At 43.2% G+C, this 72089-nt stretch overlaps 1 protein-coding gene across 1 annotated transcript; it reads right to left on the bottom strand.

The window, feature by feature from the left end:
* Positions 1–32684: 32684 nt before the first annotated feature.
* Positions 32685–39480, bottom strand: LOC122941726. The gene is made up of 2 exons (XM_044299132.1): positions 38923–39480; positions 32685–35324 (listed from the first exon to the last, which is right to left on the bottom strand). The coding sequence occupies exon 2, from the start codon at positions 34092–34094 to the stop codon at positions 33096–33098; it is 999 nt and encodes a 332-aa protein (XP_044155067.1). The 5' UTR covers positions 34095–35324; positions 38923–39480; the 3' UTR covers positions 32685–33095.
* Positions 39481–72089: the final 32609 nt, after the last annotated feature.

Raw genomic sequence — 72089 nt, 5'->3', positions numbered from 1 at the left:
GACTTGGAATTGCACAGTAGCGTGTGTGTGAAGTTATTGAGAATGATCCTATCTGCACCTTGAATCTAATATACCCTTTTAGGGATAGATTTAAAGTAGGCCCGATACAGCAGAAACCACTAATTTAGAGAATTGCTAAATTGGGAATTGTATTTCAACCCAGAACAAAAACTGTGCTTTGACGGACACTAAATAACTTGACCAGCCACAGCAATAACCACAGATTTAGATGAATATAAATTTGAGGCCTATTATTTAGGCGCTGGGAGACAGGTATACGTTTACACACAGAATTAGACTTGGAATTACACAGTAGCGTGTGTGTGAAGTTATTGAGAATGACCCTATCTGCACCTTGAATCTAATATACCCTTTTAGGGATAGATTTAAAGTAGGCCTGATACAGCAGAAACCACTAATTTAGAGAATTGCTAAATTGGGAATTGTATTTCAACCCAGAACAAAAACTGTGCTTTGATGGACACTAAACAACTTGACCAGCCACAGCAATAACCACAGATTTAGATGAATATAAATTTGAGGCCTATTATTTAGGCGCTGGGTGACAGGTATACGTTTACACACAGAATTAGACTTGGAATTGCACAGTAGCGTGTGTGTGAAGTTATTGAGAATGACCCTATCTGCACCTTGAATCTTATATACCCTTTTAATGAATAGATTTAAAGTAGCCCTGATACAGCAGAAACCACTAATTTAGGAAATTGCTAAGTTGGGAATTGTATTTCAACCCTGAACAAAAATATATCCTTTACCAGACAGCAGACAGTATTACAATTGTTTGGCCACAGCTGAAACACCAGCTTTAGGGTACTGCTATTTTGGCAATTGTATTTCACCCCTCAATAAAATAGCAAGCACAGCCAAGCCCCTGATGTAGGATATAGCCAAAAAATAACCACACTATTGATGGTTAAATGCACTTGGTGACAGCTTGCCCCTGATGTAGGATATAGCCAAAAAATAACCACACTATTGATGGTTAAATGCACTTGGTGTGACAGCTTCACCCTGATGTAGGATATAGCCAAAAAACAACCACACTATTGAGGGTTAAATGCACTTTGTGACAGCTTGCCCCTGATGTAGTATATGGCCAAAAAATAACCACACTATTGATGGTTAAATGTACTTGGTGGCAGCTTGTGCTGGTGCACCAGAAGATACAAAATTACTGCCAATAACTCCAGAAAAAAGTGACTGAAAAACGCTCTGGGCAGCCTAAAAAGAGAGAGCAATTGAATAGCAGCAGTTCAATGATCCACAGCTGTAGATCGATCACTGAATTAAGTCTTTTGGAGGACTTAATCACTGCCTAATCTCACCCTAACAACGCAACTGCAACCTCTCCCTTCACTGATCAGAGCAGAGTGACGTGCGGCGCTACGTGACTCCAGCTTAAATAGAGGCTGGGTCACATGCTGCACTGGCCAATCACAGCCATGCCAATAGTAGGCATGGCTGTGACGGCCTCTTGGGGCAAGTAGTATGACGCTTGTTGATTGACTGCTTTGCAGCCTTTCAAAAAGCGCCAAGAAAGTGACGAACACCGAACCCGAACCCGGACTTTTACGAAAATGTTCGGTTTCGGTACGAACTATACAGTTCGGGTTCGCTCATCCCTAACAATGACCCAAAGCATACTGCAAAAGCAACCAAAGAGTTTTTTAAGGGACAGAAGTGGAATGTTATGCAATGGCCAAGTCAATCACCTAACCCGAATCCGATTGAGCCATGCGTTTCATTTGCTGAAGGGAAAATGCCCCAAGAACAAGCAGGAACTGAAGACAGTTGCAGTAGAGATCTGGCAGAGCATCACCAGGGATGAAACCCAGTGTCTGGTGATGTCTATGCGTTCCAGACTTCAGGCTGTAATTGACTGCAAAGGATTTGCAACCAAGTATTAAAAAGTGAAAGTTTGATTAATGATTATGATTCTGTCCCATTACTTTTGGTCCCTTAACAAGAGGGAGGCACATATGCAAACTGTTGTAATTCCTACACTGTTCACCTGCTTTGAATGTAAATACCCTCAAATTAAAGCTGATAGTCTGAAGTTAAAGCACATCTTGTTCGTTTCATTTCAAATCCATTGTGGTGGTGTATAGAGCCAAAAATGTTTGAATTGTGTTGATGTTCCAATATTTATGGACCTGACTGCATATATATATATATATATATATATATATATACTTATATGTGTGGGATATGAACATGTGGAGTCACTGTGGGTAGAGATACATGGGGCTAAAAACAATAATAAATTACTAATAGGAGTTTACTATAAACCACCTAATATACCAGAGTCCACAGAAAATCTACTACTAAATGAGATAGACAAGGCGGCAAATCATAATGAGGTGGTTATTTTGGGGGACTTCAAATACCCAGATATAGACTGGGAAACTGAAACTTGTATATCTCATAAAGGAAACATGTTCTTGGCAATAATCAAAGACAATTACCTCTCCCAACTGGTTCAGGACCCGACTAGAGGGACGGCCATACTGGACTTAGTATTAACCAATAGACCTGACAGAACAACAGACGTGTAGGTTGGGGGACACCTGGGAAATAGTGACCATGAAGTAATAACCTTCTAATTATCATTCAAAAGAGCGTTTCTACAGGGAGGAACAAAAATAGCAAACTTCATATAGCTAAATTCAGCCAACTAAGAGAGGCCATAGGCCTAACTAAATGGGATAAAGTCCTCACAAATAAAAATACAACCACAAAATGAGAGGTGCATACCGTACATACCGTATGGGAATAAAAGGTTAAGGAACAAGAGGAAACCAATGTGGATAAATAGAATTGTAAAGAAAGCAATAAATGACAAAAATAAAGCATTTAAATCACTAAAACAGGAGGGTAGCACAGAAGCACTGAAAAACTATAAGGAAAAAAATAGAACATGTAAAAAACAAATAAAAGCGGCCAAACTAGAGGCCGAGAGATTAATTGCCAAAGAGAGTAAAACTAACCCTAAAATGTTCTTCAATTATATAAATGTTAAAAAGTATAAATCTGAAGGTGTCGACCCTTTAGAGAGTAGTGAGGGGGGAGTCGCAGAGAGCGACGAGGAGAAAGCAAAGCTGTTAAATATTTTTTTCTCCAATGAATAACACCATATCAGCATGGCTTCGTGAGGGATCGGTCATGTCAAACAAATTTAATCAGTTTCTATGAGGAGGTAAGTTCTAGACTTGACAGCGGCGAATCAATGGATGTCGTGTATCTGGACTTCTCCAAAGCGTTTGACACTGTACCACATAAAAGGTTAGTATATCAAATGAGAATGCTCGGACTGGGAGAAAACGTCTGTAAGTGGGTAAGTAACTGGCTCAATGATAGAAAACAGAGGGTGGTTATTAACGGTACATACTCAGATTGGGTCACTGTCACTAGTGGAGTACCTCAGGGGTCAGTATTGGGCCCTATTCGCTTCAATATATTTATTAATGATCTTGTAGAAGGCTTGCATAGTAAAATATCAATTTTCGCAGATGACACTAAACTGTGTAAAGTAATTAACATTGAAGAGGACAGTATACTACTACAGAGGGATCTGGATAGATTGGAGGCTTGGGCAGATAAGTGGCAGATAAGGTTTAACACTGACAAATGTAGAGTTATGCACACGGGAAGGAATAATGCAAGTCACCCGTGCATACTAAATGGTAAGACACTCGGTAACACTGACATGGAAAAGGATCTGGGAATTTTAATAAACAGCAAACTAAGCTGCAAAAAACAGTGTCAGGCAGCTGCTGCCAAGGCCAATAAGATAATGGGTTGCATCAAAAGGGGCATAGATGCCCGTGATGAGCACATAGTCCTACCACTTTACAAATCATTATTCAGACCACACACGGAGTACTGTGTACAGTTCAAGGCAGACATAGCAGAGCTGGAGAGGGTCCAGAGAAGGGCAACTAAAGTAATAACTGTAATGGGGCAACTACAGTAACCTGAAAGATTATCAAAATTAGGGGTATAGAAAAAAGAAGACTGAGGAGAGATCTAATTACTATGTATAAATATATCAGGGGTCAGTACAGAGATCTATCCCATCATCTGTTTATCCCCAGGACTGTGACTGTGACGAGGGGACATCCTCTGCGTCTAGAGGAAAGAAGGTTTGTACACAAACATAGAAGAGGATTCTTTACGGTAAGAGCAGTGAGACTGTGATGAAACCAACCTCGCCACGGTGTTTTGGAGGGGGCTGGTTGCTAGCCTCTTGCCTCAGGATTATGGCCCATACTAACTTTAAAGAAAACAGGCCGGCCGCACAGCTTAAATCTGTCTTTGGAATTGTGTTTTATGTTATTATGCGTTCGGTTAAATTGTATGTTATGTGAGGGCACCCAGATAGCTAATATTATTGTATTCGTGTATTCTGAGTGCCATTCACCTAATGATATGCACTCAGACTTGAGCTATCTGGGGATATGTTAAATGTCTGTGTTTGCTGGGAGGGTGTGCCATTGTGTGTTTGGGTGGTGATTCCTGTCCTGTTGTCTCCACGTGTGTATTGGTGTTTTCCCTTTGTCCTGAGACATAATTGGATTGCTCCTCGGGTGTCGCCAGGCAGAGAGGAGGAAACCATGATGCATTGTGGGGATGTGTTGTGTCTGTGTATCCTGAATTTCTGCATATCTGTCCTGTGTCGCAGTCTCCATTCTGGTCCCCTAAGGGCGTGGCCACCAGATGGGGACCTGCATAAATACGGGCGGGTAGCCCTCAATAAAGTGTTCCTGTTTTATCCTTCATCATGCTGAGACTGGTGTTTGGATAACTGATCAAACTGGGGATTGCTATACGCTGAAGATTTGCTATACTCCCCTGGCATAACTACTAGCTCTTGTAAGAGCTGTTCCTGCTCTCTGGCTGTAGGAGAGGTTCACCCACTGGAGCCTGGAGCCTTGTAGTAGGTCCAGCGTGGGTGGAGGACGGTGAGGCCCCAACCAAGCTACGGCGGTTCGTGGGGTCTGCAGTGCGTACGGTGCCAAGTGGAGTGCTTGGAGTCCTCGGAAAGCACTAGGAGCATCTATCGACGGAGGTACCCGGTCGGGGTGCTAGGCGTTCCGTTACAGAGACTATGGAGCTCTCTGCCTGAGGAGGTGGTGATGGTGAGTACAATAAAGGAATTCAAGAGGGGCCTGGATGTATTTCTAAAGTGTAATAATATTACAGGATATAGCTACTAGAGAGAGATCGTTGATCCAGGGAGTTATTCTGATTGCCTGATTGGAGTTGGGAAGGAATTTTTTATTCCCCTAAAGTGAGGAAAATTGGCTTCTACCTCACAGTTTTTTTTTGCCTTCCTCTGGATCAACTTGCAGGATGACAGGCCGAACTGGATGGACAAATGTATTTTTTCGACTATGTTACTATGTGTGTGTATGTCCACCAAAAGAAATTTGGAACACAGGTACATCAGGTGTCTGGGAAGGTTTTAGACTGGGTCTCTAGCACGTACAGTTCCTGAGATATTCCGAAAAAATTCAAAAAAGGCACCATCACATGACCTACATTAGCCAATACAAGCCTGCAGGTCTTTCTCTTCATATCCCAACTGCCATACACATGGTCACATGGCCCTTATCAGCCAATGGAAGCTCGCAGGTCCTTAGTCTCCACATACAACCGAGCAATGTTTATTCACTGCTGCAGGTCAGCTTTAAAGGGGCAGGGTGCTGTGCATGACACTGTTAAGGGAGCGGAGTGCTGTGGAGGTCATAGTTAAGTGGGTAGGCTGCTGTGGAGATCAAAGTTAAGGGGATAGTCTGATATGGAGGTCAGTGTTAAGGGGCAGAGTGCTGTGGAGATCACTGTTAAGGGGGCGGGGTGTTGTGGAAATCACTGTTAAGGAGATGGGATACTGTGGAGTTCACTAATAAAGGGGCGTCCTCTGTGGAGGTCACCGTTAAACAGGCGGGCTGCTGTGGAAGTCACTGTTAAGGGGTCGGAATGCTGTGGAGGTCACTGTTAAAGGGGCAGGCACTGTAGAGGTCTCTGTTAAGGGGGCAGGAAACGGTGGCGGTCACAGTAAAGGGCTTGTCCACTAAGGAGGTCAGTGTTAAGGGGCGGGGTGCTGTAGAGGTCACTGTTAATGGGGCGGGGTCTTGTGGAGGTTACATTTTAATGGAACGGAGCTCTGTAGAGGTCACTGTTAAGGGAAGGGGTGGGTTATTGTGGAAATTACTGTTAACAAGACGGGGTACTGTGGAGGTCACAAAATAAGGGCCGGACACTGTGGAGGTCACTAGTAAAGGGGCGGACGCTGTGGATGTTACTGTTAAGTGGCGGGGCACTGTGATGGTCACTATTAAAGGGGCAGCGTACTGTGGAGGTCACTGTTAACAAGATGGGTTAATATGACACCATAAGGTCTGAATTAGCGTTAGCCACGGTGACTGGGATACTCAAAAACTGTTATCTAAACACCACAAAAAATGAATAAATTAAATTCCCATAAAAAGTACTGTATATTAACCACCTCAACTCCCCTAGCTTAAACACCCTTAATGACCAGACCACTTTTTACAATTCTGCACTACACTACTTTCACCGTTTATTGCTTAGTCATGCAATTTACAACCCAAATGAATTTTACCTCCTTTTCTTCTCACTAATAGAGCTTTCATTTGGTGGTATTTCATTCAAAATTTACCAAAATTTTAGCAAAAAATAACATTTTTCACTTTCAGTTGAAAAAAAAAAAAAAAAAAACGACATCTATATATAATTTTTTCTCTAAATTTGTTGTTCTACATGTCTTTGCTAAAAAAAAGTTAAAGTTATAGCATTTACAAACTATGGTACAAAAATGTGAATTTCCGCTTTTTGAAGCAGCTCTGACTTTCTGAGCACCTGTCATGTTTCCTGAGGTTCTACAATGCCCAGACAGTAGAAACCCCCCACAAATGACCCCATTTCGGAAAGTAGACACCCTAAGGTATTCACTGATGGGCACTTTTTATTTTTTGTCACGAGTTAGCGGAAAATGATGATTTTTATTTTTATTTTTTCCTTACAAAGTCTCATATTCCACTAACTTGTGACAAAAAATAAAAACTTGCATGAACTCACTATGCCCATCACAAAATACCTTGGGGTGTCTTCTTTCCAAAATGGGGGCACTTGTGGGGTAGTTATGCTCTTTGGAATGTGAGCCCCTTTGCCCACCTAGGCTGCAAAAAAGTGTCACACATGTGGTATCGCCGTACTCAGGAGAAGTTGGGCAATATGTTTTGGGGTGTCCTTTTACATATACCCATGCTGGGTGAGATAAATATCTCGGTCAAATGCCAACTTTGTATAAAAAAAATGGGAAAAGTTTTCTTTTGCCGAGATATTTCTCTCACGGCGATACTACATGTGTGACACTTTTTTGCAGCCTAGGTGGGCAAAGGGGCCCACATTCCAAAGAGCACCTTTAGGATTTCACAGGGCATTTTTTACACATTTTGATTTCAAACTACTTCTCACACATTAGGGCCCCTAAAATGCCAGGGCAGTATAACTAACCCACAAGTGACCCCATTTTGGAAAGAAGACACCCCAAGGTATTTCGTGATGGGCATAGTGAGTTCATGGAAGTTTTTATTTTTTGTCACATTTGACCAAGATATTTATCTCACCCAGCATGGGTATATATAAAATGACACCCTAAAACACATTGCCCAACTTCTCCTGAGTACAGTGATACCACATGTGTGACACTTTTTTGCAGCCTAGATGCGCAAAGGTGCCCAAATTCCTTTTAGGAGGGCATTTTTAGACATTTGGATCCTAGACTTCTTCTCATGCTTTAGGGCCCCTAAAATGCCAGGGCAGTATAAATACCCTACATGTGACCCCATTTTGGAAAGAAAAGACCCCAAGGTATTCAATGAGGGGCATGGCGAGTTCATCGAAAAAAAATTTTTTTGGCACAAGTTAGCGGAATTTGATTTTTCTTTTGTTTTTTCTCACAAAGTCTCCCTTTCCACTAACTTGGGACAAAAACTTCAATCTTTCATGGACTCAATATGCCCGTCAGCGAATACCTTGCGGTGTCTTCTTTCCAAAATGGGGTCATTTGTGGGGTGTTTGTACTGCCCTGGCATTTGAGGGTCTCCACAATCATTACATGTATGGCCAGCATTAGGAGTTTCTGCTATTCTCCTTATATTGAGCATACGGGTAATGAGATTTTTTTTTTTTGTTCAGCCTCTGGGCTGAAAGAAAAAGTGTACGGCACAGATTTCTTTATTCGCATCGATCAATGTGGATGAAAAAATCTCTGCCAAAAAAAAAAAAAGGAGGGGAAAGGCGTCTGCCAGGACAATAGGAGCTCTGCCTAACATCTAAACCCACTTAGCTCATATGCCCTGGCAAACCCGATTTCTCCATTCACATCAATCGATGTGGATGAATAAATCATTGCCGGGATTTATTATTATTTTTATATACAAAGTGTTTGCCAAAGCATATGAACACCGCTGCCCCCTCAGCTCATATGCCTCGGCAAACGTATCTTTTACTGCAGAGGAGAAATCTCGGCTTGCACCGCCGCATACACCAACTTTTGTGTAATCTGACAGCAGTGCAATGCTTCTGTCAGAATGCACATCAGTGCTGCAGCTAGTCGATCGGTTGGTCCACCTGAAAGGTAAAAAAAACAAAACAAAAAAGAAAAAACCAGGCCGCAACGCAATACATTTTATTAACTTTATAACAACATTTGAACGGAACATATAAACTTTATTTAACTTTTTGAACAGAACGTTAACTTTTTTGCTTACCGGTGATTTTTTTTTTTTTTTACCTTTATAGGACAAACCTCTCCTTCCCCATGGGACAATGTGCAAAGCGCAAATCGCCCAAAGATGTGGCAAAGTACATTATGCACTTTGTACCAGGTGAAAGGAGAGGTTTGCAGCAGCTGTGAGTGAAAGTGTCCTAATAGCCCTGTGTGCCTGTCCTGTGTAACGCAATCATAACGCTAAGTGTACCTGTGTGTGGTACTTCCGGAAACACTCCCCAAAGCATAGGGCAGGGTGGTCAGGGCAGTCAGGACAGAAATAGCGGGTGTCACACCTTATTCCACTCCTGCTACAGACACGACATCTTTTTCGGAGTTGGGTTGAGGTACCAGCAACAACATTGGGGAAATGTCGCTCGTGTAGACGGCTCACTACACTGGTGGTTGGGGCCACGGAACCTCCTGGATACAGGAGGTTCTCGATGATCTCTTCCTGAAATTTGAGGAAGGATCCTGTTCTCCCAGCCTTACTATAGAGAATAAAACTATTAAATACAGCCAATTGAATCAAATATACAGACACCTTCTTATACCAGCGTCTGGTGTGTTGGGACACTAAATAAGGAGCCAACATCTGGTCATTAAAGTCCACCCCTCCCATGTGAAGGTTATAGTCGTGGACTGAGAGGGGCTTTTCAATGACACTGGTTGCTCGTTCTATTTGCATTGTCGTGTCTGCGTGAATGGAGGATAGCATGTAAACGTCAAGCTTGTCTCTCCATTTCACCGCGAGCAGTTCTTCGTTACACAAGGCAGCCCTCTCCCCCCTTGCAAGACGGGTGGTAACGAGCCATTGGGGGAAGCCCTGGCGACTAGGTCGCGCGGTGCCACAGCAGCCAATCTGTTCTAGGAACAAATGCCTGAAGAGGGGCACACTTGTGTAGAAATTGTCCACATAAAGATGGTACCCCTTGCCAAATTAGGGTGACACCAAGTCCCAGACTGTCTTCCCACTGCTCCCCAGGTAGTCAGGGCAACCGACCGTATCCAGGGTCTGATCTTTACCCTCATAGATCCGAAATTTGTGGGTATAGCCTGTGGCCTTTTCACAGAGCTTATACAATTTGACCCCATATTGGGCGCGCTTGCTTGGGATGTATTGTTTGAAGCCAAGGCACCCGGTAAAAGGTATAAGGGACTCGTATACGCAGATGTTTTGCTCAGGGGTATACAAATCTGCAAATTTGTTGTTGAAGTGGTCTATGAGGGGCCGAATTTTGTGGAGCCGGTCAAAAGCTGGGTGGCCTCTGGTACGGGAGGTGGTGTTGTCGCTAAAGGGCAGGAAACGCAGGATGGCATCAAATCGTGCCCTGACATGGCAGCAGAGAACATGGGCATGTGATGAATTGTGTTTGTGGACCAATATGACCGCAATTCATGCTTTTTGGTTTAGACCCATGTTGAGGAGAAGGCCCAGAAAAAAAATTAATTCGGAAACTTGGACGGGAAAGGCTGGGCATAATAGCTTCCCGGGTTGGCGGCTATAAATTGAGTGGCATACCGATTTGTTTCTGCCACGACTATGTCCAAGAGCTCCGCAGTCAAGAACAGCTCAAAAAATCCCAGTGCCGAACCGATCTGAGCTGTCTCAACCCAAACTCCAGACTGGGTGGTGAAAGGGGGAACTAATGGTGTGGCTGAAGTTGGGGACTGCCAATCAGGGTTTGCCAGCACCTCAGGGACTCTAGGGGCTCTACGGGCATGTCTGTGCGGTGGCTGCGACAGGGTAACTATTGCACGTGCCACCGTACCAGCTTCAACTGCCCTTCTGGTGCTCTCCACTTCACCATGTTCTACGGCAGTGCTGGTACTAGTTCCAGGGTGGGCTGGGCTGCGCTGCTGGTGTATGCCTCACCACGTAATCTGAGAGCGCCTGCCCCACTCTGCTGCCCTTGAAGCGGATCCTGCGCAACCTGTGGTGTAGCAACACGGGGCCATGTACGCCTGGTGGTATCAGGGACCTCAACCTCCTCGTCCGAACTTTGGGTCAGACTGCCACTGCTTTCTACAGGATCATATTCTGACCCGCTGGATTCGTCAGAAGAGGGTTCCCATTGCTCATCCGACTGGGTCAGAAGCCTGTAGGCCTCTTCAGAAGAATACCCCTTATTTGCCATTTGGTCAACTAAATTTAGGGGGTATTCCCTGAGACTACCCAAGAAAAAAAGCAAGCCTGTCTTACAAATGGGAGGCTAGCGAAGTACCGGAAGCCGCTGCGATTGTTAAAAATATCAAAACTGTTTGTTTTTTTTATCGCCCCAGCGCTTGTGAAGTGATTGTGCAGTGATAAAAAAATTAATAAAAAATGTTGTCACTGCGGCGGGGCGGGCATGGGTGAACGCACGTGTGGGCGACCGATCAGGCCTGATCGGTCAAACACTGCGTTTTGGGTGGAGGGCGAGCTAAGGTGACACTAATACTATTATAGATCTGACTGTGATCAGTTTTGATCACTTACAGATACTATAAAAGTACACATGCTGATTAGTGATACGCTAATCAGCAAATCAGTGACTACGGTGCGGTGGGCTGGGCGCTAAACGATCGCTAACTACCTAACCAAGGGGCCTAAACTATCCTAAAACCTAACAGTCAATACCAGTGAAAAAAAAAAGTGACAGTTTACACTGATCACTTTTTTCCCTTTCACTAGGTGATTGACATAGGCGATCAAGGGGTGATCAAGGGGTTAATTGGGTTGATGGGGGGTGATCTGGGGATATGTGTGTTGTTTGGTGTGTACTCACTGTGATGTCTGCTCCTCAACCGACGAAAAGGACTAGCAGAGGAGCAGAGGAGATAAATATAAAGTGTTAACTGGCTTCTGATTTGGTTTTTGAAAATCATCAGCCTGCCAGCAACAATCATTGGCTGGCAGGCTGATGATGAAATACTCCTCTAACTTTTGCCAGCCCCCGATGCGCATGCGCGGGCCAGCTGTGAGCGTCGTCTCGCGAGATGACGCATAGATGCGTGACTCTGCCTGAGACAGCCACCTCCGGACCATCGATCCTGCATTAGGCGGTCCGGAGGCGGTTAAATAATGCCGATAAAATCACATAGCATTTTTTTGCAATAAATATATAATCGATATCAACATCCGTAGAGATATCTAATACACAACGCCACCTAAACACCACTAAAGAGATGAGCGCTGTGGAGGTTACTGTTAAGGGGCAGCTGCTGTGGAGGCCACTGTTAAGGGGACGGGGTATTGTGGAGGTCACTGTTAAAGGTGAGAGCGCTGTGGATGTTACTGTTAAGGGGGCAGGCAGTTGTGGCGGTCATTATTAAAGGGGTGGGCACTGTGGAGGTCACTGTTAAGGAAGGGGTGGCCTGTGGAAGCCACTATTAAAGGGACAGCGGGGGACTGTGAGGTCACTGTTAACACAGCGGGGTACTGTGTGGTCGCTGTTAAGGAAGTAAGGTACAGTGGAGGTCACTGTTAAGGCAGTGGGGAACTGTGACAGTCAGTGTTAAAGGGGGCCGGGAAGGATGAAGGTCACAGTTAAGGGGACTGTAACCTATGGTCAGTGTTAAGGGCAGGCTGCTGTGAAGGTCAAAGTTAAGGGGGTGGGCTGCTGTGGAGGTCCTATTTTAAGGAGGCAGGGCACTGTGAGGGGTCAGTGTTAAGGCTAGGGGGCTGTGGAGGTCACTGTGAGGGGGTGGGCTACTGTAGATGTCACTGGGGATACTGTCGATATCTTTTAATGACACACACAAACATTAAATGAAATAGATGAAATATACCCGTGCAAAGCCAGGTCCTTCTGCTAAGATATATAACCACTTTGAAGTTTTCCCTTCCCTTGTCTAATGGTCCCATCCATAGACAACCAGACAAAAAACAGACAAAATGAACTCTTTGTATCATTTTATAAATAATAATAATATATATATATATAATATATATATATAGTTTTAAGAAAAAGTATGTGAACCCTTTGGAATGATATGGATTTCTGCACAAATTTGTCATAAAATGTGATCTGATCTTCATCTAAGTCACAACAATAGACAATCACAGTCTGCTTAAACTAATAACACACAAAGAATTAGATGTTACCATGTTTTTATTGAACACACCATGTAAACATTCACAGTGCAGGTGGAAAAAGTATGTGAACCCTTGGATTTAAAAACTGGTTGAACCTCCTTTGGCAGCAATAACTTCAACCAAATGTTTCCTGTAGTTGCAGATCAGACGTGCACAATGGTCAGGAGTAATTCTTGACTATTCCTCTTTACAGAACTGTTTCAGTTCAGCAATATTCTTGGAATGTCTGGTGTGAATCGTTTTCGTGAGGTCATGCAACAGCATCTCAATCGGGTTGAGGTCAGGACTCTGACTGGGCCACTCCTGAAGGTGTATTTTCTTCTGTTTAAGCCATTCTGTTGTTGATTTACTTCTATGCTTTGGGTCGTTGTCCTGTTGCAACATCCATCTTCTGTTAAGCTTCAGCTGGTGGACAGATGGCCTTAAGTTCTCCTGCAAAATGTCTTGATAAACTTGGGAATTCATTTTTCCTTCGATGATAGCAAACCGTCCAGGCCCTGACGCAGCAAAGCAGCCCCAAACCATGATGCCCCCACCACCATACTTCACAGTTGGGATGAGGTTTTGATGTTTGTGTGCTGTGCCTCTTTTTCTTCACACATAGTGTTGTGTGTTTCTTCCAAACAACTGAACTTTGGTTTCATTTATCCACAGAATAGTGTGCCAGTACTGCTGTGTAACATCCAGGTGCTCTTGTGCAAACTGTAAATATGCAGCAATGATTTTTTGGGACAGCAGTGGCTTCCTCTGTGGTATCCTCCCATGAAATCCATTCTTGTTTAGTGTTTTACGTATCATAGATTCGCTAACAGGGATGTTAGCATATGCCAGAGACTTTTGTAAGTCTTTAGCTGACACTCTAGGATTCTTCTTCACCTCATTGAGCAGTCTGTGCTGTGCTCTTTCAGTCATCATTACACGACGGCCACTCCTAGGGAGAGTAGCAACAGTGCTGAACTTTCTCCATTTATAGCTGACTGATGAACAACAAGGCTTTTGGTGATACTTTTATAACTCTTTCCAGCTTAATGCAAGTCAACAATTATTAATTGTAGGTCTTCTGAGAGCTCTTTTGTGCGAGGAATCATTCACATCAGGCAATGCTTCTTGTGAAAAGCAAACCCAGAACTGGTGTGTTTTTTATAGGGCAGGGCAGCTGTAACAAACACCTCTAATCTCATCTCATTGATTGGACTCCAGTTGGCTGGCACCTCACTCCAATTAGCTCTTGGAGATGTCATTAGTCTTGGGGTTCACATACTTTTTCCACCTACACTGTGAATGTTTACATGATGTGTTCATTAAAAACATGGTAACATTTATTTGTTTGTGTGTTATTAGTTTAAGCAGACTGTGATTGTCTATTGTTGTGACTTAGATGAAGATCAGATCACATTTTATGACCAATATGTGCAGAAATCCATATCATTCCAAAGGGTTCACATACTTTTTCTTGCAACTGCATATATACATAGTATCTTACAAAAATTAGTACACCCCTCACATTGTTGTTAATATTTTATTATATCTTTTCATGGGACAACACTGAAGATATGTCACTTTGATACAATGTAAAGTAGTCAGTGTACAGCTTGTATAACAGTGTAAGTTTGGTGTGCCCTCAAAATGTAACAAGACAGGTGCAACTCAGAACAGGCCTCCCATGGTCAACCAAAGAAGTTGAGTGCATGTGCTCAGCATCATATCTAGAGGTTGTCTTTTCAAAATAGACATATGAGTGCTGCCAGCATTTGGTGCAGAGGTCAAAGGGTGGGGGCGGTGGGGGGGGTCAGCCTGTCAGTGCTCAGACCATACACCGCATCAAATTGGTCTGCATGGCTGTCATCCCAGAAGGAATCATCTTCTAAAGATGATGCACAAGAAAGCCTGCAAATAGTTTGCTAAAGACAAGCAGACTAAGGACATGGATTACTGGAACCATGTCCTGTGGTCTCAGGAGACCAAGATAAACTTATTTGGTTCACATGGTGACAAATGTGTGTGTCAGCAACCAGGTGGGGAGTACAAAGATAATTGTCTTGCTTACAGTCAAGCATGATTGTGGGAGTGTCATGGTTTGAGGATGCATGAGTGCTGCCAGCTGCTACAATTTATTGAGGGAACCATGAATGCCAAAATGTACTGTGACATACTGAAGCAGAGCATAATCCCCTCCCTTCCCAATATTCCAACATGATAATGACCCCAAATACATCTCCAAGATGAACACTACCTTGCTAAAGAAACTGGGGGTAAAGGTGATGGACTGACCAAGCTTGTCTCCAGATCTAAACCCTGTGGAACATCCTCAAACGGAAGGCATCCATGTTGACTCTCAGACCCTTCTTGCCAATCTGGATGTTGAGGGTCTATACAGCAGCATTCCTCAGGCTACAGGCTTAGAAAAGGTTGGTCAATTTCTACAAGAGAGAGGGGTAAATTTGTATCCACACAATCAGTTTGTTACTTTATTGAAATTCATTCTGACACATGATATGTTCCTATTCGACAGGACCATCTACCACCAGCTCAGAGGGGTTGCGATGGGGAGCCCATGTGCCCCGAGTTTTACCAATTTCTATCTGGGCTGGTGGGAAAGACCAGTCCATTCTATTGTGGCTTTGCTTTATAGATGATGTTTTAATCCTGTGAAAAGGGGAAGAACATCAGTTCCATAGTTTTGTTAGAGCCGTTTATGTTAATGAACTGGGACTATATTTCACGGCGGATATTCAGAAACATCAAATCACCTTTCTTGATCTTACCATACAGGCAGAAAGTGATGGTAGGATCACTACTGACTTCAGAAATTCAGAAAACCCACGACCACTAATACGCTACTACACTGGGATAGTTGGCATCCACAGTCCCTCAAAAAGGGCATATCAAAGGGCCACTACGCCGTAATGGTACCACATTGGAGAGATATCAGGTGGCAGCAAAAGATCTTGAATGGCGTTTTAAAAAAATGCGGCTACCCAGCCAATGTCCTGCATGTGGCACACCAATACTCAGTGTGCAGGGTGATGTCCTGAGTCGAAAGTCTAGAACTATGGGAGAGAGTACCCCTCGTATTGTGGCAACCTTTGACACTACACACAGAGAGGTGGAAGACATTTTAGATACCTCCTTGCATTTACATACTGATATCGACTGATCCCCTATTAACTTACCGCAGCACCTTGACGGGGTTTACTGTACATCTTGGTAGAGTCTCTGCCCCTTTCATAGGAGCGGCTGCGGCATTGGGTGTATCAGGTCCTCTGGGCGGGGTTGGAGGTCTTTTTAACAGTGGTTGCGAGCCCGCACGCCACAGCCATTCCAGTGCCAATCGCGCGGTCACACCATCCATTACATTACTTGTATCTATTTTGTCTCTTTTTGCTCCTGATGATACAGATTTAGTGTTGAGCGAGCATGCTCGGCTGAATACCTGTTCGGCTCGAGCATCGCTATGCTCGGCACATGTGCTCGAGCGCCATGCTCGAGTCTCCTTCATGCATGTTTTGTGGCTGCTAAGCAGCCAATGAACGTGCAGGTAAGTACTGCCATCACTGTAATGGCACCCGATGACGCGGGTTCGGCTCATTGCGAGTCAGGAAGAGCTGCGCTTAGGAAGGGACAGATAGTGTATGGAGTTTGTGATCTCAATTTATTCAATTTTAAATCGTTTCAAAGACCCAAAAGTCCTTTTAAGGACTATTGTGTGTGGTGGCAGCAATTTAATCTTGCAAAGTAGTCTTCGTTTTTTTTTTTTTTCCATACTTTGCGATTCTTTTTCTATAGAGGGTGTCTGCAGTGACTTGTGACATCTGTCCAGTAATTAGTGAAAGAAAGGGGCACACTCAGATGGGAGCACTGGAGTAGCCAAAGTATACAATTTAATAAAACAGATAAAACAGATAACAGAGATAGGAAGAATATTATTGAAAACAATTATATTTTTTCCATAATTTATCCACTTTTTTCTATAAACGGTCAACGGTCCCTGCAGTGTAGGGCTGCAGCTAACGATTATTTGAATAATCGATTAGTTGCCGATTAATTTCTACGATTAATCGATTAATCGGGAAAAACGACAAAATTACAAAACAGAGAGGTTTATATGATCTTACTTGAAAAATTATGTTCAAAGGCCATATTAAAACAAATTGTGGACGACACTATTATGGGGGATCTGTGGACGACTATTATGGGGGATCTGTGGACGACACTTATGGGGGATCTGTGGACGACACTTATGGGGGATCTGTGGACGACACTTATGGGGGATCTGTGGACGACACTTATGGGGGATCTGTGGACGACACTTATGGGGGATCTGTGGACGACACTATTATGGGGGATCTGTGGACGACACTATTATGGGGGATCTGTGGACGACACTATTATGGGGGATCTGTGGACGACACTATTATGGGGGATCTGTGGACGACACTATTATGGGGGATCTGTGGACGACACTATTATGGGGGATCTGTGGACGACACTATTATGGGGGATCTGTGGACGACACTATTATGGGGGATCTGTGGACGACACTATTATGGGGGATCTGTGGACGACACTATTATGGGGGATCTGTGGACGACACTATTATGGGGGATCTGTGGACGACACTATTATGGGGGATCTGTGGACGACACTATTATGGGGGATCTGTGGACGACACTATTATGGGGGATCTGTGGACGGCGTAGTTATGGAGAGGGGGATCTGTGGACGGCGTAGTTATGGAGAGGGGGATATGTGCACTGTTATGGGCATAACAGTGCACAGATCCCTTTCCTCATAACAGTGCACAGACCCCCCTTCCCATAGCAGTGCCATACACAGACCCCCCCTCCTCCCCATAGCAGTGCCATAGACAGATCCTCCCCCCTCCCCATAGCAGTGCTATACACAGACCCCCCTTCCCATAGCAGTGCCATAGACAGATCCCCCCTCCCCCTTCCCCCTAACACCCCCGGCCCCGATGCTTGCATCTTTATTTTACCTTTTTACAATGACGCTCCCGCTCCTGTAACAGCCAGGCAGAGCGGACGGCGGCGTAACGTCACTCAATCACGTGACGCGCCTGCTCCGCCCACTTCATGAATGAAGGAGGCGGAGCAGGCGTGTCACGTGAGTGAGTGACGTTACGCCGCCGTCCGCTCTGCCTGGCTGTTACAGGAGCGGGAGCGTCATTGTAAAAAGGTAAAATAAAGATGCAGCGACCGCCCGCCCGCCCGCATAGCAACGAATCGGCGATTATTCGATAACTGGATTCGTCGACAACGAATCCAGTTATCGAATATAATCGATTACATCGATTAATCGTTGCAGCCCTACTGCAGTGAATTGTCACATCTGTGCTGCAATAGCGTGTGTGTGTGTCAGGGCCAGATATTGGGGAAAATATTAGTGACAACAAATACATTTTTCCATAATTTTCCTATAAACGGTCCCTGCAGTGAATTGTCACATCTGCGCTGCAATAGTGTGTGTGTGTGTGTGTCAGGCCCAGATATTTGGAAAAATATTAGCGAAAACTATTATATATTTTCTGTAATTTATCCACACTTTGCCTATAAACGGTGTCTGCAGTGAATTGTCACGTCTGCACTGCAATAGCGTCTGTGTGTGTCCGGACAAGAGATAGTAAAAATATAATTGAAATCTATTTTCCTTTTTCCATACTTTTACATACTTTTTCCATATACTGTGCTTGCTGTGAACTGTGACATCCGTTCCACATCTTGTGTGTCAAGCATGCATGTAACATTTAATATGAAGAAGGCGAGCATTAAGGGACAGGGAAGTGGCCGTGATGCTGATGGTGCACGCAGAGGCCGTGCCTGCTGCCAGAGCACAAAAAATACAATCATCCAAGATACCTAGCTTCATGTCCCACTTTGCAGGGCGGCGCAGGACATCACTCTTGAAGTCAGCCCAGTGCGAGCAGGTGGTCGATTGGATTGCAGCAGATAGTGCTTCCAGTCGGTTAAGCACCACCCTGTCTTCCACCAAGTCCAGTCTCAGTAGCCAGGAGTCTAATCCACACAATCCTCACCCTGATCCTCCTTCCTCCCACCATTCACAGTCTGGCCAAACAGGTGATCCCACACTCGGATATTCCGAGGACCTCTTTTCATAGCCATTAATTGATTTGGCCCTCTCGCCAAGCATGCTTGAAGAGTGATGAGACACAGTTGCCTAAGACTCAACCGCAATTACTGTCTCAAGAGGTTGAGGAAGAGGGTGACACACAGTTGTCAATCACTGAGGTTGTGGTTAGGTCAACAAATCAGGAGGATGATCAGAGTGAGGAAGTGGAAGAGGAGATGCTGGACGACGAGGTCACTGACCCAACCTGGGAAGGTGGCAAAAAGCCGAGCAAGGAAAGCAGTACAGAGGGGGAGGGATCTGCAGCACTGCAACAGGCTGGAAGAGGCAGTGGGGTGGCAAAAGGTAGAAGGCGGGCACCACCAAACAGGCTCGCAACTGTTCCACGGAGCACCCCACTGCATAAATCTCCCTTGCCAAGGGGTAGGTGTTCGGCAGTATGGCACTTTTTTTAGGAAAGTGTGGACGACAAAAGAATAGTAGTTTGCAACCTGTGCCACACCAAAATGAACCGGGGCGTGAACACTAGCAACCTCACCACCACCAGCATGATCCGCCACATGTCATCAAAGCACCCTAATAGGTGGGCCAAATGCCTGTGTCTACAATGTGTGTGTGCGGGTCACACCACTGCCTCCTCTTCCCATGTTACGTGCTAGCCAATCCCCTGTCCAAGACGCAGGCCTGGATGCCTCCCGCCCTGCACCTGGACATTTGCAAGCACCATCAGCGACCAAATGTCATTACCCCAGGCATTTGAACGCAAGCGCAAATACCCAGCCACCCACCCACAGGCCAAGGCACTAAATGCGCAGCTTTCCAAATTACTGGCCCTGGAAATGTTGCCATTTAGGCTTGTGGACACTGAGGCCATCCGCTACTTTTTTTCAAGGTGTGCCGTGCCAGCCTTACACCATGTGTCCCTTAACATAACACGTACCCTGACCAACACAGTTACTGGGAAGGTCCACTTAACCACGGACACATGGACAAGTGCTTTCGGCCAGGGATGCTACATTTCCCCGACGGCACACTGGGTGAATGTTGTGAAGGCAGGGAGCAACTCTTACCCTGGGATGGCACAGGTGCTACCGACGCCAAGGATTGTGGGCCGCAATTCCATCAGGGTTTCCGCCACAACCTACATTAGTGGCTCCAACACCCACTTCTCCTCCGCCGCCTCCTCCTCCACTTCCACCTCAGAATTATCCTCTTACAGCACCAGTCAGCCATCAGTCGGTAGCTGGAAGCAGTGTAGCACTGCAGTGGGGAAGCAGCAACAGGCCGGGCTGAAGCTGATCTGCCTAGGTGACAAACAGCACACCGGCGCAGAGCTGTGGCAGGGGATAAGAGACCAGACTGAGCTGTGGCTCTCGCCACTCAACCTAGAACCAGGCATGGTTGTGTCTGATAATGGCCGTAATTTGGTGGCGGCTTCGGAGCTGGTCAACCTTAGACACATGCCATGCCTTACCCACGTATTCAACCTTGTGGTCCAGCGGTTTCTAAAAACATACCCCAATTTGCCTGAGCTACTGGTGAAGGTGTGCCGCGTGTGCCCATTTCCGCAAGTCACCGACAGCTTCAACTGGTCTGTCAATGCTGCAGCAGCGCTTGAAATTGCCAGCTCACTGGCTGTTGTGCAACGTGAGCACACGCTGGAACTCCATGTTCCACATGTTGGCCGGGCTTTGTGAGCAGCAGAGGGCAGTTGTGGAATACCATAGCCTTTCCAGTCAGCTTCCGCTATTCACAAGCGAGGAGTGGGCATGGATGTCTGACCTCTGTCACATAGTGGCACAATGATAGTCTGGAGTAAAAGACTTTGGTAGGGAGTCACTCAATATCAAGCATACACATGGTTGATTAGTATCCACAATAAAATTTATAGCAAGTAAGCATAAAACATGAAAGTATCACAGTCGTCCGGACAGACTTATAGGTGAGATTTTGGGCACTCTAGATTTGAATTCCCTTTATACAATAATTGATCACAAACAGGGCTTGAAGGCCCTCTATCAGTAACTAACACCATGAAGGAGGAACAGATATTGTTTATAATAGAGGGGGTTGAATATATACTAACACACAATTATTTTACCTTTGATGGGGATTTTTATGTACAGTGCAAGGGTACCGCCATGGGTACCAGATTCGCCCCCAGTTACGCCAATTTATTCATGGCCCAATGGGAATCTGCTGCCATCCAGCCAGTACTGGGGGCGGGTCTGGTACTGTGGCGACGGTACATAGATGATGTGGTGTTTGTGTGGCAGGATACAATGATAGCCCTTTCATCCTTTCTGGAACTAATACATTTAAATGACTGGAACCTTAAATTCACTTTCACCATTAGTGATGTAAATGTACAGTTCCTGGATCTTTAAACGAAGTATCTGTGGATCACTCCAGCTAGACAATGTGGAACAGGTGCTCTTGGTCTGAGTGGCCCACCCAGCCACACAAGAAGTAATAAATAGTAGTAAAAAGGTAGACCAGGCACTCTATATATGTTACTGGATCTTGACATCAAAGTAGAGGATAATAAATTAGTATGCAGCACATATCATAAACCAGTGACCAAAAACAGCTACATACTATACACAAGCTGTCACTTACCTAGATGGCTGATTAATGTGCCGAAAAGCCAATTTAGAAGGTTAAAGCGCAATTGTACCCAGGAACAACAATTTGAAATAGAGGCGGGGGCATTAAAACAGCAGTTCCTTGATAAACAATATCCCATCCACCTCTTGGAAGGATCACTAGGGGAAGTTAGGAAGTTGAAGAGGGAATCATTTTTTGTCCCTAAGCAGAGACAAATGATGGAGGATACATTGAGAATGATCCTACCATTCCATGCACAGTATAGAGGAATGGGACGAATTATTAAGAAATATTGGCATCACCTACTTGGGGACAAAATAATTGGACCTCTGCTTACTGCTACGCCCCAGATTACATACACTAGGGTTTCTAATTTAGGCCTCAAAGTTGCCCCATCTGTGAAGAGCAAAAGGAAGAATCAGATCATACAAAATAAGCAGAACTGGTTGTCTTTTAATGGTTTTCACAGATGTGAACGCTGCTCTAATTGTAGAATCACCAAATTCCTTAAAAAAAAACTTTAAAGGCACAATCAACCCAGACCTCATTTTCAATGGACATTAAAGAGGGCCTGACATGCGATTCGACCAATGTTATATACTTAATTGAATGCCCGTGTCGAAAACAATACATAGGTAGAACTAAACGAACTCTAAAGAAGAGAGTATCAGAGCATGTCTCGAATATAAAGAAAGAGTATGAATTACATTCACTATCCAAACACTACAGAGACCACCACAATAATGATCCATCGACTCTCAGATATATGGCAGTAGTGAAGCTTATATATTATTCGTCAAAAAGTGACAGGTACCACGCCCCTTTTCATTGTCTACCAAAACCCCTTTCGTCAACACGCCCCTAAACAGGCTTTTACATTCCCACACAGATGGTTTCAATAGCCTTATTACCAGATAAACAAATATTGCCATTTGCAGCGTTTCAATAGCTTTATTGTGCAGATAAAAACAAAGTACAGAAATACGATGCAATGTCACAGCACATAATGTAAAGAGATACAGACCTTTTACATACAAATTTAAGCACGACTAATTGCAAACAGATAATGCAGTAGCTTGACAAATTCTAACAGACGTTTTACATATAAATGTAAGCGCGACTAATTCCACACAGATTATCACCAGGTTTGCACTGTGCATTGTTAAGTCTATCTGTTATCTATCTATATATCTATAAATCTGTATACCCCATCTATCTAAATTCTATCAATTTATCTATCTATATTTCTATCTACATATCTATGTATCAATTACCTATCGATCTATCTATACTGTCTATTTACAGACATGTCAGGACATGTCCTAATATAAAGACTATACATATATCTATGTAGCTATGTATCTATGCATCTATCTGTTATCTATCTACGCCATATACCCCATTTATCTAAATTCTATATTTCAATTTATCTACCTATCTATCCTTCTATCTATTTATCAATTATCTATCTATCTACCTATCTATAGTCTAGCTATCCATCTAGCTTATATCTATCAATCCATTTATCTATTCAACTATCTATCTATCTATCATTCTATCAATTACCATCTATCTATCCATCTATCTGTTACCTATCTATGTATCTATACAGCCATATACCCCATCTATCTAAATTATATCTATCAATTTTTTTACCTATCTATCCTTCTATCTATCAATTACCATCAATCCATCTATCTGTTATCTATCTATCCATTTATCTATCCAACTACCCCATCTATCTAAATTCTATCAATTTATCTATCTATATTTCTATCTACATATTTATGTATCAATTACCTATCTATCTATACTGTCTATTTACAGTCATGTCCTAATATAAAGTCTATACACATATCTATGTATCTATGCATCTATCTGTTATCTATCTACACCATATACCCCATCTATCTAAATTATATCAATTTATCTACCTATCTATCCTTCTATCTATCAATTATTTATCTATCTTTCTATCTACCTATCTATAGTCTATCTATCCATCTATCTTATATCTATCAATCCATTTATATATCCATCTATTTGTTATCTATCTATCCATGTATCCAGACAACTGTCTATCTATCTATCATTTATCTATGTATCTATACAGACATATACCCATCTAAGTTATATATATATCAATTTATTTACCTACCTATCCTTCTATCTATGTATCTATCCATCTATCTGTTATCTATCTATCCATTTATCTATCCAACTGTCCATCTAGCTATCCATCTATCTGTTACTTATCTATGTATCTATACATCCGTATACACCATCTATCTAAATTCTATCTATCTATCTATCTATCTATCTATCTATCTTTTTATCTACCTATCTATAGTCTATCTAGCCATCTATCTGTTATCTATCTTTCTGGCCATGTATCCAGACAACTGTCTATCTATCTATGTATCTATACAGCCTTATACCCCATCTATCTAAATTACATCTATCAATTTATTTACCTACCTATCTATGTATCTATGTATCTATCTATCTATCTATCTATCTATGTATTTATCTATCCATCTATCTGTTATCTATCTATCCATCTATCTGTTACCTATCTATGTATTTATACAGCCATATACCCCATCTATCTAAATTATATCTATAAATTTATTTACCTATCTATCCTTCTATCAATCTGTTATCTATCTATTTATCCATCCAACTGTCTGTCTATCTATCTATGTATCTATATGTTTATCTATCCATCCATCTATCTAAATTCTATCAATTTATCTATCTATATTTCTGTCTACATATCTATGTATCAATTAACTAGCTATCTATACTGTCTATTTACAGACATGTCAGGACATGTCCAAATATAAAGTCTATACATATATCTATGCATCTATCTATCTGTTATCTATCTACGCCATATACCCCATCTATCTAAATTATATCAATGTATCTACCTATCTATCCTTCTATCTATCAATTATTTATCTATCTTTCTATTTACCTATCTATAGTCTATCTATCCATCTATCTTATATCTATCTATTAATCCATTTATCTATCCAACTATCTATGTATCTATCCATCTATTTGTTATGTATCTATCCATCTATTTGTTATCTATCTATCCATGTATCCAGACAACTGTCTATCTAGCTATCAATTATCTTTTTTATCTATGTATCTATACAGCCATATACCCATCTATCTAAGTTATATATATATATATATATCAATTTATTTACCTACCTATCTATCCATCTATCTATGTATCTATCCGTCTATCTGTTATCTATCTATCCATTTATCTATCTAACTGTCCATCTATCTATCCATCTGTTACTTATCTATGTATCTATATATCCGTATACACCATCTATCTAAATTCTATCTATCTTTCTATCAATCAATTATCTATATATCTTTTTATCTACCTAACTATAGTCTATCTATCCATCTATCTGTCTTTCCATCTATCTATCTATCTATCAATGGGTATAACTCTCAACGTCACTAACACTAGACTTGTTAATTTTAACAGCTTAAAAGACCTTAGGTCGGATTACTCACGCATACCAGAGACACAAAAAACAATAGGTAAAGAGCAAAACTGCATTTTCAGAAATAGAAAAGTTTGGCCATAGAGACAAGACCATGTCCTAAGACGCTATTTAAGAGCAACAGCAGTGGCACACAATTTTCCCGGAGGCAGATTTTACCTTTATAGATATTGACAATACTAATTGATCCTTCAATCTAACTATCTATTTATAGGACTTTTTCCATGATCTATTATTAAATACAGTATGCCCTCTACTATCTACCAATTTATCCTATAAAAATCCCATAAAGCCCCTATCAAGCTATTAAAACTAATAGAAATCCTAATAAATTCCTATAAAAATCCTATAAAACCCCTATCAAGCTATTGAAACTAATAGAAATCCTAATAAATTCCTATAAAAATCCTATAAAACCCCTATCAAGCTATTGAAACTAATAGAAATCCTAATAAATTTCTATAAAAATCCTATAAAACCCCTATCAAGTTATTAAAAATCCTAATAAATTTCTATAAAACCCCTATTAAGATATTAAAACTAATAAAAATCCTATAAAACACCTATCAAGCTATAAAAACTAATAGAAATCCTAATAAATTCCTATAAAAATCCTATAAAACCCCTATCAAGCTAATAAAAATCCTAATACATTTCTAAAAAAACACCTATTAAGATATTAAAACTAATAAAAATCCTATAAAACACCTATCAAGCTACCGTATTAAAAACCTAATAAATTCTTATAAAAATTCTATAAATAACCTATCAAGCTATTAAAATCCTAATAAATCATAATATCTATCTATGTATCTTTCTCTCTACCAATTATCTTTCTATATTTCTACAATTATCTATTTATCTATCTATCCATCTATCTGTTATCTATCTTTGTATCTATACATCCGTATACCCCCATCTATCTTTCTATCAATTATCTATCTATATTTCCATCTACCCATCTATACTATATCTTTCCATCTATCTATCTTTCCATCTATGAGTATAACTCGCAACGTCACTAACACTCGACTTGTTAATTTTGACAGCTTGAAAGACCTTATGTCGGATTACTCACGCAAACCCGAGACGCAGAAAACATTAGATATAGAGCAAAACGGCATTTTCAGAAATAGGAAGCGTTTGGCCATAGAGACAAGACCGTGTCCTAAGATCCTATTCAAGAGCGACAACCACTGCGCACAACTTCCCCGTGATGATTGCTCTAAGCGCCTGACAATTCTAACATCCGTTATTGTGACGGGTATAATGTCTAGTTATTTATAAATATGTAATCATAGGTACAAACAGCTGACATAAATATTCTTGTGCTCGTCATGTTATTTCATGAGTAATGCAAGTATTCAGTAAAAAGAAAAAAAAAAGAAAAAAACTTCATGAGCGATAACAAGACCTCTTTAACACAAATTTGCTTTTGCAATCATTTTAGCAACGTTTTTATTATCACCGGTATGTCCTAGCTGTTTATGTAATTTTAACTAATTAAGACAGTGTATTTACTGTCAAAAGAAAAAGCGGCCTACATTTTTATTTGTTTTACATATCTTTGTTACAGAAAGTTTGGTTAGCGTTGGAACTTTACTTTGAAGCTTTACATATCTTTGTTACAGAATTCTGTTGTTTCTGTCGCATCCACCGCGGATGTGACGGGACAAAAGACGACTATGTCTGCTAGATGTTATCGGACCCCCGAAAAAGTTGTGTGCCGCTGGTCATTTAGTTTTAGGATGTTAGACGTATCAATTATAAATGTTACGTATCTGCTCTAGATGCAGTGATCAAATATTTTGCTTAAATCAAGTAATCAAGTACGCCTTCGATTTTTATTAAACATAATTACGTAACAAGGCAAATTTCCTAACACAACAAAAATGCTTTTGCAGCTCTTAAATAACCCTTAGGACATGCCAGAACATGCCTTCGACATGCTTGGACATACCCTGACGCACTTTGCAAAATGTTTGCGGTATTTAAGAAAATGGCCGTCGTGACCAAAAAATAGGGTCAATGAACGCTGAAATTTTAAAAATGTAATTGCTGTGTTTCTGACTACCACATATACTACCTGTTTCGGCCTGTTTTGTTAGCTATTTAGATTTTAAATAACCGTTCTATTCCGGCTCTTCATTGTTACAGCTGGTTGTACAACATACTGCCTGCGCCTCGTAACAAATGTGTAAACACTGCTAGTTTTGTAAATTTGTTAGTTGCTTGTAGAAATTGACCGACAGCTGATGGGTGGATCTGTTGAATTTCTGTCATAGAAGCAGCTATGAAATGGGCCTAAGGCAGGGGCGTTGCTAGGGTCTCAAAAGATCCGGGGCACAAGCCCCAATAAATATGCCCCCCCGCCGCACTATGCTGTACTTGCTATACAGCGGCACTTACCTGTCACATCCAGGGCCTCCAGGTGACGTCTCCTCTCTGTCATCATCTTCTCGGTCTGGACAACTTCTCTCAGCCGCCTCGTCTCTGCAGAGTGTGACACACAGACATCTTAGCTTCCTCACTTTCTATCATTATCCCCCAACTGGAGTCCCCACAGTGTTATCCTGCTGCTTTCTATGCCAAAACCTCAACCCCCCCCCTCATACCCCCAAATACTATCCTAAAGAAACATTACTGCCCCCCATAGTAATAGTGCTCCTCATAGTCCCACCAATAGTAATTCCCTTCTAGAATGCCATTATTAGTAACACTGCCCCAACCGTGATAATGCTCCTCAACAATGCCCTCCCATATTAATAATACCCTCACAGAGTCCCTAGTAGAAATAAGGCCCCCTATTGCTCCCCCAGTGGCAATAAAGCTCCCTACAGACCCTCAGTAGTAATAAGGCCCCCATAGTGCGCTTAGTAGAAATAAGGCAGATCTACAAGACCCTCCTATAGAGCCCCCAGTAGTAATAAGAACGCCTATAATGTCCCCTGGATTTGCAGTGCCCCCTGCAGTTATAATCCTCCCTCCACCATACAGTCCCATGTAAATAACATCACCTCTTCCCCAGCCGCCTCCAACGCACAATCCCATGTAAACATCACCCCCTAAGGCTACTTTCACACTTGCGTTCATGTACTTGTACAGGACGGATCCGCACCGATATAATACAAACGAATGCATCCGTTCAGGACCAATTTGTTTGTATTAGATTTTAATTTCTAATTCCCAATACGGATCCGTCCTGACTTACATTGAAAGTCAATGGGGGACGGATCCGTTTACAATTGCACCATTTTGTGTCAATGCAAAGGGATCCGTCCCCATTGACTTACATTGTCAGGACGGATGCGTTTGGCTCCGCAAGGCCATGCGGACACAAAAAACGCTGCTTGCAGCATTTTGAGGTCCGCCTCCAAAATGGAACGGGGGACCGCACGGAGCCGAACGAATGCATTCTGAATGGATCCGCATCCATTCAGAATGCATTGGGGTTAAACTGATGCATTTGGGGCTGCTTGTGAGAGACCTGAAACGGATCTCACAAGCGGATCACCAAACGCAAGTGTGAACGGACCCTAAACATACAGTCCCATGTAAATAACATCCCTCCCTCCCCCAGCCACCTCAAGCACACAGTTCCATGTCAATAACATCCCTCCCTTCAGCCCTAAAATACATCCCAGTTAAATAACTACAACTCCCAGCATTTCTCTACCTCTCCCTTCACTTACCTCGCCTGTACAGACATCACTATTAGGCTCCTTCTCCTCTTGACTCCGGTCCAATCCTGAACTGGGAAGAGGCGAAAGACCTTTGGTGACATCACAGGCCATGTGATCAGCAAAACAGGCTGTGATAGGATGACCTGGATGGTGACATCATCCAGGTCATCCTATCACAGCCTGTTTTGCTGATCACATGGCCTGTGATGTCACCAAAGGTCCTTCGCCTGTTCCCAGTATAAGATTCAATTGTATTTGCCGTTCTGTGTACGGCAATACAGTTGCATCTAGCAGGCAGGCAGGACATTCGGGGCATGGGACAAAACATCCGGGGCCCAGGCCCCGAATGTTTTAACCTAGCGACGCCCCTGGCCTAAGGGGTAAAATGTTGCGAGTTATACCCATAGATGGAAAGATAGATAGATGGAAAGATATAGTATAGATAGGTAGATAGATAATTGATAGAAAGATAGATGGGGGTATACGGATGTATAGATACAAAGACAGATAACAGATAGATGAATAGAAAGATAAATAGATAGATAATTGTAGAAATATAGATAGATAATTAGTAGAGAGAAAGATACATAGATAGATATTATAATTTATTAGGATTTTGATAGCTTGATAGGTTTTTTATAGAATTTTTATAAGAATTTATTAGGTTTTTAATACGGTAGCTTGATAGATGTTTTTTAGGATTTTTATAGGAATTTATTAGGATTTTTATTAGGTTTTTAATAGCTTGATAGGTGTTTTATAGGATTTTTATTAGTTTTAATATCTTAATAGGTGTTTTATAGAAATTTATTAGGATTTTTATTAGCTTGATAGGGGTTTTATAGGATTTTTATAGGAATTTATTAGAATTTCTATTAGTTTTAATAGCTTGATAGGTGTTTTATAGGATTTTTATTAGTTTTAATATCTTAATAGGGGTTTAATAGAAATTTATTAGGATTTTTAATAACTTGATAGGGGTTTTATAGGAATTTTATAGAAATTTATTAGGATTTCTAATAGTTTTAATAGCTTGATAGGGGTTTTATAGGATTTTTATAGGAATTTATTAGGATTTCTATTAGTTTTAATAGCTTGATAGGGGCTTTATAGAATTTTTTAGGATAAATTGGTAGATAGTAGATAAATAAATAGATAAAATAGATTTTATTAAATTAGTTTTAAATATTTTATATTTAAATATTTTAAATAATTAAATAATTTAAATATTTATATATAAGAATCAATTAGTATTGTCAATATTTATAATATCTATAAAGATAGAATCTGCCCCTGGAAAAATTGTGTGCCGCTGCTGTCGCTCTTAAATAGCATCTTAGGATACGGTCTTGTCTCTATGGCCAAACGTTTCTATTTCTGAAAATTACGTTTTGCTCTATACCTATTGGGCCAGATTTATCATTACTCTGACAGCTCACTCCACTTTCACATATGGCTAAAGTCAGTTTTAGCCAAGTCAGATTTATGATCGGCCCTTTAAGACTGTAATAAATGTGGTTTGACGGTAGTATTTTATCTGTCAGTAAGCAGCTTTACAAAAGTCGCACATCTTTACGAAAAAGTCACCTGTTCTATAAAAAAAAGTCTCATAAGATAACATGGTCCTCACTGGAGTGAAATTGTGCAATTTTTTTGCGACTTTTTAGCGACTTTTTAAATAGTCCCAATAGTAAATCTGTCTAGAGATTCATTTACATAAGAAAACACGCCCACTTTCAGAAAACTGGCGAGCATAGTGCAGAGCAGAAAAAAGTTGCAAATTTGTGCGCATTTTTTTTTCGACTTTTTCACTCCATTATTCTGACTTGAGCTAATGATAAATCTGGCCCATTGTTTTTTGTCTCTCTGGTATGCGTGAGTAATCCGACCTAAGGTCTTTTAAGCTGTTAAAATGAACAAGTCTAGTGTTAGTGACGTTGAGAGTTATACCCATTGATAGATAGATAGAAAGATGGAAAGATAGATAGATGGATAGATAGACTATAGATAGGTAGATAAAAAGATAGATAGATAATTGATAGATAGAAAGATAGATAGAATTTAGATAGATGGTGTATACGGATGTATAGATACATAGATAAGTAACAGATGGATAGATAGATGGACAGTTGGATAGATAAATGGATAGATAGATAACAGATAGATACATAGATAGATAGATAGACAGTTGGATGGATAAATGGATAGATAGATAACAGATAGATAGATAGATGGTAATTGATAGATAGATAGATAGAAGGGTAGATAGGTAAATAAATGTATAGATATAATTTAGATAGATGGGGTATATAGCTGTATAGATACAAAGATAGATGTATATATCTATATACATCATAGATAGATGTATCTATCTATATACATAGATATATGTATAGTCTTTATATTAGGACATGTCCTGACATGTCTGTAAATAGACAGTATAGATAGATCGATAGGTAATTGATACATAGATATGTAGATAGAAATATAGATAGATAAATTGATAGAATTTAGATAGATGGGGTATACGGATTTATAGATATGTAGCAAGGCCGATTCATTGGCCTGTATTTGTGGGAGGGGCGTCCTGGCCTATATCTGGCTCATACCTCTCTCCCTGTTACGTTGGACGGCAGCAGTGTTCCTGTTACAGCGTCTCCTAGGTAACACAGCATCACTTCCGGTCGGCGCTTCCTCCGGCAGTCCGGCATCCTGGTCCTCCTCGTGCGGCGGGTAAGTAGCTGCTGCCTCAGCGCAGCTTCGGTTCATCAAGTCCGGTCGGTGGGGTCGGTCCCTCTAGGGTAAGAGAGGGACATCCCCACACCGGAGCGGTAGTCTGGCAGCACGCCACGCTCCCACGTGACTCGCACGCAGGTAGCAGGAGTCAGCGAGACTCCGATTCCTTCAGTGTTCCTCCGTCCAGTTTGTTTTATTTTCTCAGGGGGATATTGCTAGAGGCTTGTGAGAGAGAGGGGGGGCATCAATAGCTCGACTCATAGTAGGTAGTATGTGTGAAGATATCTGTGCAGCTCTTCTTGGTTGGCCTGGAAACCTCCTGACTTTTGACCTCATAAGATCAAGGTGATATTAGTTGCAGCACTTGTGTTTTTTCAGTTGTCAAGCAGATGTACCTTTAGAGACGCCCAAAAAAAAAAAAAAAGTGCAGACAGCATTTGGTGGGGGGCAAAGTCTGGCACGGGCTGCCGTGCTCTTAGTTAGGTGGGGGGGGGGGTTGCTATGCCATGCAGTGTGGTGGTACTGAGTTGTTTGGGTGCCGTGCCCCCAGTAACAAGCACCCCAAAACGTTTGGAAGCAGGGGCGCGCCGGGGCCTTCACATTGCATGGCACTAATTCATTTTTTCTGTGGTAGTTGGGCAGGTTTTTCAGTTACCTTTCTTCATACACCTGGCTTACCACTTAGTTAGCCGTGTTTTCTGGTGCTGGCTCGTCAGCCGTTCAGCCAACTCCGCGATTTCTCCCGGTAATCGGACAGTCGTACCTCGTTACCCAGCCTGGGTTATCTGTACGCTGGCGCTAGCCAAAAAAAAAATAATAATTTTGTTTAATTCATGCGTACAGGTCTACTTCTGCGGTTGATACCTTTGTGTTCCTCTCATACCAGCATCTTGTCCTGTCTCGGTAAGGTCTTTGGCTCCAAATTCATCCGCTGTCACACGTCTCTTCTTTCTCCATACCTCAGCTGTCAGGTGGTCACTGATAGGAATCTCAACGTCCCACTTGGTACCCCTGGCACCAAACTTCTAGTATCGGCTTGGTTTGAGTCCTTTTCTGACGTCAGGAGAGCGCTTCACTCAGTAGGGAATAAAAGACACAACAGTGATGTACTGAATGAACACTCTGAGGTTTATTTTTAATGCACACAGGTTATATAGAGGGGGCTTTACCCCCTTTATTAGCATATCATCGTAAGTTATGTATTCAACCTATCATATTAACACGCTCTATTCTACAGACAGTAAAAGAGAAACAAAAACGGAACTTCCATATTAGGAATATTGTCCGGGAGTAGTGCCAAAGAGATAAAATTCAGGGTTACAGAGAATAGAAACTTAACAGCAATTACTTTGACAGCAATCAGAGCTATTTCCTAACAGAGAAACAAAACTTCAGCAAAATGCAGAATTTGTTTTTGACATTAAAAAGAACATGGATTCCTTTCAAATCCCCTCTTAGAACCTTTAGTGTATCACACTACATGGTTCTTTCCTTTCTTGTCCTTTCTCTCTCTATATGATATTAGGTAATTCTTATACCCATCTGGGCTTCGATCCTCCTGGGGTAGAGTAGTCTGATATAATGCCATATTGGAGAGCCCTTTTTCTAGCATTCGTTTCACACAAGGAATAACACATAATGCTACTACACCTATTACTACAATTACTGTCTATTAGTATGACAATCCCTAGTTGTATGAGACCTTGTTTCCAACTTGTGAACCACCCAGAGTATTGATCCCATGGATTATTTATACCTGAGTTCTTTTTCAGTTCTATTGACAGATCTTCAAGCTTTTTTATAGCTATTGTGACCTTACCAGTGGGGCCAGTATTATTTGGTATGTATGTGCAACAGGAGGTTGGATCAGTCAGTACTCGGCACACTCCGCCCTTCTCTGCAAGAATCATATCCAACACCATTCGATTCTGAAATGTCATGATTGAGTCTGCTTGTAGTTCTTCTGCTACCCCTTGTAATGCATCTCTGGTATAGTTTACAAACCTTTGCTGATTGTAGTATTTGTAATTTATCCAATCCACATTTTTATTCACAGTAATGATGGGAAATATTGATTCAAATCCGGCGGCTACTTGATCTCTAGCTTTGAACTCATCTGGGACCCCTCTTGGAACACCTATTGCATCTATATACACATGGGGATCAAAACTTGAAAGGGGGCTGCTTCTTTTGTTTATCTTTAGCACCCCTTTGTCTGTAATATCTGATTCAGTAAAAATGTGCATGTTCATTATAACTTTGGCAAGCGCACATTCACCTTTCCAGGCACCTGCCAGTCTGGATCTTATTTTTCCCTCTCCACAGATCCAGTACACATCTCCTATGGAGTATACTTGATTCTGAGTGAGGGATATGTTCAGATTGCTGCATTTGTGACAATAACCTTTGGTGAAATTCTGTACATTCCTCCCATGTGTACTACCTTTGTAACATGTGTAGTTACCTGGATTCCTGCCCCAGGGCGAGGATTTTTTAACAACAGAGGGTATTTTGATTTCCATTCTGTACATGCACTGTGGTTATAAGACATATTAACAAAAAGAGTCAAAAAACATTCTTCAACACTTTCTGGTAACACTAGGGGTACGGTACCTAGGTGTGGCTTGGCAGCACCGCATATGTAACAGTTACTTTTATTCACAGAGGCTGCACTATACTTCATCCACTCCAGCCACAAATTAACATCAGAAAAACCCGTCCCCATGGCCAAAGTATCCTCATATGTGGGATCAGATATGGCCCTTAGGTTTTTTAAAGAAACTATATGTGGGGCTAGTGGGTTTTTGGGGACACCTGTGATGGGTTGGTATTCCTTAGACTTATACATATCTCTAAGTCTGAACATTTGTATTACCCGGGAAGTCGCAGCTCCCCACATTTTAAGGAAGTACCATCCCAATACATAATCTCCTTCATCATATTTACCAGGGTTTTCTATTGTCAATACAATTTTCATTTCCGCTGACTTTTTTTTGCAATAATTCAATGTGGAGGTGTCCACATAACACGTCCCTCTCTCAAGGAGTGTCATTCTAGTCAAAAGGGACTTAGAATCTTTATCCCTCCTTTTGAGGGCGCTTTCTGGTTTATATCCCCATTCAGTCCCTGTATTCCATCCCACTGATCCTCAATATGCACAACCTTTTCCCCAGTATGAGTCTGTTACACATATATAGGCCTGTCCTTCTACATAGTTGTTGGAACAGTAGTTATAATATGAACATGTTTTCAATATATCACAAAGACAAAAGGTGTAGGTAGCTACGTGAGGGTTAGATTAATTATACCAAAAGGTGATGACGCCGCCCTTGCTAGTTGCGGCTACTTCTCCCATACTGCTAATTGGTAAAATCAACAAGATTATTGAAGCAATCTTAGTCAGTACATTCAACCATTTTCCAGAAAAGAGTGAGGAGCTCCTCATGTTGGAGGTCAGGGCCGTCTGCCCCCGTTAGTACCTCTGGGCCTTGTTGGAGGTCAGGGCTGTCTTCCCCCGTTAGTACCTCTTGTCCTTCTTCAAGGCCAAGGCTGTCTGCCTCCGTCCCTGCCTCCTCTCTTGCTCTCACAAGCTTCACTCGGGTGGCGTGGATCCAAGTTGAAGATTGTTCAGTCAGCACGGCTGTTCTGGTTACTGCGACCACGGTAGTGGGTGGGCCATATGCGAAGTCACCTTGGGATTTTCCTTTCTTCAGTGTTTTGATCACTACCTCATCCCCCACCCTGTATGGGTGGGTGGGTTCCTGTGGAAGAGAGGGGGACTTACAAGCAACTTTTTTCTCAGTTTTATTAAGTACCTGGTACCTGGGCGGGTGGGGAAAGGCCTTCCTATAAGTATCTGTAAGGATTCTCAATGCTGTTATATCCTACCCCCTCTTTGCAGACTAATCCTGTCTTAGGATTTTTCTGCAATACTGGATAACACCAGTCTTGCTGTTCCTGTTCAGTGGCATATCTTTGAAGATAAGTAAGCATTTGTGACATCTCAGGGGTTGGAGGTGCCAAACATGGCATCTACCAATGGTTACACAAACCTGTGGGGTTGCATTTGGCCACTCGTTTCGCCACCTTATCTGCCAGCGCATTGCCCTGTGAGACATGATCCTTACCATCTGCTGCCGTGAATCCTCTCCTGTCAAATCATACCATGGTCCCACACTACCCCATGGGCGTATCTACTATCAGTATAGATGGTGACAGGTTTATCAGTATGTAGAATACATGCTCTAGTGAGTGCAATGAGCTCAGCTGCCTGCTGTGTTGAGTGTGGATGTCCTTGAGTAGGCCTACAACATCATGTGTAGTGTGCAAAAATGGTGTAACGTCATATTGTGAAAGGAGTTGCCAACTCTACCATCATAGCACAGGCTGCAAGAGAACACAGACATGCCGGCATCCCTTGAACAGGGGTGGGCATTACCTTTGAGAAAAATACACAAGGACGCAACTTGCCTCCGTGTTCTTGTGTCAGTACACCCGCCATGGTTTTACAATTTTGTCGTGCAAACATGTGGAAGGGCAGTTTGTAGTCAGGGAGGCCCAATCCTGGACTTGACATTAATGAACATTTCAGATAATCAAATGTATTGTACATTTCTGAAGACCATTTTATTAAATCAGGTTTGTCCTGTAGTGTTGCCTCAAGATATTGTCATAGTAGGAACAGTTTGGGATCCATTGTCTGCAGTAGTTTATCATTCCAAGGAAGGATAGCATTTCCTTCTTGGAGAGCGGGGTGACCAGGCCCGCTACAGACTGAACTCTCCCTGGACTGATCCTCCTTTCCCCCTTTGTGAGGACAAACCCCAAGTATTCGACTTGCTGTTTACACCATTGCATTTTCCCTAATGTCCACATTCAAACAACCATTGTAACAGTGTTATACCATCCTCAATGTTGGCCTCCACTGACATACTGCACAACAGTAAATCATCCACGTATTGCAACAACACGGAACCTTGGGGGGGGTGCCATGGTTTTAACGTGGCTTGGAGGACTATGCTGTACACTACAGGTGAATCAGTATATCCCTGGGGTCTGCCCCAGGTCAGTTGACGTCTGTCAAAGGAAAAAGCAAAAATTAGTCTGGTCTTCTTGTCAACTGGGACAGAAAAGAATGCATTTTTCAGATCTATCACACTGAACCAAACAGCGTCTGCTGGAATGGCAGATAGTAATTGAGTGATGTCAGGTACAATAGGGGCTATTAGGCACAATGATGTTGTTGATGGCCCTTAAATCTTGTACAAAGCGGGTAGTACCATCTGCCTTTGTCACTGGATTCACAGGCGTGCTGTAGGGTGAAATCACCTCTTCCAGGATTCCCTTTTTGTAGGAATTCTTTTATCATTGGCCTAAGTCCATCGAGTTTCTCTTTTGGCAGTAGGTATTGTTTTTGGAAGACGGAAATGACACTTGGTTTTACAGTAGCTTTGTAAGGTGTGCAATCTATGAATCCTGTGTCATATTCATTTGAAGACCATAATGCAGGGTTAATGTTGTTAAGTTCTGGGTGGTTCTGTATGTTTGCAAGAATCAGTGGCACTGGTGTAGAGATTGAAATGAGATCTGAGTGTACTCTTATGCCCAGATTTTTGGCTGACACTTGTAAGTCAAGCTTAATGAACAAATCTTTACTTAACACACTTGAGGTTGCACTGCTATCTACCATGAATCCTACTCTCAGTCATCTAAGTCCACCCCTTTTAGTCGGACACTGCGGTCCTCCTACTCTGTCATTAGATTCCCAGCTGCCCATGAGGACAGAGCTCTGATGTCCAGCACAACACTTAACATGTAACACATAACTTCAAACATTGAAACAAACAGATCTGACAATACAGACATAAACACACAAAAGGCCCATAAAAACTTTTCTTTGACTTCAATAATAAAAAAAATGTACAGCTTGATCAATGCTGTTGGCACCAATAAAAACCAAAAACTTCCAAGAAAAATAAAATAAAATTCTCAATGCGCATATTATATGAAAACAGATATCGTACTCCATACACATTCATATACAGCTCTTCTAAAAGCATCCATTAGGGCTCTTTCACACTTTCAACTCCACTACAACTCAGAGCCACACCCATTCACATACCACTGAATCATTTGTCTTCCAACCTAATCACACAATTGTCTTTGTTTCATCCCAAAACTTGCAGCACAGACAAACACAGCTTTCCTGGAAACAGATAGCCACACCACACACAGAATTGCTAATAGTATATCTCGCTGTTGTGCTGTTCTCCAATGTTTTCTGATCTTCACTCTGTGATTAATCAACTCTTATAAGAAGACAATAAACATGTTTTAATCATACAGTCATTTTGTTAAACCCAAATCATTTTATATGCCAGGTGGTCTTAGTTAATGTTGTACATATATAATAATTCTTGGATTCTCACATTACACTGCTGGGGAAAGAAAATTATTGAACAATTTTTTTTTTTTTAATATAATATTACACATATAACATCACTTACTCTGCAGGATTCCCTACCCCTTTGTATCATGTAATCCATATCCTAGGACGGGTCATGGTCAAAATGTGGCCATGCTTCTTTGTCTCCCAGACAAAGACCCTTTATCATGTCCATGTGGTACGGGCTATTATCGCCGTCCCTGGGAAAAGGGGCTAGCAGCTTGCATGAACTCAGTCCATCCAGCTAAATTATCCACCCATGGGTTAACTAGGAAGTAATTTATGGGACCACACCGTGCAACATAAACTTTGCATGTTTCTCCCGTCTCAGGTTTGGGATAATTTGTTTTAGACTCTTGTGACCCCATTCCGTCTGATATTTTAATGATGCTACTTTCCTAGAACTAGCTGTACTGAAGCGTTAAGGATTCGACAAATTAATCCTGTCAACTAGGCAAAGGACTCAGGTCTGATCACAAAATATCAGAGAGTTTCATCAAACATATAATTTGTTGCTTTGGTCTGCCACTTGTGTTCACCTATCCCCGGGTTAATGGATTGCTCCTAGCCGGGGGTGGGGCGTATTGCAGACCTCCGCAACACAGTAAAACAACAATGCAATGTCCTTAAAACTCTATGCAAATAGTGAACTTCAGTCCGTACACTTACCACCCGGACATCAGTATCCTTATATCAACTCTAATATTCTTATACTTTAAAACAGCTTTAAAAGAGTCAAACCAAGCTCCATCCTTGTCTCCCTGAGACAATATTATCTAGTGCGCACTATATTTTCTCTGAGTGATCCTCACGGCGGACTCCCGGAGTCCCCGGGTCACTCCCCCAGACTCCCGGAGTCTGTTCCCTGTATCCCTGATACAGTAATTATACTAGAAGTTGTAGGTTCTACTTACTAGATCGAGACGTGGTCGTCGGATCGGCCAGAGGACAATAACAGATGCCTTTCTTACCAAACCCGATGACCTTCTCGACCCCGGACACGAGCCCCCAAACTGATAGGAATCTCAACGTCCCACTTGGTACCCCTGGCACCAAACTTCTAGTATCGGCTTGGTTTGAGTCCTTTTCTGACGTCAGGAGAGCGCTTCACTCAGTAGGTAATAAAAGACACAACAGTGATGTACTGAATGAACACTCTGAGGTTTATTTTTAATGCACACAGATTATATAGAGGGGGCTTTACCCCCTTTATTAGCATATCATCGTAAGTTATGTATTCAACCTATCATATTAACACGCTCTATTCTACAGACAGTAAAAGAGAAACAAAAACGGAACTTCCATATTAGGAATATTGTCCGGGAGTAGTGCCAAAGAGATAAAATTCAGGGTTACAGAGAATAGAAACTTAACAGCAATTACTTTGACAGCAATCAGAGCTATTTCCTAACAGAGAAACAAAACTTCAGCAAAATGCAGAATTTGTTTTTGACATTAAAAAGAACATGGATTCCTTTCAGTCACCAGGGTCGGTTTTCTTTGCATGACAGTTTCTGCAGTGGCGGTGGTGGTGTCAAAGCACGGGTGTCAGTCAATCTTGGCACTTAACAGTGGTAGTGACGGTTCGCCATTTTGCTTGTTTCAACAGTCCGGTCATGTCTCACGGGTCAGATATCGTGGATGCTTCTAGCGAAGACCTGGGTTCTAGGGCATTGGAATCCGGCAGTATTCCATCTCTGCGCAATTGGACTGTGCCAAAACTCATGTCTGAATTAGCCAAAAGAGGCATTCCTTTCCCGGCCGCTGCCCGGAAGGCTACTGATGTCCACCCCGGCAGAACCTGGCCAGCAAGAGGTCTCCATGGCCTCGGTTCAGACCTCGTTAACTCAGCTCCACGTCATGCTGAATAGCCTCACCTCCTCCGTGTCCGGGGTGCAATCCAGATTGGAGTCGGTGGAGACTAGGGTCGCTGGCTTGTCCTCACCCGCCACTCTGTTGCCAGTCGTAGCGGCACCCGTTGCCAGTACTTCAGGTAACTTTGTTACAGTGCCCAACGTCACTCCAGCTCATTTTATTCCGGCTAACATCAAGAAGGATATCCTCGATGGCAGAGACGTGAACTTAGCCTCCCTCCTAATTGCCACTCGTGACTTATCGGACAATAGGGTCATTGCGTGCGGCGATGTTTCTGTCGTCCTGAAGGGGCGCGATCTTAGGCTTAGCAGGAAGTTGACGATTCCGGAGTTTGTACTTGCCTTTAGTCTCTAACCGAGATATCATCTGTTCAGTACGACCAGATAGGAGAGAAGAGTTGGACCTGTATCTCTTCAGGGTCACTGAGTTGGGCTACAAGTACGGAGGCTTCGGGTTTTATGATTACCATTGCTCCTTTTCTGCCAAGGCAGCAGCTGCGCTCAGTCAGTTCCAGTTTACTACCAACTGGGCCAACATAGACACAAAAATATTCTGTAGGCACTGGGCTGAAAGCACCGGCATGCTCTTCATGCCAGTCTATCTATCATACTGGAAAATGGTGTCATAATGCCGCAAGCGCCCCTAGGTCCAACCCTTCTCCTCCTATTCCTGGTCCATCAACTGGCATCCAGCAGAATTCGGCGGTTGATAAACTCGGCCGGCCAATCAAATATCTGGGCAGATCGCAGATCTGCAACAACTACAATTTTGCCACTTGCAATTATAGTCAGTGCCGTCTGTTGCACATTTGCGCCAACTGTTTTCGAGCCCACCCGAAAGTTGCCTGCTCATTAAAAACCGATAAACATTGCATGAGCGTGGTAAATATAGACCTCTTGGAATCATACTTACAGGGGCATCAGGATGCTTCCTCCCGCAACTTTCTTGTGTCAGGTTTCACCCATGGTTTCCACACAGGTCTTGAGGCATTACCGGACCACACCCATGAGTGTAGGAACTTGCAGTCCGCATCCCTCAACCCCGGGTCCATAGATAGACTCCTCCAGTTGGAGCTAGACAAGGGGTACATCATCGGCCCCTTCTTGTCGTCCCCATTCAAACGCTGGAGGGTCAGCCCCATAGGGGTGGTCACGGGAAAATTCAGCCACAAAGAGAGATTGATTTTCGATCTGTCAGCACCTCACGGGTTAGCTACTCCCAGTATGAATTCACTCATTCCAGCGGAGGAGGTCAGCATGGTGTACGCCTCCATCGATCAGGCTATTGCACTCATCCTTGCCACAGGCACTGGGGCGATCTTGTCCAAAGCGGACATATCAGACGCCTTCAAGTTGATGCCTATCAGGCCAGAACTTTGGCGGTGGCACGGGATCAAGTGGAATTCCCTTTATAATTTCGCCACAAAGTTGACTTTCGGATCCCGTAGCAGCCCTTGGATTTTCGATCAGCTGGCGAAAGCCTTGCACTGGATACTCGAGAACAGGTTTTGTTGTGAACACGTGATACATTACTTGGACGTTTTTTTTTGCTGATCAAATCTCCACAGGGCTCGCGTCGTGATCTTCAGAGCTTGTTAGCTTGTTTCGCTCAGCTAGGGGTTCCCGTTTCCCCCAAGAAAGTTGATGGTCCTGCGACCACCATCACCTTCCTGGGCATCGTGTTGGACACAGAGACCATGTCAGCAAAGTTGCCAGAAGACAAGTTGGCTAGGGTCCGGGCAGTTATTCGCAGTTTCGTCACTGGGAGGGTCACCACCAAGGTGGAACTACAGTCATTGTTAGGCATGTTAAATTTTGCCATGCGAGTCATTCCCCAGGGTAGGTCTTTTGTTGCCAGATTGTTACCACTCCTCTCAGCAGCTCCCTGTCAGGATGGTCCAGTATTCCTGGACAGTCAAGCGCAAGCGGATTTGAGCATGTGGGACCACTTCTTGAGTCATTGGAATGGCGTGCCCATGTTTGTCCCGGCGGTCTCGCATAGCTCCCCCGTCATATTCTCCAGCAGCGGGGTCAGCCCTGGTTTCGCTGCTATTTTTGGCCCCCATTGGCTGAACGGGGCATGGCCGGGGGAGATTTGCGAGACCACGGGAGCCCCCCAGACAACGGAGGACTTGTATCCCATAGTGGCGGCGGCTCGTGTTTGGGGCAACCAGTGGACAGGCCGCACCGTGGTCTTCGCCTCTGCTAGTCCCTCCTCCCTGGCCATCCTTGACAGTGGCAAATCCAGGTCTCAACTGGTCATGTCTTTGATGAGACGTCTGGTACAGTTGTCGCTCCTACACAACTTCTTATTCTGTGGTTCCCTCATATGTGATGCGCAAGTAGTAGCAGTTGACGCTTTAGCTAAGATGAATTACTCTTTATTTTCCCAGGTTTGCCCCGAAGCCGACACGTCGAGAACCCCGTCTCCTCGTCCGGCCACGCTCTTTCTCAGCTAAACCAATGCTAAACCAATACCTGACCACGGCCCATGGGCTGTTTGCCTGGTCGCTCTCGGCTAATACCACCCGAGCATACAACACTGGCTGGCGGTTGTACTGCAAATTCCAGCAGGAACACCCCCGAGGCGGCCTGAGCCACATAGACTTCATATTGGCGTTCATCGGGTACTGCCATGAGCACATGCACCTTTCTCCCGGCACCGTCAAAACTTACCTGGCAGGGGTCCAACATCATTTGTCTCGCTCTCAGCCAGAAAGAACGTTGTTGTTTTCCAGTCACGTGGTCAAGGCCACGTTGAAAGGTTTACAGAACTGTACCCCAGGTGTCACCCCCCGTAGACAGCCCGTGTCTAGCCCTATCTTCAGAGGCATGTCCGATTTGTTAGACCTTAGGCCCTTCGTGGTTCTGCAAAGCTTAGTACTCAAAGCCGCCATTTACTTGGCCTTTTACGGCTTCATGATGCCGGGGAAGTTCACGTCACTGTCACTCAGCGGCCCCTTCCTATCCCGCCGACAGTTGGTTCCCAGCCCAGAGGGCTTTGTCTTGTCTTTACCTGTGACCAAGAACTCCCAGTCGGGTCCCCCTACCCAGATCAAATTCTTCCCCACCTCACACAAATGGTGTCCGGTCCACGTTCTGCAGGAGTTGTCCAAGGCACTGGCCAGTCGCGGCACTGACACCCCACTGTTACCCTTCGGGACAGCAGCATTGTCCACATCCCAATTCATAGCGCACGCATACTGGCGGCCAATTTAGGCTTAGACCCCCTCACGGTGTCAGGGCATTCGTTCAGGATAGGAGCAGCCTCTGCCGCTTCCAGGAATCAGGTGCCAGCTCACATCATTCGTAAGTTGGGCCGGTGGCAGTCATCTTGTTACAGTCGGTATGTTCCGAACCCTGTCAGTGAGATTCATTGTGCCTTTCAGAATTTGGCATTGTAAATATGTCAATAAACACGTCTGTATTTTCATGCTGGGTTTTTGGCCTCTTTCAGGTGTACTCTCGACGGAAGCGGTTATGCCACAACTCAAGCCGCCAGTCCTGTTTGGGGGGTATTTCAGGGCAGTAGGTTCTTTCACACATAGCCCCGGCCACAAGTAGCAAGGCCGATTCATTGGCCTGTATTTGTGGGAGGGGCGTCCTGGTCTATATCTGGCTCATACCTCTCTCCATGTTACTTCGGACGGCAGCGGTGTTCCCCTCCCAGCCCGCCCCATTCCTTTACATTCTCCCATAGGGTATACCCTCTTTCAGGTGTACTCTCGACGGAAGCGGTTATGCCACAACTCAAGCCGCCAGTCCTGTTTGGGGGGTATTTCAGGGCAGTAGGTTCTTTCACACATAGCCCCGGCCACAAATAGATAGATAACAGATAGACTTAACAATGCACAGTGCAAACCTGGTGATAATCTGTCCTCTCAAGAGGACGAAAGGGCGTGTGGATGAAAGGGGTTTTGGTAGACAATGAAAAGGGGCGTGGTACCTGTCACTTTTTGACAAATAATATATAAGCTTCAATACTTATAGCGCTTGAAAAAGTCAAGTATCCATGGAGAGGGGGGAATCATATCCTCCAGATGTCTGCACGTTTTATGTTGTTTTTAGGGTCTATGTGTTACATATGTTCTGACCGGTTTTACTTTATACCGCTACAAATATTATCAATGGACAGTATGAAAATTAACAATATGTGGGAATATAAGGACCTTAAGTTAATAACTGTCCTATTGACAATGTGATATATGAAAATCATAGAAATAACGTTGATATACTTATCAGACAGAAAAAGAACATCGATTTTATGATTAATATACACACCTTGGGAGAAAAAATCGTGGGTTACAATCTTTGGGACCGATATCAGTGTTTTCTAGATATCCCTCACTGCCCCAGCATGCATTGCCCAATTATGGACATCATATAAAAGAGGACATAAGATCACCACTCTTTAAACCACTAAGGAAGGGGTTGTTTCACCCCGAAACGCGTTTGGTAATAACAGTGAGGGATCATCGAGAAGGAGCGCTCCAAATTGCATATCTCGAATCGCATATTCCAACATTGGGGATATTAGCAACATCCGAATCGACTAACTGAATCCACAGGTGATCCGAATCTCTGCTCGAAGGTTTTAAAATCACACGACCGAACAGTGAACGACGTGGGACGCCACGCAGGTCCTGGCAGGTCACAGCGGCGAACTGTGCTATACCGCTGCATCGTATCCATAGGAGCCGGAGATCTCACCCATAAGTCTGTCCGGACGACTGTGAAGATATATACTACGCCATACAAAGTAACTGGCGACTATAGATGAAGATTTGGTAACGTAAAACAAACCAATACAATAGCATTAACTCTCTGTTATTTATATTCCATGCGAGCCCATATGAATTTATGACTCTGAGACCTAGTCCCATTGAACTGACACCAACCCAATACAAATTGGATTGATTTACTTCCCGGGTTATTATCACCCCCCTCATATTGTGTTATGGGCATTGGGACATTGTTTTGACAAGTGCAATAATTTTTAGCTTTTTATATGTTATAATCTGTATGTGATACTTTCATGTTTTATGCTTACTTACTATAAATTTTGTGAATACTAATCAACCATGTGTATGCTTGATATTGAGTGACTCCCTACCAAAGTCTTTTACTCCATTTTCACGAAGCCACTTGTATCTAGCTTTGATATTTCTAGGAGAATGTGGGAACATGGTGTAGATACAGGGGCAGGGCCGGCGCCACCCATAAGCAAAGTAGGCCACTGCGTAGAGCGCACTCTTGCTGGGGGCACCGCTCTCCGCTCTGATGCTCGGCAGCAGCTTTAATCTCCCGCAGCCACACACAAGCTCCATTGTCTTTTTTTTTCCCTCTCTCCCCTCCTTCAGCACCTTCTCCTACCTCCTCCCCTTTTTCGATTCCTTTCTCCTCCCCTCGCTGTGCCACCGAAAAAACCACACCCCCTCCACTCTCAGCAGACACGCCCCTGACATTCCCAACAGTTAGTAACATAGTAACATAGTACATAAGGCCGAAAAAAGACATTTGTCCATCCAGTTCGGCCTGTCATCCTGCAAGTTGATCCAGAGGAAGGCAAAAAAAAACTGTGAGGTAGAAGCCAATTTTCCTCACTTTAGGGGAATAAAGATTCCTTCCCGACTCCAATCAGGCAATCAGAATAAATCCCTGGATCAACGATCTCTCTCTAGAAGCTATAGCCTGTAATATTATTATGCTCCAGAAATACATCCAGGCCCCTCTTGAATTCCTTTATTGTACTCACCATCACCACCTCCTCAGGCAGAGAGTTCCAGAGTCTCACTGCTCTTACCGTAAAGAATCCTCTTCTATGTTTGTGTACAAACCTTCTTTCCTCCAGACGCAGAGGATGTCCCCTCGTCACAGTCACCGTTCTGGGAATGAATAGATGATGGGATAGATCTCTGTACTGACCTCTGATATATTTATACATATTAATTCGATCTCCTCTCAGTCGTCTTTTTTCTAAAGTGAATAACCCTAATTTTGATAATCTTTCAGGGTACTGTAGTTGCCCCATTCCAGTTATTACTTTAGTTGCCCTCCTCTGGACCCTCTCCAGCTCTGCTATGTCTGCTTTGTTCACTGGAACCCAGAACTGTACACAGTACTCCGTGTGTGGTCTGACTAATGATTTGTAAAGTGGTAGGACTATGTTCTCATCACGGGCATCTATGCCCCTTTTGATGCGACCCATTATCTTATTGGCCTTGGCAGCAGCTGCCTGACACTGTTTTTTGCAGCTTAGTTTGCTGTTTATTAAAATTCCTAGATCTTTTTCCATGTCAGTGTTACCGAGTGTTTTACCGTTTAATAGGTATGGGTGACTTGCATTATTCCTTCCCATGTGCATAACTTTACATTCGTCAGTGTTAAACCTCATCTGCCACTTATCTGCCCAAGCATCCAATCTATCCAGATCGCTCTGTCCTCATCAGTGTTAATTACTTTACACAGTTTAGCGTCATCTGCGAAAATTGATATTTTACTATGCAAGCCTTCTACAAGATCATTAATAAATATATTGAAGAGAATAGGGCCCAATACTGACCCCTGAGGTACTCCACTAGTGACAGTGGCCCAATCTGAGTATTTACCAATAATAACCACCCTCTGTTTTCTATCATTGAGCCAGTTACTTACCCACTTACAGACGTTTTCTCCCAGTCCGAGCATTCTCATTTGATATACTAACCTTTTATGTGGTACAGTGTCAAATGCTTTGGAGAAGTCCAGATACACGACATCCATTGATTCGCCGCTGTCAAGTCTAGAACTTACCTCCTCATAGAAACTGATTAAATTTGTTTGACATGACCGATCCCTCACGAAGCCAGGCTGATATGGCGTTATTTGCTTATTTCAGTTAAGATGCTCTAAGATAGCATCTCTCAGAAAACCTTCAAACAGTTTACCCACAACAGATGTTAAACTTACCGGCCTATAGTTTCCAGGCTCTGTTTTTGGACCCTTTTTGAATATTGGCACCACATTTGCCATGCGCCAATCCTGTGGGACATTCCCTGTCAATATAGAATCTGCAAATATCAGAAATAAGGGTCTGGCTATGACATTACTTAATTCCCTTAGGATACGGGGGTGCATGGCATCCGGTCCTGGCGATTTGTCTATTTTAATCTTTTTAAGTCGCTGTTGCACTTGTTCCTGGGTCAGACAGGACACTTTTAATGGGGAATTTTCCTCAGTGAATACATTGGAGAAAAAAAATATTTAACAGCTTTGCTTTCTCCTCGTCGCTCTCTGCGACTCCCCCCTCATTACTCTTTAACGGGCCGACACCTTCAGATTTATACTTTTTAACATTTATATAATTGAAGAACATTTTAGGGTTAGTTTTACTCTCTTTGGCAATTAATCTCTCGGTCTCTAGTTTGGCCGCTTTTATTTGTTTTTTACATGTTCTATTTTTTTCCTTGTTTTTCAGTGCTTCCGTGCTACCTTCCTGTTTTAGTGTTTTATATGCTTTCTTTTTGTCATTTATTGCTTTCTTTACAGTTCTGTTTATCCACATTGGTTTCTTTTTGTTCCTTAACCCAGTGGTCAGCAACCTGCGGCTCTAGAGCCACATGCGGCTCTTTAGCCTCCTGATATTGGCTCTTCCAGGTGCGGGCTCACATGTACAGTGTGATAGCATTTTCGTCGCCCGTAGCAAAAATAGGTAGGAGGGTGAAGACCAGGAAGCGGTGAAGGCTCTGTACTCACCGCTTCCTGGTCCTCGGTTGTAGGCTGTGCAGGGCTGCGCACAGTGTGAGGCGCTCTGTGACGTCACTCTGTGCACGCCAGTTCACAGCACAGCCGACAGCAGGAGGAACACAGAGCGCGGGTGGTGAGGAGCAGCGGCATCCAGGAGCCGGAGAGGTAAGTGCTTTTTTATTTTATGAAACTTGGGGCTGATCTGAGGCAATGAGGTGATGAGAATCATAATGGAGGATATGAGAGGCATCATGGATGATGAGAGGCATCATGGATGATAATGGTGATGATGAGAGGCATCATGGTTGATAATGGGGATGATGAGAGGCATGGGGCTCTTATCTGAGGTCTGATTGAGGGGGTCATTTACTTTGGGGTCTGAGCTGACATATGATCTCAGGGAGGTCTTATTAACATTGAGGTTCTGCTTAAGTGCTTGAGGCATAAGGTCACTGACTTTTTGAATGTTCGTATTGCGCTTCAAACAATACCTTCATGGGAATAGGGGTTCTCAGTTAGTCTCCAACCTTATTAAGAACCAAAGAAATAAATCCTTTATTCAAGCCATCAAATCAGCCTCAGGCCCCCGACTTATTAATACTCCAGCGATAGCTCAGGAGTTTTGCTCCTTTTATTCAAATCTGTATAACCTCCCAATACCCCTCACCAGCCAGCAAATCGAGACACGCACGTCGGAGTTCCTTAGCTCTATTAACATCCCAAGAATTTGTGAGGTCGATATACATCAGCTGCTTCAACTGTTTACAACGGAAGAGGTAGAAAAGGTTCTAATGTCTATCCCTTCAGGCAGGAGTCCCGGACCTGACGGTTTTCCAAGCTCATATTACAAAAAGTATAAAGATATTTTAGTCCCACATTTTGTCATGGCGTGCAATCTCCTCCTTACAGGTGGCTCTCTGACCCCACAAGCCTAGGAAGCGCACATAACGATTATCCATAAAGAAGGGAAAGATAAGGAAGCATGTGGAAGTTACAGGCCGATTTCACTGCTGAACACCGATTTGAAGTGGTGGGCTAAACTGCTTAACAGCAGGATGTCAGGGTTGCTCCCTGGGCTTGTGGGTGAAGAACAGGTAGGTTTCGTTGCAGGTAGAGAGGGTAGGCATAATATCAGTTGAGTCATACATGCGATCACCCACGCCATCAAATCTAAGTCCCCTCTTGTACTCCTGGGCACAGATGCGGAGAAGGCGTTCGATAGGGTTAGCTGGGCCTATATGGAGAAAGTACTACAAGCCTTTGGCTTCCCTGAAGGCCTCATCAGAGCTATCTATACTCTATACTCTGCACCATCTGCGAGAGTACTAGTCAACGGCACCCTATCGAACGCCTTCCAAATTAGAAACGGTACTAGTCAAGGATGCCCATTATCCCCCACCTTGTTTGTACTCACCCTAGAGACGCTTCTTCTTAAGTTCCGCCAATCCCCCACGATCAAAGGAGTGAAACTAGGCAGATTTACTGCTCCTGATGATTTACTGTCCTGTTGTCAAATCCTGAAGAGGCTTTGCTGGAGGTTATGCAGATTTTTGAAACTTTTGGGGTTATCTCAAATTTTAAGATAAATTTCGATAAGTCGGAGGCCCTTGGCGTTTCCCTCCCAGCTGTCCTGCGTACTAAGGTCAAAACCCTCACACCATTCAAGTGGCCTACACAAGCAATAAAATATTTGGGGGTGACGATCCCGATGGACCCCAAGTTGTTGTTTAGTCTTAATTTCCCCCCGCTACTCTCCAAAGTCACCTCTATTCTCTCTAAGAGCAGTTCTCCTTTCCTAACCTGGCTAGGCAGGAGAAATGTCGTCACCACCTACATCCTGCCGCTGATAATGCACACCTTGAGAGCCCTACCCATATCGGTACCTGTTAGTTTCATTAATAAACTACAATCCATCATGAGCAGTTATTTGTGGGATAAGAAGCGCACTAGAATGTCCTTTCGCCTTCTTTCCCGAAGAAAGAAACATGGGGGTATCTCCCTCCCTGACCTATCAACCTATATACAGGCTATTAGTTTGGAAAGGTGGCTTAAACTGGCCAGACAAGAGACATTCTGTATGCATGTAGATTTAGAATTGGCCCTGTTGGGTAAGGAATTGTTCCATAGGTTATGGACACCTGAGAGGACAGGAGAAGGGACCAAAGTAGATAGCGTACTCACCAGAGGAATGCTGCATATTTGCCATAAGTCTTTGGTCTTAACATCTGCTCAGGACAAGATTTCTCCCTTAACTCCTATCTCAGTTATCCCCACACTACTGTTCCCACAAATTAAATCTCCATCAGACATTTGGCTATCAATGTCACATCACAGATTAGGAGATTTGAAAGGGTTACAGATCACTTCCGACTTCTATACTGCCCTCTCGGGTGTACCTGCCCTTGGTAAAGATTTCATTCAAAGAAATGACTTTGAGAATGCTTGTAGGCAGTTTATGATTTCCAAATTTACCCCTCTCCCTGATCCATCATGGTTGGAGAATTATGTTCTGCTGCCAAATTTACCTCATAAATGCACCACCCTCATTTATAGGCAGATTCTAAGTGAGAGCTATTCTAGCGTACCGCCCTGGGTTGCTGAGTGGGGAAAAGAACTCCACCTTGAATTTAGTGACACTGACAGTAAATGGATTCAAAAATCTTCGCATGGCTTTTCCAAGTGCATAACAATTCAAGAAAACTCTGTTAAGACAGTGTTGCGTTGGTACAGAACCCCCGAGTTCCTTTTTTTCAAATTTCAAAAGAGATTTCAAACATTGAGGTTCTGATTAGTGGTCTGACCTGAGGTGTTATGAAAAATATTTTTTTCCATATTGTCCTCCTCTAAAACCTATGTGCGTCTTATAGGGTAAAACGTTGTGGAGTGAAAGAAGATGTAGTGTCGAGGATTGAGAAAGGTATGTTCAGATGGTTAGGAATACACTTATGAAGTAAATAACAATGTACCTTCCTATATATTTGAAGTTTAAAAAATTTGGCTCTCAAAAAAATAAAAATCGCTGTTTTGTCGATATTTGGCTCATTTTACTAATAAGGTTGCCGACCACTGCCTTAACCTTTTATTCCCATACGGTATGTACCTCTCACAATGAGATTTTAGGATGCTTTTAAAGATATCCCATTTTGTGGCTGTATTTTTATTTGTGAGGACTTTATCCCATTTAGTTAGACCTATGGCCTCTCTTAGTTGGCTAAATTTAGCTTTATTGAAGTTTGGTATTTATGTTCCTCCCTGTAGAAACGCTCTTTTGTATGATAATTGGAAGGTTATTACTTTGTGGTCACTATTTCCCAGGTGTCCCCCAACCTGCATGTTTGTTGTTCTGTCAGGCCTATTGGTTAATACTAAGTCCAGTATGGCTGTCCCTCTAGTCGGGTCCTGAACCAGTTGGGAGAGGTAATTGTCTTTGGTTATTGCCAAGAACCTGTTTCCTTTATGAGATCTACAAGTTTCAGTTTCCCAGTCTATATCTGGGAGTTGAAGTCCCCCAAAATAACCACCTCATTATGATTTGCCGCCTCGTCTATCTCGTTTAGTAGTAGATTTTCTATGGACTCTGGTATATTAGGTGGTTTATAGTAAACTCCTATTAGTAATTTATTATTGTTTTTAGCGTCATGTATCTCTACCCACAGTGACTCCACATGTTCATGTCCCTCATTTATATCTTCCCGGAGTGTGTGCTTTAGACAGGACTTTACATAAAGGCAGACCCCTCCCCCTCTCCGGTTTTGACGTTCTTTCTAAACAGGCTGTAACCCTGTACATTAACTGCCCAGTCATAGCTATCATCCAGCCATGACTGTTCTAGTCCCTCCTTCCGTTCCTCCCCCAGTCTCACTACCTTGCCCCCGGTCTCTATCTGCACTATCTTCCCATTCTATAACATAATTACCCTCCCCAGTCCCTAGTTTAAACACTCCTCCAACCTTCTAGCCATCTTCTTCCCCAACACAGCTGCCCCTTCCCCATTGAGGTGCAGCCCGTCCCTACGATAGAGCCTGTAGCCGATAGAGAAGTCGGCCCAGTTCTCCAGGAACCCAAACCCCTCCTTCCTACACCAGTTCTTGAGCCACTTGTTAATTTCCCTAATCTCCCCCTGCCTCTCTTGTGTGGCCCGTGGTACAGGTAGTATTTCGGAAAATACTACCTTTGAGGTCCTTGCCCTCAGCTTTTCACCAAAATCCCTGAAATCATTTTTAAGGACTCTCCACCTACCCCTAACTTTGTCATTGGTTCCGATATGGACCATGACCGCTGGATCTTCTCCAGCCCCTCCCAGTAATCTGTCAACCCGATCCGCGATGTGTCGAACTCTAGCGCCAGGAAGACAGCACACTGTTCGGCGATCACGGTCTTTGTGACAGATTTCCCTATCTGTTCCCCTAATGATTGAGTCTCCCACTACCAGCACCTGTCTGGCCTGCCCTGCTCTCCTGGTCCCCTGCTTACCGGAGCTGGCATTCCCCTGACTGGCAGAGGAAGTGTCTGGCTGTGGCAGTGCCATCCCTGGACTGACATCCCCCTTATCTGCCAAACGTGCAAACTTGTTGAGGCGTGTCAGATCAGGGCTAGCCTCCCTGGCACTCTTCCCTCTACCCCGCTTTCTAACTGTTACCCAGCTAGCTACCTTACTTTCCTCAGCTTCCTCTCTGTCACCCTCCCCCTCATCTACCCCAAAGAGTGCTTGCTCGGTGAGAATTTTGCAAATTGTCAATGCCTCTCAGTGTTGCAACTTGCCCATTTAGAGTTCCCACTGCTTCGTATGACACTGGAAACACGCCTACCTCAACGAGTGCGACCACGCCTCCTTAATTCCACACTAAAGGCTTTCGTGAGAAATCAGAGATGCCCACTGATGACAAACCACGCCCAGCCCGTCTGCCTGGTTTCCTTTCTCTCTCACCAGAGGACCGTTCCACTCCTAACTGCCTCCCCCCTCCTGCCCTGTGAAAAGTGGCACCACCCCGCTCCTTACCCCTGGTCCCGCCTCCCTCCAGGTGAACCCCCACCTTTATTACTTCCCTCCCCCCTTCCTCACCCTCCTCCACCTCCCGCCCCCCTCCCCGGCCAGCTTCTGACAAGTGCACTGATTGCTGCTGCCGTGCAAAGTGTGGAGCCATTGTTTCCTCTGCCTGCCAGACTGGCGTCCGCTCAGGGTACCGCTGCGGTACTGCATCTCGGCACCTTACACAGCCCTGCTGGCATTATTTACAGGGTAAAAGAGGTTCTGCAGCAGCTGAAGTCACATCAAGTGGTGCCTTTCTCCTCCCCTCGCCGTGCCACCAACAAAACCACACCCCCTCCACTCTCACAGTGTGCAGCTCAGCTGCTGCAGAACCTCTTTTGGAAGGCAAGTTGTGAGCTAAATGTCCATCACTCATAAAACAGACGTTGAGCTCAAAGGGTTTCTGCAGCAGCTGAGGCATGTATTATCAATTATATTTCCAGCACAGCTCTGAGACCTCCTAATGCATGGCTTAGCTGCTGCAGAACCTCTTTTTGAAGAGAGCCTTGGAGCTAAATGTCCATAACTGATGAGCAGACACTGAGCTCAAAGAGGTTCTGCAGCAGCTGAGGTGTGTATTATAAGTCACGTTGCCTCCACATCTCATAATGCATGGCTCAGCTTCTGCAGAACCTCTTTAAGCTTTATGTCTGTTCATCAGTGATGGACATTTATCTCACAATTCATCTTCCAAAAGAGGTTCTGCAGCAGCTGTATTATTAGAGGCATGTATTATCAGTTATATTCCCAGCACAACTCCGAGACCTCCTAATATGAGCCTCAGCTGCTGCAGAACGTCTTTGAGCTTTATGTCTGTTCACCAGTGATGGACATTTAGCTCCCAGGCCCTCTTCAAAAAGAAGTTCTGCAGCGGCTGTGGTATGTTCTAGAAGGTTCTGGCGCAGCGGTGATAATGTGATTTACAATGTATGCCTCAGCTGCTGTAGAACTTCTTTTTGAATAGGGGCTGCGAGGTAAATGTCCACCATTGATGAACAGACATTGAGCTCAAAGATGTTCTGCAGCAGCTGATGTGTGTATTATCAATGATATATAAAGGGGCGGGTCAATAGGCGGAGTCAAGGCGGCGGCAGAATTAGCTTTTGCCTAGGGTGTCAAAAATCATTGCACCAGTCCTGAATAGGGGTGCGAGCCTTCCAGGAAGGAGAGATCTGGGTGCTGGAAAAACAGCCTGACCCAGATGTCCCATTCATGATAGACCAACGCCCCGATTATAAGAACCCAAATACTCCATATCAGCATTTAGGCCTCTCGGTAATAGGGTATAAAATTAAAATATCCTCTTTGACTCCGTTCTGGACATCTGGAGGATATGATTCCCCCCTCTCTACAGGGATATCTAGAAAACACGGATATCGGTCCCAAAGATTGGAACCCACGATTTTTTCTCCCAAGGTGTGTATAATAATCAGAAAATCAATGTTCTTTATCTGTCTGATAAGTATATCAACGTTGTTTCTATGATTTTCATATATCACATTGTCCATAGTACAGTTATTAACTTAAAGTCTTTATATTCCCACATATTGTTAATTTTCATACTGTCCATTGATAATATTTGTAGTGGTATAAAGTAAAACCGGTCAGAACATATGTAACATATAGACCCTAAAAACAACATAAAACGTGCAGACATCTGGAGGATATGATTCCCCCCTCACCATGGATACTTGACTTTTTCAAGCGCCATATATCTGAGAGTCGATGGATCATTATTGTGGTGGTCTCTGTAGTGTTTGGATAGTGAATGTAATTCATACCCTTTCTTTATATTCGAGACATGCTCTGATACTCTCTTCTTTAGAGTTCGTTTAGTTCTACCTATGTATTGTTTTCGACACGGGCATTCAATTAAGTATATAACATTGGTCGAATCGCATGTCAGGCCCTTTTAATGTCCATTGAAAATGAGTTCTGGGTTGATTGTGCCTTTAAAGCTTTTTTTAGGGAATTTGGTGATTGTACAATTAGAGCAGCTTTCGCATCTGTGAAAACCATTAAAAGACAACCAGTTCTGCTTATTTTGTATGATCTGATTCTTCCTTTTGCTCTTCACAGCTGGTGCAATTTTGAGGCCTAAATTATAAACCCTAGTATATGTAATCTGGGGCGTAGCAGTAAGCAGAGGTCCAATTATTTTGTCCCCAAGTAGGCGATGCCAATATTTCTTAATAATTTCTTAAAAACCTCTATACTGTGCATGGAATGGTAGGATCATTATCAATGTATCCTACATCATTTGTCTCTGCTTGGGGACAAAAAATTATTCCCTCTTCATCTTCCTAACTTCCCCTAGTGATCCTTCCAAGAGGTGGATGGGATATTGTTTATCAAGGAACGGCTGTTTTAATGCCCCCGCCTCTATTTCAAATTGTTGTTCCTGGGTACAATTGCGCTTGAACCTTCTAAATTGGCTTTTCGGCACATTAATCAGCCATCTAGGTGACAGCTTGTGTATAGTATGTAGCTGTTTTTGGTCACTGGTTTATGATACGTGCTGCATACTAATTTATTATCCTCTACTTTGATGTCAAGATCCAGAAACTGTACATTTACATCACTAATGGTGGAAGTGAATTTAAGGTTCCAGTCATTTAAATGTATTCATTCCAGAAAGGGCGAAAGGGCGAAAGGGCTATCATCGTATCCTGCCACACAAACACCACATCATCGATGTACCGTCGCCACAGTACCAGACCCGCCCCCAGTACTGGCTGGATGGCAGCAGATTCCCATTGGGCCATGAATAAATTGGCGTAACTGGGGGCGAATCTGGTACCCATGGCGGTACCCTTGCACTGTACATAAAAATCCCCATCAAAGGTAAAATAATTGTGTGTTAGTATATATTCAACCCCCTCTATTCTAAACAATATCTGTTCCTCCTTCATGGTGTTAGTTACTGATAGAGGGCCTTCAAGCCCTGTTTGTGATCAATTATTGTATAGAGGGAATTCACATCTAGAGTGCCCAAAATCTCACCTATAAGTCTGTCTGGACGACTGTGAAGATATATACTACGCCATACAAAGTAACTGGCGACTACAGATGAAGATTTGGTAACGTAAAACAAACCAATACAATAGCATTAACTCTCTGTTATTTATATTCCATGCAAGCACATATGAATTTATGACTCTGAGACCTAGTTCCATTGAACTGACACCAACCCAATACAAATTGGATTGATTTACTTCCCGGGTTATTTTCACCCCCTCATATTGTGTTATGGGCATTGGGACATTGTTTTGACAAGTGCAGCATTTTTTTGGCTTTTTATATGTTATAATCTATATGTGATACTTTCATGTTTTATGCTTACTTGCTATAAATTTTATTGTGGATACTAATCAACCATGTGTATGCTTGACATTGAGTGACTCCCTACCAAAGTCTTTTACTCCATTTTCCACGAACCAGCATTTGGGAGTGCTGTGGGGTAGTGCACCTTTCCAAAAGTGGAACAGTGAGAGAGCCACCATCTTTTTTCATTACAATGACAGTCTGGATAAAAGACTGAGGCCACAGATTGTTGAGAAAGATGCAGATGGAAACAAATCTGTAGAGCTGTATGACGGTCACCTGAAGATTAATGCAGACCAGGGGCGTAGCTATAGGGGAAGCAGGGGAAGCTGCAGCTTTGAGGCCCTGACCCAGAAGGAGGACTAAAGGATTTGGTCAGGGCCCCCTCAACAGTATTACACAATGAAATTATATACAGTGACAGTATAGACAGTGTATAAAACAGATGGAACAGCTGCTGACCCTGGTCTAAGAGAGCGATCTTTACTAGCCACAGGAATGAGGGCGGCATGAAAGGAAGGGGTTGCTAAAAAATTGCTGTGGGATGGAGTCCCATTCAAAAATTTGCTGTGAGGCACAGTCATTTCTAGCTACGCCACTGATGCAGACCACAAAAGCAAGTTGGGTTTATCGATTCCAAAACCTTAATTAAATTGTGGGCCTGGTGATCAGTTTAACCCCTTAGGGACTGGGCTCATTTTCACCTTAATGATCAGGCAATTTTCTGCAAATCTGACCAGAGTCACTTTATGCGGTGATAACTTTAAAACGCTTTGACTTATCCAGGCCATTCTGAGATTGTTTTTTCGTCACATATTGTACGAAAAAATGCTAAATTTACCCAAATTTGGGAAAAATTAGCAAATTTCAAAGTTTCTATTTCTCTACTTCTATAATGCATAGTAATACCTACAAAAATAGTTATTACTAGAGTTGAGCGGACACTTGGATGTTCGGGTTCGACCGAAATTCAGAAAAAAGTTCGAGTTCGGGACCCGAACTTGACCCGAACCCCATTGAAGTCAAAGGGGACCCAAACTTTTGAGCACTAAAATTGCTGTAAAAATCTAATGGAAAGGGCTAGAGGGCTAGAAATGGCATCAAAATGTGGTTAACATCATGGCAAGTGCTCTGCAAACAAATGTGGATAGGGAAATGACTTTAAATAACATAAAATACGTAAAAATAAAAAATAATAATCTTGATCTAGGAGGAGTCCATATGGAGTAGGAGGTTGAGGAGGCGGTGTATGTGGCGGTGTAGGTGGAAGTGGCGGTGGAAGAGGAGGTAGCCAACACTGGTTTTTGGTTTTAAATTTTATTTTTATAAATTATGGTATCACCCAATACATTGGGAAATATAACCTGTGATAACCCCCTGCAGTCGTGCTTAACACATGTTCAGACAATACACTGGCTGCAGGGCAGGCCAGTAACTCCAAGTGGTAAAGGGCAAGCTCAGGCCATGTGCCCAATTTGGAGACCCAGAAGTTGCAGGGGCTGACCCCTGTCAGTCAGTTCGTGTAGGCGTGTGCAAACTTACTGCCCCACCATGTCGCACGTCCCCGTGATATTCACGATCCAATTTGATATCTGCTCTATCAACTTTCGATGTTCTTTTCTGCGCCTACCATGGTGATCACGGGTGGCGGGGAATCAGGGTTCCACGCCGGGGAGGGAGCGTGAGAAAGAGAGCCCACATCCAAGGGAGGATTCATTTTTTCAAATTTTACATTATAGAGTTGAATTATGGGAGAAATTATTAAAGCATAAAAGTGTGACAACTTTTTAAAGTTTAAGCATTGAATGAAAGGATGTGGCACGCATTAATTACTGAAGAATTTCTTTTATTCACGTCTATAATTGTATAATGTCAACCCAAGAATGTAACAGAAAAATGAGCGAAATTTATTAACCTGTCTATGACAGAAAAAAATTGTTTATTGTCACCCGAAAATGTTAAAGAAAAATTATTGAAATTTATTAAGCTGTCAACTAGGTAGAGGAGGGGGTATATTACACCCCAAAATTGGTGAATTTCACCCAAAAATGTAACATACCAATTATTATTTTATTTTTTACCTGTCTACTCGGTATAGCAGTGGTACATCACACCCAAAAATTGTTGACTGAAAATGTAACTAGTGTTGAGCGCGAATATTTGAAATGCAAATTTTTGTCGTGAATATCGTCACTTTGCAATTTCACGAATATTTTGAATATAGTGCTATATATTCGTAAAAACGAATATTCGTGTTTTTTTTTTTTTTTTCACAAAATTACAGTACACATAAAATTGATTGTTTCCCAAAAGTCCAAAAGCTTAGATCTTATTCACATTGCCGAGTAAGTGATTGAGGCGCGAATCTTCGTAATGCGATAATATTAGCGCACATGGGAATATCTGCACTTGTCCCAGAGGGGAGAGGCAAAAGGCTTTGCATTCATATATTAGTATAGCACCATATTCGCGAATATGTAGAACTTCGAAAAATTTGATTTACGAATATTCATATTTTTTATTTTAGTTTCCACCGTACAGATTACACTGATCTGTACTCTGTAAACTACTGTCATCACCCCCCCACTGTATCTCGATTGTGTCCCAATAGTCCAAAAGCTCAGATCTTATTCACATTGCCGAGTAAGTGATTGAGTCCCGAATCTTCGTAATGCGATAATATCAGCGCACATGCAAATATCTGCACTTGTCCCAGAAGAGAGAGGCAAAGGGCTTTGCATTCATATATTAGTATAGCACCATATTCGCGAATATGTAGAACTTCGAAAAATTCGATTTACGAATATTCGTATTTTTTTATTTTAGTTTCCACCGTACAGATTACATTGATCTGTACTCTGTAAACTACTGTCATCACCCCCCACTGTATCTTGATTGTGTCCCAAAAGTCCAAAAGTTCAGATCTTACTCACATTGCTGAGTAAGTGATTGAGGCATGAATTTTCGTAATGCGATTATATTAGCGCACGTGCGAATATCGGCTCTTCGTGAGGACACTAATCCCTCCCCTATTTTAGATTGTGAGCCAATGAGAAGGAGTCAAACAACAGGTTAGCAACATCCCTAGCAACCAATCAGAAAGTTTCCCACCCCATTACTATATAAGATTTTGTCACGGCAGCCATTTTGTGCAGTTTCATGTGGTGTTGATTGAGAGAGGAGCTGGAAACTGTGCAGTGCTTTGCTTTTTTTAAAGCAAATTCTAAATCAAATTTATTATTGAAGTGAATCTGATAGTGTTAGATACGGTAGGTTAGTGTAGCTGATAGGTTAAAGTTTAGGGTACAGTGTTAGTTAGGTGAAATATAATAATTTTGGTTAGTGAATAGTTAGCTGATAGTTTCTAGTGTAGGGTGTAGTGTAGGGTACAGTTAGGAGAAATATAAACATGCATTTAGGTTAGTGAATAGTTAGCTCATAGTTTCTAGTGCAGGGTGTAGTGTAGGGTATAGTTAGGAGAAATATAATCATTTATTTAGGTTAGTGAATAGTTAGCAGATAGTTTTTAGTGCAGGGTGTAGTGTAGGGTACAGTTAGGAGAAATATAAACATTTCTTTAGGTTAGCGAATAGTTAGCTCATAGTTTCTAGTGTAGTGTAGGGTACAGTCAGGAGAAATATAATCATTTATTTAGGTTAGTGAATAGTTAGCAGATAGTTTCTAGTGCAGGGTGTAGGTTAGTTATAGTGTAGGGTTTATTTTCTGTAATAAAAAAAAAAGTTTAGTAGTTTTCCACGCATCCATGGATCGGATCCGCAAAACACATATGGACGTCTGAATGGAGCCTTACAGGGGGGTGATCAATGACAGGGGGGTGATCACCCCATATAGACTCCCTGATCACCCCCTGTCATTGATCACTCCCCTATAAGGCTCCATTCAGACGTCCGTATGTGTTTTGCGGATCCGATCCATGGATGCGTGGATCCGTAAAACACATACGGACGTCTGAATGGAGCCTTACAGGGGCTCCATGTGTTTTACGGATCCCCGCATCCATGGATCGGATCCGCAGAACACATACGGACCTCTGAATGGAGCCTTACAGTAGGGTGATCAATGACAGGGGGGTGATCAGGGAGTGTATATGGGGTCCGTATGGGATCCACGCATCCATGGATCGGATCCGCAAAACACATACGGACGTCTGAATGGAGCCTTATAGGGGGATAATCAATGACAGGGGGGTGATCAATGACAGGGGGTGATCAGGGAGTCTATATGGGGTGATCACCCCCCCCCCTGTCATTGATCACCCCCCTGTATGGCTCAATTCAGACGTCCGTATGTGTTTTACGGATCCACGCATCCATGGATCGGATCCGCAAAACACATACGAACCTCTGAATGGAGCCTTACAGGGGGGTGATCAGGGAGTGTATATGGGGTGATCACCCCCCTGTCATTGATCACACCCCTGTAAGGCTCCATTCAGACGTCTGTATGTGTTTTGCGGATCCGTGGATCTGCAAAACACGACACCGCGGATACGCAAAACACATACAGGCATTGGAATGGAGCCTTACAGGGTGGTGATCATTGACAGGGTGGTGATCAGCCCATATAGACTCCCTGATCACCCCCCTGTCATTGATCACCCCCCTGTAAGGTTACATTCAGACATTTTTTTGGCACAAGTTAGCGGAAATTTATTTTTTGTTTTTTTTTCTTACAAAGTCTCATATTCCACTAACTTGTGTCGAAACATAAAATCTCACATGAACTCACCATACCCCTCACGGAATCCAAATGCGTAAAAATTTTTTAGACATTTTATATTCCAGACTTCTTCTCACGCTTTAGGGCCCCTAAAATGCCAGGGCAATATAAATACCCCACATGTGACCCCATTTCGGAAAGAAGACACCCCAAGGTATTCTGTGAGGGGCATATTGAGTCCATGAAAGATTGAAATTTTTGTCCCAAGTTAGCGGAAAGGGAGACTTTGTGAGAAAAAAAATATCAATTTCTGCTAACTTGTGCCAAAAAAAGAAAAAAAATTCTATGAACTCACCATGCCCCTCATTGAATACCTTGGGGTGTCTTCTATCCAAAATAGGGTCACATGTGGGGTATTTATACTGCCCTGGCATTTTAGGGGCCCGAAAGCGTGAGAAGAAGTCTGGGATCCAAATGTCTAAAAATGCCCTCCTAAAAGGAATTTTGGCCCCTTTGCGCATCTAGGCTGCAAAAAAGTGACAAACTTGTGACAAAAAATAAAAACTTCCATGAACTCACTCTGCCCATCACAAAATACCTTGGGGTGTCTTCTTTCCAAAATGGGGTCACTTGTGTGGTAGTTATACTGCCCTGGCATTTTAGGGGCCCAAATGCCTGCGAAGTAGTTTGAAATCAAAATCTGTAAAAAATGGCCTGTGAAATCCAAAAGGTGCTGTTTGGAATGTGGGCCCCTTTGCCCACCTAGGCTGCAAAAAAGTGTCACACATGTGGTATCGCCGTACTCAGGAGAAGTTGGGGAATGTGTTTTGAGGTGTCATTTTACATATACCCATGCTGGGTGAGATAAATATCTTGGTCAAATGCCAACTTTGTATAAAAAAATTGGAAAAGTTGTCTTTTACCGAGAACATGACATGACTGCTTCAAAAAGCGGAAATTTTTGTACCATAGTTTGTAAACGCTATAACTTTTACCCAAACCATTTTTTTTTACCCAAACATTTTTTTTTATTCAAAGACATGTAGAACAATAAATTTAGAGAAAAATTTATATATAGATGTCGTTTTAAAAAAAAATTACAACTGAAAGTGAAAAAATTTTGTTAAATTTCGATTAATAACAAAGAAAGTAAAAATGTCAGCAGCAATGAAATACCACCTATTAGTGAGAAGAAAAGGAGGTAAAATTCATTTGGGTGGTAAGTTGCATGACCGAGCAATAAACGGTGAAAGTAGTGTAGTGCAGAAGTGTAAAAAAATGGTCTGGTCATTAAGGGTGTTTAAGCTAGGGGGGCTGAGGTGGTTAAATAATAAAATAAAATAAAAATATTTTCTTTGATTTATTATATATAATTTTGGTTTTATTTATTGTACCACAGTCCCCATCCCAATAAACTTTTTCCCTAATTCACGTTTTATAATTTAAGTTTTGTCCAAAATCGAAAAAAAAAATTAGGTCTTCATGATCGAGCAGCAGGGGTAGGAGAGTAGTTGGTCCCAGTGCTGGACAGCTGCCAGCACGGGGCCGCTCCTCTACCACCGAGGTGCAGATGCAGGTGTCAGGGGCGTCCGCCTTATTCGCTATTTTTTTGCAACTGGCAGCAGGAGAATTACCTCTCAGGATGCAGAGGAAGTTGTGTCTCTCGTGGCACAAGCAAGTGCCACAGAGTCCTCTGCCCCAGCTCTGAGCAGCAGCAGCAGTTCGTCTCCCGTAGGACCAATCTCAGCAACAGTGAGAGGATGGAGGGGGTACCACCTGTATGTACCCAGTGACATCTCTTCCAATAGGTGCGGGCGGTTTCAGCCAGCGAAATCCCACACCTAGTCAGAGCCAGGCATCAGCAAGGGAACAGAGGAGCCAGGTCAGAGGCCCCACGTCTGCTGTTCCCCTCAATCGACCACTGGTTGAGCCCGTGTCTGACATATCGGGGGACAAAGAGGAGGGTGACAGAGAATGGGTGCCACCTCCCTTGTCAGGCATCAGCAGCACTGATGAGGAGGAAGGTAAGCACCAGAGGCAAATGGTGCGACAGGTTGCCAGTGAGCCCAGAGTCAGAGGCTCGACTGGTAATGGCAGTAGGAGGAGGCAGCAGCAGGCAGCTCCACCTGTGCGCACCGAGCCTGAACAGGCGCAAGTCAGCACCACCCCATCTGACAAGAGGGGTGGTGCGTAAGTCGCCTGTTTGGGCTTACTTCAGGGTGAGGAGAGGGAGGTCTGCGGCTAGGCTGGGTACCACTACCCTCACCCAGCACATATGAGTCAACCACTGGCGGGAGTGGGTACAGATGCGGGGTGGCCATAGAAGTAGCGCCACCAGCAGTGCTCAGGGGACATCAGCTCCTGCCACTGTTCTGCAGCCACCCCAACCACTTCCAACAAGGCGTTCCCACTCCCCCGCTCCCTCTCCTAGAGGTACTGGTACCGGCAGCCAGACCTCTGCCTCCACTGCACCCTCCTCTATGTCCTCCACTGCCGTCCGGCGCCAGCCCACGGTTGCTGACCGCGCCCTATGCCCCCGGGGACCGACGCGTGCGTTCACTCAATGGGTTCCTGGCATGGGTTATCGCCCAACATCTGCTGCCCTTCAATCTTGTGGACAGCAATCCATTCTGGCAGATGTTGGAGCAGGCCCAACCCAGATGGCGTGTCCCCAGCCGCCATTTCTTTGCCAGGACTGGCGTCCCTGCCCTACACAAGCACATTGTGCAGAATGTATCCCTGTCGCTGGATCATGCTGTCAGCGACAGGGTGTATCTCACAATGGATGCTTGAACCAGCAGGCATGGGCAGGGCCGCTATATATCAGCTTTACTGCCCATTGGGTATCCCTCCGAGGTGCCGGGGAGGGATCAGCGGCATCTGACTTTGTGGTGCCGACCCGGGGTGTCCAGGGGAGAACTGCTGCTTTCCCCTCACAAGCCACTGTCTCCACCGCTGGTGAGCAGCCCAGCAAGTGTCCCTGTAGCTACGCAAGTGCTGCTGCCAGGCCGTGCTCCAGCTTGTGAGCTTAGGGGAATGGAGACACACTGGACCTGATGTTCTGGCCGCTCTACAGGCTCAGGTCCAGAAGTGGCTGACACCCCGAAGGCTTCAGGCAGATATGGTTGTCTGTGACAATGGCAGCAATCTACTCGCCGCCCTCCATGCTGGCAGTCTAACACACATGCCCTGCATGGCACATGTCCTCAACCTTGTTGTGCAGAAATTCCTCCGAACATACGAAGGGTTGAGTGACATTGTGCCAAGGGTACGGGGGATTGCCAACCACTTCAGATGCTCCCCAACTGCTGCCGCGTCCCTGTCCAAACTGCAGCAGGACAACAGCCTGCCACCTCACAGGCTGATTGTGGACAGTATGACGCGGTGGAACTCCACCCTCCACATGCTGGAGAGGTTGTGGGAGCAGCGAAGGGCGGTGAGGGAATACCTGCTGGACCAAGGCACTCCAGGGCCAGCACACCCACTCCCATACATAACTAATGCAGAGTGGGGGCAGATACAGCAGGTCTGCCACGTGTTGGCCCCATTTGAGCAAGAAACCAAGATGGTCAGCGGGGAGCATGTCGGCCTCAATGACGTGCTCCCCATAGTGTTCCTGCTGGACAGGACACTAGATCGCCTGCTCGAGGTTGGGGAGAGTGCCTTGTTGGAGCAAGAGGAGGCAGCAATGCTCCAACAAGACCAGGCCCAAGACGAGGAGGAGGAACAATTTGTAGACGTCCAGGCCTGGTCAGGAGGGAGAGACGGTGTTGGGGCCACCGTTAGTCCAGGGGTGGGGCAGCTCTGACTGGGAGCAGCAGCAACAGCAGCAGGAGGACCAAGAAGTCATTGTCCTGGGCAGCCATGAACAGTCACAGCGGGCTGTCCTCTTCCCTATGGCTGCCCACATGCTGCGATGCCTCCGGAGGGACCCCCGGATCAAGAGAATCAAGAAGAGGGAAGATTATTGGTTGGCCACCCTTTTAGACCCTCGCTGCAAGGGGAAACTGGAGCAGTTCATCCCAGCCAGCCGTAGACAGGCCCAGATGGATCAACTGCGGGCCTGTCTGATCAAGCGGATGGAGCAGGCCAACCCTCGGCCTCACACTCCAGTTCTCCCCGCCCATCTCACCCAGCAGGTGGCTGGCACCAGCAGCACCAGCCGAGCAGGTGACCTTATGGGTGAGATGCGGTCGTTCTACCAGTCTGCGCGACCCAGTAGCAGCAGCAGCAGTCACCACCAGCGGCTGGCCCGCATGGTGGCAGACTACATGGGGTCCGTTGGTGCTTCTGACAGCATGAGCACCGACGACCCCATGGAGTACTGGGTTGCCAGGCTGGACACCTGCCGCGAGCTCGCTTAGTATGCGCTGGAGTTACTATCTTGCCCCCCCTCCAGCGTACTGTCTGAGCGGACATTTAGCGTGGCAGGTGGGGTGGTCACGGACAAGCGGACCCGTCTGTCCACAGACTCAGTGGACAGACTTACATTCATTAAAATGAACAAGTCCTGGATCGGCAGTGACTTCTTGGCCCCCGCTGTCGGTTCAGGCCGTTGAAGGGTCCCTTGTCCATCCCTCTCCTTGTCTCTCCCTCCTAAACTACGTTGTTTTTTAAGTTTTTTATTTATCTGTTTACTTTTTTATATATTAGACATTTTTAATTATGAAATTTGCCTAATTTTTATTTATTGTTGTGTATGAATTATGAATTTTTTAATTATTGATGAATTATTAAATGTTATTATTGATGTATATTAGTTTTTAATAAAAGCTTTTATTTTAATATTATTTATTTTAATGATTTGATATATTATTAGATTAATTCATTTACTTAATGTAATTAGACTTAAATAGATTTTTACTAATCCAAAAATTATTGATAAATTAAGTAGACACGACGCATGCATCATCATGTCTGTGAGGACTAATGCGTACGGCCGCTCTCCACACCCATACACGATCTTCACCGCACACACGCTGTGCTCCATGCCCACGACAGGACCTATGCATCCTGTGCCCGTCTGAGCACAGAAGGCACTGATGAGGCAGCTATCCTCGGCCAGGGTCTTGAAGTGTCCCCTGCTGATGTGCCTGGATTAGTTCACCTTCTCATCATCGAAGACTCAGCTGCGTTCCCCTGGCTGCTGTGGGTGTCCCAGGCGTTTGGGTCCAATGCGCATCCTGGATGAACTATTGCACGTCATGGTGCAAAATAATACTTAAAATGTGAGGCTTGTCTACAACCCGGGGGGGGGGGGGAGTCAAACAGCCAGTGGCAGACATCACAGTTAGGCCTGTTTACCACTGTCATGTGTTCCCCTTTTGCCGTATTGCCGAACGCATTTGCAGAACAGCAATACGCGGCTGCCGTTCCGTGGTCATTCCGCGGACACATTAACTTCAATGGGTCTTCAAATTTGCAGATGCGGAATGGAACCCTACGGAAGCACTATGGTCTTTTTTCGTGTGTTTTCGTCCAAGAATTCCATTCTTCTAAAATATAGATCATGTGCTATCTTTTGGCGTAACGGCCGGGCCACGTACTGATTTAAGTGAATCGGTCTGCGATCCACTAGGGCTGCCCCACGTACTGGGCTCTTGTACTGCGGACTGCATTTTGCGGGCCGCAGCACAACGTGGGAAAGAGGCATTTAAGGTGATGACAGGGAAAGTGGAGCACCTTCTCTGTCATTCTGCAGAGTGCATTTTTGATTGTCATTAGAAGGAACAATGTTTAATAGAGTAGCATAAAACTGCCGTAAAACTTACCGCGCATTACGAATGAATTCGTTTATCATTTTCATTTTATTATCAATTATTATTCCTTTCAGTTAAAGATAAACATACATGAATCATGTCCTATAAAATTTTGATGTATGGAGGAGTAGAATGATGCCGAGCTTCCCGGTAGAGATGGGGTAGATAGAGATATGATGGTGATCTGTACTGCTATAATATAGTTCTCTAACCCATCTCTAAATGGAAGCCATCAAAATTTCTCCCCCTTGAGATATCAGCATTAATTAGGACAAAATTAATGTATGTTTTTCTTGAAATGAAAGGAATAATAGTTTACAATAAAAGTAAAAAAAAAATTAAGCACAGCTGTATTTGTAATGCGATGAAAGTTTCATTGTAGTTCTATTTTACTCCATTAAACATAGTGCCTTTGCAAGAGACTCCGAAATGCACTTTGCCTCTCATCCCCTTAACTGTGAAGTCTGACACTGGCTGTTAGAACTCAACCCCCCACCCCCCGGGTTGTATACAAACCTCGCATTTAAAGTCTTATTCTGCACCATGACGTGCAATAGTTCATCCAGGATACGCATTGGACCCAAATGCCTATGACACCCACAACAGCTAGGGGAACGCAGAAGAGTCTTTGATGATTGGAAGGTGAATTAATCCAGACGCATGAGCAGGGGACACTTCAAGACCTTGGACGAAGATAGCTGCCTCATCAGTGCCTTCTGTGCTCAGACGGGCACAGGATGGATAGGTCCTGTCGTGAGCCTGGAGCCCAGTGTGTGTGCGGTGAATATCGTGTATGGGTGTGGCGAACGGCCGTACCAATTACTCCTCACAGACAAAAGAAGGATGAGATAGCCGCTGATAAACCAACACTCACTACTAGTGCCCTCTGGCTTGTAGGAATCTTTACACGGTTAGGCTGTCTGTGTAGCCGCAGTGTTCTGATACTGACTCAATATGCTTTAAAGAATAAATTGTTGACTACCGATGCATGCGTCGTGTCTACTTAATTTAAATTTATGGTGTGGAAGCAAAATCTTAATATAATCCAAATAATCATTCTAGAATGCAAAATTTGTAATGTCGGGTATTTATTTCATATAAGATATGAAATCATAAAAAGTATGATTTCATATTTTTATGAAATATGGAAAATGAAAAATTTAATTGGCGGACATATAAACGCCAGTTCTTTTATTAATGAGATCTAAAGTTAATTTGTGCAGCTAATGAAACAGGGTGCAATTAATTATACAAAATAAAATTTATTATAAATACAAGCAGTAAAAATGGCATACAAATGAATACAAAGATAATATCAAAATTGACCATAAGATGGTGCTCCACCGTTTACAGGCTGACTTAAGTACAATACAATACTACTTTTTCCTTTTGTCAAATTATTACCGATTAATATACTAGTAATCAAAATATTATAATGCAACAACAAAAAAAAACAATAGAAATGAATCTGTGGAAAATCCCTTATGCTCAATCAGAGAATATGGCAGTAAGAGACACCTTATAAATACGCCCGTTGACCTAACTACGAATAATAAAATCTGATCAGAGATTCCACTCTGATAGCAATATTACAGGAATTCTAATGATGTGCACGTTCATTAAAATTTCCCATAAAATTATTGTTAACACTATTGACCCACTAATAATGGGGTCTCAACTATATGCCAATTGGAGCGATTTATAATTACTGCAAATAAAATAGATTATACATTACCCCTGGCTTTGGGATAAAGAGCTTTTAGAAGGGACCCAGCTTTCCAAGATTCAGATCTATCCCGTCCTGTGGTACGTTCCTGATGTGTGAAGTAATGCTGATGAATGAATCCCCAAGTGTTCTCTGAAGTGTTTCTCAAGTGATCTCTCTTTAACCCAAAACTGGATCAGATATCCTAATCCTTATCTATACCCATCCCCTCTTGGATTAGAGATTTCAAATTAGATAAGGTGGGTGTGACGTATGGTAATCATGGGGATGATGTTATTTTATTGGCATTCCTGAAAAACGTCCGCCCATCTACCACTTGATGGCACTGTTGTATCATATAGCAATTTTAAGAATTAACATATATATATATATATGGCTTTATTATACCTCTTAAACTTTGACCTTGTCCACCCTAAATCAATTAGGAGGGACTCTTTCTGACACTTTGCTCAGACTGACTGGCGGTATTAGAAGTTTCCCTAATCCTTGAATTTATGGGGCAGATAAGAGCAGAATGGTTTTTAGAAAGTTTTCTCCTGGCTTGTGTATCTTAGCCATCCAAATGACTGATTAATTGCCATCTAAGATAACGAAGTTCTTCTCTAAAACAAAATCCTCTTAGTAAAAAAAAACAGCTTATATGCTTCTATAGAATATATTCTCATTGATACATATGCATTAATAATACTTGGTTATATACATCAATATTGCATAGTACATATGAATCTTTAACAAGTTCAAACGCTAAATAAATGCACACAGGAATATATATATATATATATATATATATATGAATATATGAATAGATATCTATTCCACACCAGATGTGTTTTATGGACGTCTCTTTATCAGATCATGGTTTAGCCATGAAACACCCATTGTTCCTCAGACAGACATGTTTAGAGAAACCAGTGTTTTAAACAATAACCTCTCTTGACCCTAATAGTTGAGACAGTTTATGTGAGACCCATCACATTCTCTAAGATATCACATCTGTTGGCAATAACTTTAAAAACAACATACATTGTAGGCCATTGACCATCATGAATTCCTCTGGCTTATTCCAACAGAGAGTTTGGCCTCTTAAAGGTAGTGTGAATCTCCATTTTGGTTCTAATATTGTCAGACCTTAATGTGCAGATATAAATATGCCCGACAAATCCCCCTTCATTCCAAAATATTCCATAAAATGTGAATGCATTTGGAATGTAATAAAGGGCTTTTCATTTATTTCCTTCGATGCGTAGACTTGGCTTATAAGTGTTCCAACCAGAGCTTGGCTAAAGTTCTTCTGGAGAACTTTATTTAACGCATGACTTGGATGGGACACAAACTCAACCATCCTATAGATCCTGCAAGACAGGATATTAGTTTGATAAAGGTTTGTTTTGATTCTCCATCTCCACATGAATCCTTTTCAATGAACCAACTTCAAGTCCCAATGTCTTGATAGAGATGGAATCGGCAACTGTCACACCGGTAGGAATAACAGTGCCCACTATGCCAAAGATTATGGCGGCTACGATTGCAAAAACATGAATCGCTTTGGTCTGTAGAAAACTGTTCTCTGGTCAAGGTCTTCCTTGCTTGCTTCAGGATCTGCGTAATCCGTTCTTGGAAATATCAGATGTGCATCTGGTACCAGGATTGGAGCTCCGGCGACAGGATCTCAGACACGTTGAGTTGTTTTTCGACGAAGACGCAAGGATCCAGGCTGATGTAGATCTTCTGGGATAATATCCTCTTGTTCTTTAATATGAACCCCACGGTTTCCTGTAGCATGATTCCGGATGAAGGACCTGGTACAGCAATCGGCTCAGCATGGAACTCCTTCCCCAAGATCAGGACGACGTAGATAATGGCAATCATCTTTGATGACATCTTACGCCTATAAAATATTGTATGACACATATGAGTACATACACTTTTCAACTTTATCCTGCAAAAAAAGAGTTACTAATACCATATACCTCTGATTGGCATAAGTTATTTTCTTGGACAGAGTAAGTTTTGGTTTCAGAGGTGAGTTAGGAGACATTTTGTTACAGAGGAAACATACATCAGGATGGGTTAGTATGAGTTAAAGATGTACAATAACAGATAACACTTTTTAGTTCATACGATACCAATCCTTATTTCCGTCTTTAGCTGGAATCATGAAGTCTCTTTACCTCTTTTCATCCAGCTCCTTCAATCTCTCGAAGTCGTGCACTAGGATGACAAATACGTAGCTGATTAATGTGCACCCATTTTTTAATAAACTCATCGTAATAGGGATTTTGATTTTGTAGACCACTGGAGATAATTTGTCAGTGATGACATAGGGACCTTTCCAGGAAGGCAGGAATTTTCTCTCCTTCACTTGATCCCGAGCGAAGTTATAGAGATATACTCGATCGGAAATTTGATACTCCTTCTGTGTAGTCTTCAGATCGTAGTATGTCTTAGCACTCACTGCGGCTTTGTCTATATTCTTCTGTGCAAACGTGAAAGCATGCTGAAGGTGCTTGCGTAAATTTTCCACATACTGATGTGATGTTGTAGCATTGATCAAGTCATGGTCCGTTGTTCTGTAAAGTAAATGCTGGGGTAACACCATCTTCCTTCCCGTGATCATCTCGAAGGGAGAAAGCTTAGTTGCTGCGCTTGGGGTGGCTCTGATGGCCATAAGCACCAAAGGCAACTTGACATCCCAGTCCTTACCAGATTCATTGACAAAAATTTTCAGGATGTTTACAATGGACTGGTTGTAACGTTCTACTCCACCACTAGAGGCTGGTCGATAAGCTATATGGTGCTTCCTCTTTACCCCCAGGATTTCCCACATCTTTGTCATCACCTCACTGGTGAAGTGACTTCCACGATCGGATTCGATGCGCTGGGGAAGGCCAAATCTAGAAAATACGTGGTTAATAAGCAGAGATGCACATACGCTTGAACTGCATGTTTTGCATGGCAAACATTCCACCCATTTGGTGAACAGACAAGTTACGGTTAACATATACTTGTTTCCTTTTGATGAGGTTGCTACTGGTCCAATGAAGTCAATTTGGATGTCTGACCATGGCATGGACATCCCCCTTTTCATCAGTGGTGCCCGATGAGTGGGTCCTTGTGGCTGGAATTGAGGGCAGATTAGACATCCGTGACAATATGTTCGCACATCTTGTAACATATGTGGCCAGTAAGCGTAGTCCCGTAGTAACTCGTACTTTATTTTCTCACCTCGATGACCAGCGGTTGGGGCATCATGTGCATGTTGCAACATCAGACCTCGGTATGCTGCATGTACTACCCATTGCGTGATACCGTTCTTCGAGTAATCTTATCAGTAATCTATCCTGCAATGAGAATTGGGACTTACCTTTCATCAAAATTCGTAACTCCTCCTTACCCATACAGTCTTCCGTGGTTATGGGACAGTTGTGTGGATCCTCAATGTACTTATAAAAAAGACCAATAATCGGATCCCCCTTTTGGCTCGCAATGAGATCCTCACTAGGGGAATCTTGGCTCCACTGTGCCACATTGGCTTCAGCTCCCTTTTGGGCCTGACTCCTTGTCATAGCATCTACTTGGATAGTTCCCATGAGGTCATCAACGTCAAAGACTTCTCCGTCAATGGCTGCTTGCTTGGCAAGGGAATCTGCTAGGTCATTCCCCTCTTTATCCATACCTGGATACTTTGAATGACCTCTTACCTTCTTCCAATAAATTATAAGACTGTGGACGGAAACCATCTCATCAATTTTACAAAACATCTTACCATGCTTTACTGGCTTGTTATTACTTCTCATCATGTTGGATCTTTTCCATCTGGGAAAGTACTCCACAAAGCTGTTACGAACATAATCAGAATCTGTGATGATTACAAACTCCTTAATATCATATTCGATAGGCATTTGTACGGCTTTGTACACAGCAGTAAGTTCTGCAACCTGGCTGCTTTTAGAACCAATTTTGT

Source organism: Bufo gargarizans, chromosome 6 (genome assembly GCF_014858855.1).
Source record: "Bufo gargarizans isolate SCDJY-AF-19 chromosome 6, ASM1485885v1, whole genome shotgun sequence".
Classification (NCBI taxonomy): Eukaryota; Metazoa; Chordata; class Amphibia; order Anura; family Bufonidae; genus Bufo; species Bufo gargarizans.
This window is presented reverse-complemented; position numbering and strand designations above follow the sequence as displayed.

Bases quoted from the DNA above. Each gene is read 5' to 3' on its own strand.
- LOC122941726 (XM_044299132.1), bottom strand. From the start codon at position 34,094: ATGTACAGAATGGAAATCAAAATACCCTCTGTTGTTAAAAAATCCTCG.